The sequence below is a fragment of the Plecotus auritus genome, assembly GCF_963455305.1.
Source record: "Plecotus auritus genome assembly, chromosome: 1".
In the NCBI taxonomy this organism is placed as follows: Eukaryota; Metazoa; Chordata; class Mammalia; order Chiroptera; family Vespertilionidae; genus Plecotus; species Plecotus auritus.
The window spans coordinates 192,229,986-192,302,074 of record NC_137770.1 but is presented as its reverse complement, the minus strand read 5'-3'; the positions used below and the strand labels follow the sequence as shown (position 1 = coordinate 192,302,074).

The following is a 72,089-nucleotide window of genomic DNA, read 5'->3' as shown; positions in this document are numbered from 1 at the left end:
ATATAGTGCTTACTACGTGCCAGGTGCTGTCATACAATACCTGATTCTCACAACAAACCTATGAGATAGGTACTATTCTTATTATACCCAGGTACATTTCAGAAAAAAAAAATGTTTACTATAGAAAAAGGAAAACCTCTCTGGGAGGTTAAATAAAATGATCAAGTTTTGGCAGGTGATGGAAAGACAAAAGAGCCTAATGGACTCTAACGAGTCATTCACGAATTACACCTTATCTTTAAGACAACAAAATCACCCATAAATGCAGTAAAAAATTACACCACCAATTTAATGGAAGAGTGCCACCTGCTGAAACTTCCTAAAATAATATAGTTTGTGACCCATTTGAAATAATCCATTCTGAAAAACAAAAAACACATTTTCATTTATGAAGAGTAACAAGATCAAGCTTCAACAAAGTAAAACAATGAACATAAAATTACCCCACAAAAGAATTTCAATAAAGAAATATCAAACCTGGATTCTACCACTACCAACTTAATGTTCCTGGCATACACACAGGGGCTCAAATAATGTTTGTTGAATGAACTGTAACACAGAGAACTACTAATAAGTTATCTTAAAATCTTGCAATCATCACCTTATTTAGAACTGAAGCATGCAGACTGGTCTCTTCTCAATATACTGTACATATAAGTATTACCCAAACTTCTCCATTCCCACTTCTCAAGTAATAATGGCTAATTATGTTGGGCACTGTTCTAAAGGTTTGACATGTAGTAATGAGTTCTTATGACAACCTTATAAAGTCAGTATTATTAGTATCTTCATTTTATAAATGAGAAATGAAGGCTCAGAGAGGTAAAGTAACTTAATTGGGGTCCTGCAAATGGGCAGAGTGAAGATTCAAACCTAAGAGGACTGGCTCCAGAACTTTATGAATAATCCCTTTATAATCTCTTATTATGGGTTGGTCTAGGCCAGTGGTCGGCAAACTGCGCCTCTCGAGCCACATTCGGCTTGCGAGCCACAGTTTGCCGCTCTGTTGACTAACGAGTTTGCCGACCACTGGTCTAGGCAATAAAGTAGAAGGAACTAAAGGTTTATAGAAATGGGCGTAACAACAGCTGTTGATGTGTCTTGGATGCTTGTACTGAAGCTCTGTGACACAGACTCAAAGAACAGAATAATTAGGCTTCAGATTAGAAATGGGCTTGGAAATTTATGCCTATCAACTTGTATCTGGCCCCAATATGGAAGGGGTCATGATGGCAGGGCTGTGCCTATCATTTATTTTGCCTGCATACTGTAATTGCTGATTGCTAGAAACTCTTAGTACTGTGATCCCAAATAGGTAGTGCATAAACCTAGAATACCAAAAACAAGGCCTACCCTGGGGTCGTGGCTGGGCAAAGGTGGAAAAAAATGTAGCTACATTTGAATGTATTTCTATGCACTGCCATGGATTTCAGCCTCTACCCCGCTCTCACCAGTGGTCCATCCTTTCTCAGTCCAGCTCTTTTTTTTTTTTTTTTTAAATATATTTTATTGATTTTTTACAGAGAGGAAGGGAGAGGGATAGAGAGCTAGAAACATCGATGAGAGAGAAACATCGATCAGCTGCCTCCTGCACACCCCCACTGGGGATGTGCCTGCAACCAAGGTACATGCCCTTGACCGGAATCGAACCCGGGACCCTTCAGTCTGCAGGCCGACGCTCTATCCACTGAGCCAAACCGGTTTCGGCTCTCAGTCCAGCTCTTAACCAACCGGTACTCCCACTATTTTCTACACCCATGTAGGGTTCCAGGTCAGCTTATATTGTTAGTGTGCCAACAACACTCTATCTTGGGGATTTTGCAAAAATATTCCCCCCACCAATCAAGTACTATCCTCCTCTGCAAAATCTACCTGTCCTCAGAGTTACACTTTCTTCTTGACTTTTTCCAGCAATGAAGGTCCACAGTAATTACTGGCCTTTCCTGATGTACTTACTATCTGTAACACTTATATCAGCTTTTTCAACTAGACTAGGAGTTCCTTGAGAGCAAGGAGTTTCTATGGCTCTTTCTGTCTCTAAAGCTAGGTGATATTGTAGGAATTTATTAATTCACTCAATGCTACTGCCAAGCTCTGTTCTAGGAACTAGATTTTAAAAATCCCATTATGTGGAGCTTACATTGTATTGGAGAAGTCAATAAACCAATAAATGCATAAGGTTTGTTAATGGAGAATACTACAAAAACAAAAAATGGGGTGAAGGGGTAGAGTGAGGTAGTGCGTGGTATTTTATTTTTTTTTTATTTTTTATTTTTAAAATATATTTTATTGATATTTTACAGAGAGGAAGGGAGAGGGATAGAGAGCTAGAAACATCAATGAGAGAGAAACATCGATCAGCTGCCTCCTGCACACCTCCCTCTGGGGATGTGCCCGCAACCAAGGTACGTGCCCTTGACCGGAATCGAACGCGGGACCCTTGAGTCCGCAGGCCGACGCTCTATCCACTGAGCCAAACCGGTTTCGGCATGCGTGGTATTTTAAACAGGAAGGGCAGGGAAATCCTCAGAGGCGACTGTGAGCTGATAGGCAGTTCGTTCCTAAGTGCAGTACGCACTGCATTCAGATGAATTAAATCTTTTAAAAACATTTTTAAAAATTGAATTTAGAGAGGGATAGAGAAATAGAAACATCGATGAGAATCATCTGTCAGCTGCCTCCTGCAACCCCCCCCCCCCCCCCCCCGCAATGGAGATAGAACACACAACCCAGGCATGTGCCCTGACCGGGAATCAAACCAGCAACCTCTTGGTTCCTGGGTCCCCGCTCAACCACTGAGCCACACCAGCGGGCACACATGAATTAAATCTGTGTCAAGGGTGGTGTAGGGCAAAGAACTAGAACCCCAGCATCAAAACACTACCTTCATCTGTTCTGGCTCTGCGGAAGAGCCTTCGTTCTTCAACATCTTTATTGGCTTATTTGCTTGGGGAGCCTTACAGGATTACGGGAAGGATCAAACATAAGCAAAGTAAGTGCAAGTGCTACAACACTGTAAGTCTGTGCGAGGCAGGGACACGGCCCGGGATTTCTGCTCGACTCACTCCTTAAACAAGGACTGTGGAATGAGCGAACTTTTTGGCCGGGCTCAGACGCTCGGGATTCAGAGGGGCATGAAGGCAGGCCACGCCCCTCTGAGGTCGCCGGGTTCGGGTGTCTCAGGATACCCCGCGCCTGGCGGCCACGTCCCGGCGTAGGTGCTGCCTTTCCAGCCTCGCGCCGCCCGCGCGCGCCCGCACTCACCTATGGGCTTGTCCAGCCGCATGAGGCGCAGGTAGGGCCGCAGAGGGCGGGGCGCCGAGTCTACCACCGCCGCGGCCGACAGGCTGAGCCGACGCCGGAGCGGTCCCGGCCCCGCGGAGGACGGCCGGTCCCCCGGGCGGGGCGCACCAGCCGCGCGCGCCAGGGCCAGGGAGCGGCCGCGCGCGCCCCACGGCCCCGCCCGCGCCACGGCCCGCAGGCACCACGCGAGCCCCGCGCCACGGGCGCCCAGCATGGCGTGGGTAAGCGTGGTCCGCACGGGCCTGACGTCATTCCCGGGCGTCGGGTCACGGGTTGGCAAGCGTGGTGACGTCAGCGAGAGGCCTTCGGTCAGTCCCGTCTGGGCAGGGGCGGGCTGGAGCTTTTTGAGTGACGTGAAGTAAGAGTTATGTTGGTCACTTTAACTTGCAAGGGGGTCCCCTAGGTACTCGGCGTAAAAGGAATTCCTGTTATCAGCTTTCTCAGCAAATACGAAAGGATAGTGTTTACTCGTTCGGAACGGTTATAGCAAAACAAACAAAAAAACAAACAGCACACGCATAAAACCCACTGAACCCCAAATGTTGATTCGAAGACAGGGGTTTCCTTTTTTAAAGCTGAAAGGATCCCTAGCAGCCAAATCCAAGAATGTAAGTTAAAACCGTACTCAAAGTTAAGGGACGTTCCTTACAAAGTCATACTTACAGTCAATTCACAGGAGTTGGTATGATTGAGAGGCATGGAGTGTGTGGAAAGCTAAGAGCCTCAGCTAGAACAGTCCAATGGCTCTCACTTCTCATCTTAGCCAGCAATCAGATAGCACTGTGTGCCAGGCACCGTTGTAGGCGCTTTGCAAGTATTATCCCATTTAACCACTTCCTGAGTGACCATGGGCAAGTCACTCATCTGGACTTTAGTATTACTGGAAATTAGATAGTCTTCAGACTCCTCTCCTTAAAACACAAACAGTGATGCTGTGATATCTTGAGTCCCCAGTGGTGTTGGCGAGGGGGCAGTCCTTGATAATTCTACAAAACTAGCACACAACTTGTTTGTTCACCAATTGTAGACAGAGGGATCAAAAGGCACTGGGAAATTTTATTATAAAGGGTGGGGCAAAAATAGGTTTACAGTTGTGAGTATGCGAAACACAGAGTTTATTCTTGTATTATTATTTATTAATTATTGTATTATTTTCCATATGAACAACTGTAAGCCCAGTTTTGCCCCACCCTGTAAAGGAAAAAAACAAACACACTTTTTTCTGTGTTTCCTCTATTCTTAATATTCTACTACAACACCGCTCCACTCTGACACCAGATGTGTAGGTTTTCCACCTATGAAGCAATTGTGACACCACCTGGGTGGCCTATGATTTAACTCAGTTCTGGCACTACTGACCATAGCAGCAGATCCCACAGATTCAGGGCTCAGTTCCACAAGACTGCTCCTCCCCCAACTGCTGAAGACAGTGGAAAGTCCAAGTTATTAGCTGTGCTGCTGAGTTATTGGTGATAGCTGGGAGGAGCACAAGACCTCTTTCTGGGGTTTGATTATTTGCTGGAGTGGGTCAGGAAACTAGGGAAGCATTTTGCTTAATAAATTACTGGTCCTATCTAATAAAAGAGTAATATGCAAATTAACCATAACTCTGCCACACACAAGCCACACCCACCAGCCAATCAGGAGTGGGTATGCAAATTAACCCAACCAAGATGGCTGTGGCCACGGAGCGAGCAGGAGGCTTGGGTTTCCTCGGCAATGGAGGAAGCCAAGATTTCCACACACCCTGGCAGGCTCAGGCCTCCACTCAGGCTACAAAGTTTCAATTATAGAAGATAAATAAATCCCAACAAAAATGGCTGCGGCCACAGAGTGAGCAGAAGGCTTGGCTCCGCTCAAGACTACAAAGTTTCAATTATAGAAGATTAATAAATCCCAGATACCAGGGCCTCCGCTTGGGTCACCGGGGGTCGTGGCCAGCCTGCAAACCACCACAGCCCTCTCACCCAGGCCACACCACACCCCAAGGGAACCCCCACCCTGATCCGGGACAACCTTCAGGGCAAACCAGCCGGCTCCCACCCATGCAGCAGGCCTCTATCCATCTAATAAAAGAGTAATATGCAAATTGACCATCACTCCAACTCACAAGATGGCTGCCCCCATGTGGTCAAAGATCCTGCCCCCATGTGGACACAAGATGGCCACCACAAGATGGCCAGCAGGGGAGGGCAGTTGGAAGGGATGAGGTCTGTAAGGGAGGGCAGTTGTGGGTGATCAGGCCTGCAGGGGAGGGCAGTTAGGGGTGACCAGGCTGGCAGAGGAGGGAAGTTGGGGGCGACCTGGCCTGCAGGGGAGGGCAGTTAGGGGTGACCAGGCTGGCAGAGGAGGGAAGTTGGGGGGACTGGGCTTGCAGGGAAGGGCAGTTAGGGGTGACCAGGCCTGCAGGGGAGGGCAGTTAGGGGCAAACAGGCTGTCAGGGGAGCAGTTAGGCATCAATCAGGCTGGCAGGGGAGTGGTTAGGGGGTGATCAGGCTGGCAGGCAGAAGCAGTTAGGGGCAATCAGGAAGGCAGGCAGGCAAGCAGTTGAGGGCCAGCAGTCCTGAATTGTGAGAGGGATGTCTGACTGCCCGTTTAGGCCCAATCCTACCGGGATCGGGCCTAAACGGGCAGTCGGACATCCCTCAAGGGGTCCCAGATTGGAGAGGGTGCAGGCTGGGCTGAGGGACAGCCCCCCTCCCCTGTGCACAAATTTCATGCACCGGGCCTCTAGTTTATTATAAAAGGATATTAACTCCGGAATAGCCAGATGGTGAAGAGATATCTAGGGCAATGTATGTGGCAAAGGGAACAGAGCTTCCATGCCCTCTCTTAGCATAAGCCACTCTCCTCACTTCCAGTGTTTCACCAACCCTAAAGCTCTCTGAACCCCATCTCTTTGAGGTTCCATGGAGGCTTCATTATAGGCACAATTGATTAGATCATTGACCATTGATGATTGAACTCAATCTCTAATCCCTCTCCCTTCCCTGAAAGTCAAAGTGGGACTGAAAGTTCCAGCCTTCTAATAACATGGTTCCTCTGGCAACCAGCTCCCATCCTTCAGGACTTTCCAAAAGTCCCTTCAAACATTCCTACCACTCAGGAAATTTCAAGAGTTTTAGGAACTTTGTGTCAGGAACTGGAGACAAAGACCAAATATATTTCTTATACTACAATATTACACACACACACACACACACACACACACACACACACACACACACTATGTACACTGAAGTCAAAAGAGGACTTAAAGGTATAGCAATTATAGTCCTAACTCTACCTGCATAAACTCTCTTTCACCTGCCTTCCTTAAAATAACTGTCAGGTAAATGTTTGCAATCAGGTCACTGGACTCAGGATATTTCTTGTGAAAATAGAAGACGGGCTCCAAGCATGAGACTGAGCAGTCACACCCTGAAGCAGTTGGAAACAGATGAGCTCAATTTTTTTTTAATCCTCACCCGAGGATATGATATTTTTTTTACACTGATTAAAAAATATATATATATTTTACAGGCCCAGTGCACGAAATTCGTGCATGGATGGAGGGGGAAGGGTCCCTCAGCCTGGCCTGCACCCTCTCACAGTCCGGGAGCCCGGTGATCAATCGCCCCGCAGAGGGAGGCCCCACCTACCCACTGCAGTGCTGCCGCCAGGTAGCCTGGGCCTCCCTCTGTGGGGCGATCATGGTGCGATGGCTGGGCCCTCGACCAATCACATTGTACCTGCCTTGGCTGGCCTGGCGCCAGTTGGTGTCATAGTGTGGTCATCCGGAAGGTCGTTCCGCTGTTTAGCCATTCTGTCAATTTGCATATTATGCTTTTATTATTATAGACTAGAGGCCTGGTGCATGAAAATTCATGCACTGGAGGGAGGTCCCTCAGTCCGGCCTGCTCTCTCTCACAGTCTGGGAGCCCTCAGGGGCGGGAGGCGACCCGGTGATCAGAGGAAGGCGACACCCCATCACACTTCTGCTGCTGCCACTGCAGGCAGCACAAGCCTCAGCCGGCCCTGGTTACCTGAGCCTTGTGCGGCCCTGGGCGGCTGGGCAGCTGCCATCCTAGGCTTGCCTGGGTCTCAGGCCAGCCCTGGGTGGCTGGGAAGCCGTCATCTGAGGCTTGCCTGCACCTTGGGCTGGCCCTGGGTGGCTGGGGTGCTGAAGGGACTGGGGGACTCCGGAGGCAGGCGTGTGAAGCATCTGCCACCCCGGCGGGGCTGAGGGGACTTGGCGCCACCATCTTGTGGCTATGGGCACTGCCAACTTTGAGGGTGGGGCAATTAGCATACTTCCTCCTTATTGGCTGTGGGTGCCACCATCTTTGTGATGGTGTGAGGGTCAATTAGCATATTCCCTCTTTATTAGATAGGATATTTCAGAGAGGAAAGGAGAGGGAGATAGAAACATCAATGATGAGAGAGACTCATCGATTGGCTGTCTCTATGTCTGCAATCTGGGCATGTGCCCTGATCTAGAATTGAACCATGACTTTCTGGTTCATGGGTTGATGCTCAACCATGGAGCCATACTGGCCTGAATCCATTGATTTTTTTAGAGAGAGTGGAGGGGAGGGAGGAGAGGAGCAGAAAGAGAGAAACATCGATGTGAGAGAGACACATTGATTAGTTGCCTCCTGCATGCACCACAACTGGTGCCGGGATTGAGCCTGCAATTCAGGTACATGCCCTTGACCAAGGGCCAACACTCTAACCACTTAACAAAACTGGCCAGGGCCAGATGGGCTCACTTTTAAGAAAAATCTTCTACAGCCATAATAAATAGACTGATGTCAGATAAATATTTCAATTATGACTTTAAGCCTGCCTCTGGGGGTGAGGACAGTTCTAAAATGACAGCTCTCGAAGACCCAAAATCTAGAGTAGACTTTTCCTACCTATCCTCCCCCAGTTATAAAAATTACAGAATTTTGCTGGATGGGATCTGCTGCAGAAGGACAGGAATTTTTGCAACCGTATTTTATTGAAAGACAACGCAGTGCTTTGCAGGCTGCATTGGCCCTGAAATAACGGCACTCTGAGGGTTTGGGTCTTCATAGGGTACCTCATGTGGTTACATCACAGGTAAAATATTTAGGCCAAGGGTCAGCATTACTGGTGAAAGGGTTAGCTAGCTAGCTTAATTAGGCAGGTTTAGGAAGTTTCAGGAATAAAAACAGTCCATGGGAAGGAATACATAATAGAGAATTGACGATGCCAGGGTGTTTATCTTACTTGTACAGAGAATAAAGAAATGCCACAGGCAAATAGAAATATATCTGGCCTAAGCAATTAAAACAGCCATAGACCAAAGACAGACAGGGGTATCTCGGGCCTGAGCAGTTAAAGTGACCATAAGTTAGGCCAATCATAGCCCTGACCTGAGTAGCTGGGAGGGCTGTAAGGCTTTCTCTGCCAACACAACTGGGAGAGCTATAAGATAAATCTAAAGTGACTCCAACCAACAAGGTGAGGAGGAGACAAGGTGGGGGACACCACGTGGGCTGTGAGATTTGAAAACTAACTCTACATAGCAAAAGGATCAGTCAGAAGGGGTCAGGTTCCGACAAAGAACTGCAGCCCATTTAATGCCTCAAGACCAAGAAAGCAGTGGTCACCCTGCTCAGGGGCCCCTCTGTCCGTCCAGGAGGGACCGAGTCTTAGGCTTAGAATTTAGAATTAGGTTTTAGAGGTAGTGTCTGCTTGCAATAAAGTCTCTGTACTTTTCACCTATCACCTTTTGTCTGTGGCTTCATTCTTCAAATCCATCAGAACAAGAACCGGGGAATTCACCGTTGCATCCTGCCCAGAGGAAAAACCATGCGTTCCAGTTCAATTTTTGCATTTCACTAGAGGGGCCTCCTGATCATCTAGTCATCTTCATCCATTTGTGTTGTTAAATTAATTAAACAAGGAAGCTTATTAGGCTATGGCTCTAATGCCCTGGCAGCCTACAGAAGCAAACCTATGCCTGTAAATTCCTCAAAGGTATGCAATCAGAATGCTAAGGACCACCAATCACAAATAGCCAACTAGGCTTTAAGCTATAGCCAATTAAAGCATTTTTCTTCTTTGCTTCCGTGCTTTCTCTATATTAGTCTTCCCCCTCGCTCCTGTCTGACACCGCCCTATTCAAGTGGATACATGCTTAAATAAAGTCTTAAAATGCCTCAGTTTATCTTTTAACAGTCTCCTGTCTTTTTCATCTGGATTCCCAAACTCAACAAAGACATCTCAAGCATCAAGTCAATGAGACATTGCCCTGACCTTTGGAAAGAAGGGTTTCTATCCCCAAAGTGGAAAATACGATGTGGTGTGATTCTTAGACTTCTTGGAAGCCTCTCAAATGTGTTTTTCTATAGATTTGGAGAGAAAGATTTCATCTTTGAGGGAAACATTCCACCTTTTTATTTCCTTTTCATCACTTTTAGAATATGTAATCTTAGAGGAAGAATGCTTATGTTGTCTTGTCTCTGATGAAAAGAACTCGGGGAGATACAGAGACAACTGTAACTCCCAGAGTGGTCCTGTAGCTTAACGCAGAAGGGATAGCCCCAGACTTGGTCCTGCAATTGTCACATGAATAGGAGTTCCCTATGGCTTATGTGGAACTAGGCTTCTTTAGCTTCCTTGTTGGGCTAATTGCTTGAGGGCAATCTTTAGACTGGTCATCAGAGTGTTTTGTGTGTGTGTGTGTGTGTGTGTGTGTGTGTGTGTGTGTGTGTGTGTGTGTGTTTAATAGGAGAAAGAGCCTTGGAGCTGAATTGTTTTGGAAGATGAAGGTGAAAGCTGAGTTTCTGAGTTTGCTATTTTGTTTGAGCACACTCACCTCCACTGAAACTTAGGTGAGAGAGCATCATCTTCCCATTAGCACCGCATGGCATTTGGAATTGTAGACATAGTCCTTCTGCTATATGTTTTACTCTCCTAAAACTCCAATAGATCTGTTTTATATCTTTTATGGGTTTTAAGTTAATTTTCCTTTGTATTCTACAAATTTGTTTTTCTCATTTTGATTATAATCTCCTTAAAGTTAGAGACTTTAATTTAACAAAATATTTCTTGAATTCTTGCTTCATGAAAGCACTGTGCTTAGCACAGGGTATGTCAAGGAGAAAAATTTCTATGCTCAGGGAGCACACAGACTACAGATGGTCCCCGACTTATAATGGTTCAACCTAAAACAATTTTCAGACTCTATGCTCTTGGGCAAGACACTCAACTGCTGTAAACTCTTCAGGAAAAGAGACTAGATTATCTCTAAAAGGATCTATAAGACTCCAATTCCTCACCCTGTATGGTGAGTCCCTGGGGGGGAGGGATTCTGTTAGCTTTTTAAAAAGTTATCATCCATAGGAACTGAGATGGTTAATTTTATGTCACCTTGGCTGAGTTATGGTGCCCAGATATTTGGTCAAGTACTGCTCTAGATGTTTCTGTGAGGATGTTTTTGGGTGAGATTAATATGAACTTTGAGTAAAGCAGATTGTCCTCCATAATATGGGTGGGTCTCATTCAATCAGTTGAAGGCCTGAATAGAACAAAAGACTGAACTCCTTCAAGCAAGAGGGAATTTGCCAGCAAATGACCTTCAGACTTGAACTACAACATCAGCTCTTCCTGGGTTCCAGTCTGCTGGCCTACCCTGCAAATTTTGGACTTGTCAGACTCCATAATCACCAGTCAATTCCTTAAAATAAGTCACATACTATTGGAATATCTATATCTATCATCTATCTATCTATCTATCTATCTATCTATCTATCTATCTATCATCTATCTATCTACCTACCTACCTATCTATATCTGTGTATCTGACAATTCAAAATAAAAGCAGGAATATTTAAAACTAAAAGTAAATGGTAGTGGAATGAATAACTAGTTTTGACTCTAGCTGTCTTTAGTGATCTTTTAGCCAAAGGTGGAAGGGGCTGTATGTTCAGACTTCTAAAGTAGTGTGTGGGGTGAAGAACAGAGTTTGTGGGAGAATGACAAGAGTTGAGGCTGAAGAAATAGGCATAGGCAGGTGAAAAATAGGAAACATATGTAATACTTTCAACAATAAAGATTTTAAAAAAATTTTATAAGAAAATAAGTAAAGGAGAAACCAAGATGGTGGCATAAGGTATACACCTGTACGTACTGCCTCTCACAACCACACCAAAACTACAACTAAAAGACAAAACGACTATCACCCAGAACCACAGGAAAGCTGGCTGAGTAGAAGTTCTACAACTAGAAGGAAAGAAAAAAGCGCATTGAGTCTGTGTAGGAGGTGCAGAGACGTGGAAGAGCAGAGGTACGGAGGCGCGCAAATCGGGCTGGCGACTGGGTGCACTGTTTTTTTCAATCGGGAAGGAGATACAAGCTCCCTACTGCTCTGAACTTCAGTTTCCAGTGAGACTCTGGGGACCCAGACTCCTACGGGGATGATGACTGTCTGGCATCAGGTTGGAAAGTGAGGGTGGCTTTCTTGCAGAGGTGTGCACAGGAATCATTGTTTACTGCGCTGGGGCGTGGGACATGGGGACGCGGAAATGCGGAGACACAGAGAGGGCTGACTGGCAGCCATGGCTGTTTGCCACGCCCTAGTGATTCCTTGAGACCTTGCCCCACCAATTTACAAACCCACTGGAGCTGTGCACAGCGGCTTTTGCATATGAATGGCCTGTCCTTTCACAGCTTAACCTAACAAACTGCAGCTGGGTCAGACAGCTCCAAAACTTCCAAACCCCAAACAAGGAGGAGAAATCTGCAGATCTCCCTGTAGCTCCTGCTGGGTGGCCTCAGGCAGTAGCTGACTTGCCCCTCCTGGGAGATTGAGGAGCCAGTGTACCTAGTGGTCAGTGTGAGACAATAGCAGATTTCAGCTCCTCACATACATAAGGGACACACTCAAGAGGAAGAGGCAGACTCAGTGAGCACCAAAGCCCCACTGAAGCAAGTCCTGCCCTATAAGGGTGTCTCCAGCACAGCAGTTCTTCCATTATAGACACAGCTGATCCTCACAGCCAATTGGCCTGAAGGTCAATTCCTCCCAGTGTATCAACATCAATCAAGGCTTAACTACAACAAGACTGTGAACCCAGCCCACAAAGGGGTGCACCAAGAATGTCCACCTCAGGTGATTGGGGAGACTGAGCCACTGGGCCCTATAGGTCACCTACCACACAAAGCCACTCCATCAACACAGGGAAGCAGCTAAATTGCAGAGACAAAGAAACATGTCACGAATGAAAGAAATGGAGGAAAGCAAACTACTGGATATAGAGTTCAAAACCACAGTTATAAGGTTACTCAAGAATCTTCTAGAAACCTCCGAGAAACTTAATGAGACCTTCAAGGATCTTAATGAGAATGCCAAAAAAATGGAAAAGGACCAGTCAGAAATTAAGCATACACGTCTGAAATAAAGAATAATATACAGAAATTCAACAGTAGACCAGAGGACCCCAAGAATCAAACCAAAGATATGAAATATGAGGAAGCAAAAAATGCCCAAACCAGAAAGACAAAAAGAAAAAAGAATCCAAAAATATGAAGATAGTGTAAGGAGCCTCTGGGATAACTTCAAGTGTACCAACATCCGAATTATAGGGGTGCCAGAAGTAGAGAGTGAGCAAAATATTGAAAACCTATTAGAAGAAATAATGACAGAAAACTTTCCCTACCTGGTGAAAGAAATAGACTTACAAGTCCAGGAAGCACAGAGAACACCAAACAAGAGGAATCCAAAAAGGACCACACTAAGACACATCAAAATTAAAATGCCAAGAGCAAAAGACAAAGAGAGAATCTTGAAAGCAGCAAGAGAAAAACAGTTACCTACAAGAGAGCACCCATACAACTGTCAGCTGATTTCTCAACAGAAACTATGCAGGCCAGAAGGGAGTGGCAAGAAATATTCAAAGTGATGAATAGCAAGAACCTACATCCAAGATTACTCTATTCAGCAGAGCTATCATTTAGAATCGAAGGTCAGATAAAGAGCTTCACAGACAAGAAAAAGCTAAAAGAGTTCATCACCACCAAACCAGGATTATATGAAATGCTGAAAGGTATTCTTTAAGAAGAGGAAGAAGAAGAGAAAGGTAAAGATAAAAATTATGAACAACAAAGTGACAACAAATACATATCTATCAACAAGTGAATCTAAAAATCAAGTGATAGAATCAGGGGCATGGAAAGGGAGTGGACTGACAATTCTCGGGGGAAGGGGATGTGAGGGGTGCGGGAAGAGATTGGACAAAAATCTTACACCTATGGATAAGGACAGTGGCGGGGGGTAAGGGCATGGGGCGGGGGGGGGGATCAGGTGGAGGGGAGCTAAGGGGGGAAAAAGAGGAACATCTGTAATAATCTGAACAATAAAAATTATTATTTAAAGAAGAAGAAAGAAAATAAGTAAAAATAAAAACCAAACAACACAACAACAACAAAAAGAAATAAGCAGGTGTCAGGTTATGGAGGACCTTTTGTGCCTATAAGAAATGGGGAAAAGTCAGGGAGAGCAGTTAGGAAATGATAATGCTTATACAATGAAAAATTAGACCCTGACTTTATGAAGTGGCCAAGGGGACAGGTAAAAAAATAGAACAAAACTTTAACACTGAATCTGCAGGATGAGGGAGGAAATAGCGTTTATGCCTGGTGAGCTCTTTGTGTCAAGGTCACCTCTCGGTGTTAGAGACTGAAGGGACAAGTCAAGATGGGAGGTATAAACAATGCAGTGGAGAACAACAAGGCTTCCAAATGTAGGCTTACACTTTATTAAAAGAATAAGTATGCAAAAAATTGCTTTATTTCAACTGTGAAAATATAAAAACCACAATACATACAAAATGTAAGGTTATTTAAGCATCCAGCTTTAACTCCTCATAAATGCGATTAAATTTAATTGAAACAATATTTATTCATAGTTGGCATAAATATGAAGAGGATTACATTTCTAAAAATTAAGATATAGGAGAAAGTAATACATCCTGTCACAGATAAAAGTACAGATATGTAGTGGTCAGTGCCATGGGCTTCCCAACACCCGCTCCATTCCAAAAGATTACTAGCAGACAACTATAAGAATCTCAGTGATGTTGGCAGTGACTGGGAGAATGACCATGTGGTCCATTCCTGACCAGTAATAAGACATGAAGAGACACAAGGAGAGGTTTGTTGGGAGAGCCTCTGTGAAAGCGTTCTTCAAGTCTGTGAAGGAGACTCAGAAAAATTGCTCCTCTTCTTTCGCTGGATGTTGCCAGGTCTCCATGGGTCCGTGGGATAGCTACCGCCATCATGCCACCGGCTTGAAAATGAAGCCAATGCTAAAGGCAGCAGAGCAGAGATGGAAAGAGCCTGGTTCCTTACTGAGCTATGGAGCCCGCCCTGTTTCTACTTCTTGTAATTTGGGATTATAAATGTCCTTATTGTTTAAGCCATTAGAATCAGGGTTTTCTGTTACTTGCAGCCAAAAGCTCCCCAACTAAAATAAGAACTAAAGGTGGAAAAAAAAATGTAACAGAAGTAAACATTAACAGATGGTGATAATGTATTTAACTAAATTTTCTCCTCTAGGCAAATCAATTTCCCTTATAGTTATTTTTTTTATTTCATTTAAATTTTACATAATACCTCTGTCAAAATGATCATCATTAACAATTTTTTAATATGATCACATTCACTATCTGTCTTCTCACATAGTATTGTTGACAAAGACAAACAGAATAAAGAGAAGAGAAGTAGCGACTGATTGTAGCTCTTTATCAAGGTGCAAAGAGATTGTCTCTCTTTTATAGACAATTTGGAGGTTATGGTAGTAAACTTTTTCTGACGGGAGCCCATGGAGACAGCATATGCAGGAAAGAATCTGACAATCTTCTAGTAACGGTTTTTGAAAATAAAAACAACTAAGCACTTCCTTAAAATGAATAATATATCCTTCACTTACTTGCCTCCTGGCTGTACTGGAAACATTCATATACATTTGTAATAACCTTAAATAAAAATATTACACATAAAGTACAAGAATAGTGTTTGGCACAAGGTAGCAGTGGTTTACTTAAAGAGAAGAAAATGCAGTGCTAAGTCTAGCCTGAGAGTGTCCCTGTCTCTACAGCTCCCACTGGTTCATTTGTAATGTATCTGCTTGCCTTCCTGCAGCTTGAGTTTTGCTTTCCTCTTCTTAATACACTTGAAAAATTCAATCTCAAGGCTACTGTATGCCATTCATTTTCAGAGGCAAGCAGCAACTCTGGCATTTTTTATCACAAAAAACCCATAGGAGAAAGCTGGCAAGCTTAGTGGACTTCCTGGGCTGAGCGGCTTTTCTGTCAAAGCTGGCAGGGTTTGGTCATCCACCATCTTCAGAGTTTTGTCATTGAGCTGGACAGATCTGCAATGTGGAAAGATACATCTAAGTTAGCCATGTCGTGTGTGCTCCGCCTGCTCTACAAAAGTTGTTGTGAGATCTTTTTAAGACCAAAAATTTTTTCTGTGATAGCCTATCTATACTAATAAAAGGGTAATATGCTAATTAGACTAGAAGACCTTCGGGAGACCTTCTGGACGTCCTTCCAGACAAAGCCATGGTGGCAGGGCTGAGGCAGAGGCAGTTAGGGGTGATCAGGCCAGGAGGGGAGGGCAGTTGGGGGTGATCAGGCTGGTAGGGGGGGCCAGTTGGGGGCAAGCAGGCCAGCAGGGGGGGCAGTTGGGGGCGAGCAGGCTGGCGGCGGGGGGAAGTTGGGGGTGGGCAGGTCAGCAGGCAGAGTGATTAAGGGCGATCAGGCAGGCAGACAGGTGAGCGGTTAGGAGCCAGCGGTCCCAGATTGTGAGAGGAATGTCTGACTGCTGGTTTAGGCCTGATCCCACAGGCCTAAACCGGTAGTCGGACATCCCCTGAGGGGTCCCAGGTTGGAGAGGGTGCAGGTCGGGCTGAGGGACCCCTCCCCATGCACGAATTTTGTGCACCGGGCCACTAGTCCTATATAATAAAAGCCTAATATTCAAATTGTCCCCTCGGGCAGTCGTTTGAGATTTTGACTGCTTGCTATGACATGTGCTGACCACCAGGGGGTGGCGTGAACATGGCAGGCATCAGCCATGTGGTGCTGGCAGCGGGCGGCAGTGGAGGCGCTGCCAGCCCCAATGGGCCCTGACGAGAGAGGGACTGCGGCAGGATGGTGGAGCAGGTGAGCGGGTGGTGCCAGGCCAAGGCAGGTGCGAGTGGGGGGGGGTCACCCCCCTGCAGACGGCGACCAGTGGCCCAATCGATCTCCCCGTAGGTGGGATGGTGGAGCAGGTGAGGGGGCAGTGCCAGGCCAAGGTGGTTTCCCAGGTGGGGCTATGGGGCTGCAGGGCTGCAAGGCTGGGGGTGTGAGCTGGGTCTGTGAGCCTGGGGGTGCAAGCTGGGATCTGATTCCCACAGGCCACCCCGAGGGACCCCATCCATGCATGAATTAGTGCACCAAGCCTCTAGTATTACATAACTTGTGTTTCCACACTCTATCAGTTAGGTATTTGACCTAGATGATCTTCAAGGTACAATTGAGTAGTTGTGACAATGACCATATGGGCTACAAAGTCTGAAGTATGTACTGTCTGGGCCTTTACAGAAAATGTGATCTATATTAGTCTATAAAATGGAAGTATATAAAAGATAAACATGACATAATTTTTGGATTTGTGGACTTTTTACTTTATGGCAAATAATGGGAAATATTTTATATAGAGCAAATAGATATAATGAATGAAATGTAAATTTCACATTTAACATAAAAAATTGTTAAAAAAAATTTTTGTATAAAAAAATTACAGTCAATAAAAGTTTCCACTGGTAACTATGCCCATAGCTCTCTAACTCCCTTCTCCCCAGGAGATATACATCTACTTTCATATGCTGTGAAGATATTTTGGTAGAATGTATGTTGCTGGGTAAAACAAAATGATTTTGTTTAGTTAAACCACAGATTAAAAACAAGTTATGTTTTCTTTGCATTTCACTGTGGAATTCAAATTCAAAACTGAGTCAAATACTGGAAAAACTTGTTAAGCACAAGTGTTATTTCTCATGCATATTCACTATTATTTAAATCAAATGAATACGTGCTCACAGCAACAAATCCAATATCAACAAGAGCTTATGAAGAAAGCTTTAGTCTGCTTTTAGTTCTACTAATTACTTCCATAATTCTAAATGATGTTTATATCTCTATTATCTTTTTCTCAAGTGATTTTTTCATCATGAAAAAAGTTAGTACTTTTTTATTTTAAAAATTTAGAAGATTAGTTCATATCAGTTACATATATGTCATATATGTAATACATGTAACATATGCAGAACACTTAAAAGAATATGTTGCATGTGGTAAGTGCTGTAAAAGTATATCATCATTATTCAGAAATAAATATAAAAAAGTAACCTGTTAAATCATCCAAACTATTTTTAGTATTTTGATGTATATTCCTTCATCTCTTTTCTGTGTATGTGTAACACATATTTTCATTTAAACAAAATGAGTACATACTGTACACAGTCTCTTAAAAATCAGCTCTTCCAAAGAGGACATACAGATGGCCAAGAGACATGGAAGGATGCTCAGTGTCACTAATAACTAGAGAAATGCAAGTTAATGCACAATGAGATACCACCTCACTCCTGTCAGAATGGCTATCATCAATACACCAACAAGCAACAAGTGTTGGCGAGGATGTGGAGAAAAGGGAACCCTTGTGCACTGTTGGTAGGAATGCAGATTAGTGCAGCCACTATGGAAAAACAGTATGGAGGGTCCTTAAAAAATTAAAAATGGGACTTTTTTTTACAACCCAGTGATTCTACTTCTGGGTATACATCCAAAGAAACCCAAAACACTAATTCAAAGGAATCTGTGCACCTCTATGTTCACTGCAGTGTTATTTACAATAGCCAAGATATGGAAGCAACACAAATACCCATTGATAAATGACTGGGTAAAAAAGATGTGGTACATATGTGCAATGGAATATTACTTGGCCATAAAAAGATGAAATCTTACCATTTGCAACAGTGTGGATGGTATTAGGCTAAGTGAAATAAGTCAGACAGAGAAAGACAAATACCATATGATTTCATTTATATGTGGAATATAAAGAACAAAATAAATGAACAAACAAAATAGAAACAGACTCATAGATACAGAGAACAGACTGATGGTTGCTAGAGAGGAAGAGGGTTGAGGGACTGGGTGGAAAAGATAAAGGAATTTAAAAGCACAGATTGGTAGTTACAAAACAGTCACAGGGATATAAAGTACAGCATAGTGAATATAGTCAATAATATTATAATGAGTACTAGTGGCCCGGTGCACGAAATTCATGCACATTAAAAGGGAATTAATTAGAGGAAATATTTTAATATTGCTATTTGCCCTTTCTCTATAATACTAATGTCAGAGATGACAGAAAATTAGTAAAATGTACCCGGCTGGCCCCAACCCCATTGGGTGAGATCCAGACCCGGCTGGCCCCATCCCGTCAAGCCCCACTGGGTGGGGGGCGTAGCCTCAGGTCCCCTGGCCCAACACTGGGCAGGGGGTGCAGCCTCAGGTCCCCCATCAAGCCCTGCCGGGTATGGGGTGCAGCCTCAGGGCCCCCATCAAGCCCCTCTGGGCGGGGGGTGCAGCCTCAGGTCCCCCAGTGCACGCCGGGTGGGGGGCACAGCCTCAGGCCCCCTGGTGCACCCTCAGGTCCCCTGGCCCAGTGCCATGGCGGGGGACGTGGCCTGAGGTCACCCGGCCTGGGCTGGGGCGGGAAGCGCGCTTTGAGGTCCCCTGTCAAGCCCTGCCGGGCAGGGGCATGGCATCAGGTCCCCTAGCCCGGTGCTGGGGGTGCGGCCTGAGGTCCTCCGTCAAACCCTGCAGGGCGGGGAGCATGACCTGAGGTCCCCTGTCAAGCCCCACCAGGCGGGGGGTGCAGCCTCAAGTCCCCTGCCCCCGCCCAGAGCCACACAGCCTCAGGTCTCTGCAGAATGCTCATTAAGGATCATTACAGGAACTCAGCCTCTGTTGTGGGTGCAGCCATCTTGTGTTATGGAACCCCCCCTCCCCCGCCTCCGCTGTGGGTGCCACCATCTTTGTTGCGGCGTGATGGTCAATTTGCACATTCCCTCTTTATTAGATTAGCTGTATGGTGCCAGGTGGGTACTGGAATTATTGGGGGGGAACCCTTTGTAAAGTATATCATTGTCTAACCACTATGTTATACCCTAATACAAAATAATAGTGGATATAAACTGTAATTGAAAAAATAAAATTAAGAAATAATTTTTAAAAATTAAAACAACTTGATTCTTTCCCCCTTAATTATTATAATTATCTCATTTTTAAAGATCTCTTAACCCTCTAGCCTCACTAAGTATCAGTCAGCAGAAAAACTGCATCCCATTTAATCTTGGTCAGAGGCACTGTTCTAGGCTCTGTACTTTAAAACATATCCTCCCGCCCTAACCAGTTTGGCTCGGAGAGAGCATCGGCCTGCAGACTCAAGGGTCCCAGGTTCGATTCCTGTCAAGGGCATGTACTTTGGTTGCTGGCACATACCCAGTAGGGAGTGTGCAGGAGGCAGCTGATCGATGTTTCTCTCTCATCGATGTTTCTAACTCTCTATCCCTCTCCCTTCCTCCCTGTAAAAAATCAATAAAATATATTTAAAAAAAAGACATATCCTCCCATTCAGTGTGCCAGTATGTAAAGATGCTGTGTATAAAATACTGGGATCAATCAAAGTGTCCACCTATAGGCAATTAGTTAAGTCAATCATCTAGTCTTAAAGAACTAAGCAGGTCTGAATGTGCTAATGTGAAAAGACATGGATTTTTTAAATGAAAGATACTTCGGATTATATATGGATAGCACACTTCTAGAATGATATTCAAACTCCTGGGAGTAGGACTGTGGAGTGAGGAAATGACTTTTCCATGTACACCTTCTTCTACTGTTGGAAATTCTTACTATGGCATAAATTTTATCATAACTTTTTAAATAAAAAAGGAAAAGTAACTAAAAATAAGAGATAGGAATAAGATGTTCATGACTGTGCTGGAGGCTGAGAAGCCCGCATTGCAGTTATGCTCAGTCCACATGCACTGGGGCTTGCTTTCACACCTGCATTACACCAGGTTTCTGATGGGCTGTAGGAGGAAATGCTGTGACCATTATCAGGAAACCACAAACAAAAACAGGTCTTGAAAACATCTTTATGTGACAGTAGTAAGAGCTGTTTGGCACAATGTGGAGGACCTTTTACAAGGGTACACCAAACATTTCAGAAACACTTTTGAATAGGCAACAGAGTTTAAAGGGAACTCTGATCATTGTAAGTTAATCCTGCTATGGGTTAGAACAGTGGTCGGCAAACCCATTAGTCAACAGACCACTGGGTTAGAATGATGAAACACGGGCAAGATACTAATTCCATCAGGCTAAACTCTTTGATCAGCTATAAATATAGCTAAAGGATGCTATCAGTGCACAGAGTGTGAGCTGGCAGGGGTGGGGAGCCTTTTTTATGCCAAGAGCCATTGGGATATTTATAACACCATTCACGGGCCATACTAACTTATCAACTTAAAAATCAGCCTGCTCTATGTGGTTGAACATTTAACTAACTCACCCCTAAGGCCTTGGCAGGGCCAGACTAAATGATTTCGAGAGCCTTACATGGCACATGGGCCTGATTTCCCCACGCCTGGCTTAAAGCACGCTGATTACTTCCACATCAGGCTGGACAATGTAGGTGGGGTTTTATTTGAGAGTAGTATCTTGTTTCATATTTTGAAGTCAGCAACATGATGACAAAGAAATATGAAATATGTTTGTGAAGTTTCAGATGAAATAGAGCTGGAAGACAAACCAGTTGTCCTTCAAGAATTTGAGAGTTATTCTGGAGAAAATGAGATATTTGACAATGCTCTAGACCAGGGGTGGGCAAACTTTTTGACTCGAGGGCCACAATGGGTTCTTAAACTGGACCGGAGGGCCGGAACAAAAGCATGGATGGAGTGTTTGTGTGAACTAATATAAATTCAAAGTAAAGGAGCGGAGGGGAGAGCAAGAGAACCCTCCGCTCTTTCGGCTCCGCAGGCCGGATAGAACAGCTGAACGGGCCGGATCCGGCCCGCGGGCCGTAGTTTGCCCACGGCTGCTCTAGACTATGGGTAGCAAACTCAAATGCCCACAAGGACCAAGGAAGTCATACATGCAAGTGTCGTAGGACAGGCATAACGGGGTTACATCTAATAGGAAGAACAAGTTCCAAGTTGCCAGAGTACCCATTTTTAAAGATTTTTTTAGTAGTTGTCAATTGTTAAATATTGACAACTAATCCTATATAATAAAAGGCTAATTATGCAAATAGACCAGACGGCGGAACAACCAAACAACTGGTCGCTATGACATGCACTGACCACCAGGGGGCACGCACGGAACATGGCAGGCGTTGGCAGCAGTGGGATGGTGGAGCAGGTGAGCGGAGGTGCCAGACCAAGGCGGAGCACCAGTTGCTGTCATCGGGGCAAGCCTCTGGTGGTTACTGAAAATTCTTTGCTCCCGTGCGCCGCGGTCCCGCCCAGCGCTTGAACCTGCTGCTGGTGCCATTAGCGGGTGCGAGTGGCGACTGCCGGCCCTGATTGCCCCTGAGGGCTTCTCCACCTCCCCCTGCTCCTGAGGCATGAGTGGGACAGCAGCGGCTGCTCACACCTGCTGATGTTGCTGGCCCCACTCGCACCCGCTGCTGGTGCCAGCCCCAATTGCTCTGAGCTGTCAGCAGATGCCGGCAGGGCCAGCGCCTTCAGCGCATGGGAGCAGTGGCAGCAGCGGGAGCGGGGCTGCCAGCAGATGGGACGGGGGCTGCGGCAGAAGGGGCCGGGTGGGGGCACAGAGGATTGGCTGAGAGCCACCCCTGTGCCCACCGCAGCCTTGAGGCCCACAGTTCCTTTCAAGGTGCACGAATTCGTGCACTGGGCCCCTCGCTAAAAATAAAAAATTATCAGAGTGCATGCCAACCTTCCTCACCAGGAAGAGAAAAACCACTTGTCTAAACCCACTTGCCCATAGGCATGAGGTGTAGTTTCCAACTTCTGCCCTAGAAAACAGAACTAAGAGCAGCAGAAAAAAGGCACAAAGAGGCTCACTTTGTCCCCACCAGCGAGAACAGTCACCAGGAGAGGCCGGGAGCTTCACCAGAGGAGGAATCAGATACTGACCTAAAGTTGGACTAAAATGATCTAAGACACTTGCAACTCTACAACTATTATTCAATTACTTTACAAAAGCATTTCCCTTATCAGCATCAGACACAAATATGCTAAAAAGACCCACTTTAAAAAGGTCAGAACCCAAATAGAGAAAAGTATCTGTTACCCAAATATGCATTATTTAAAACAGGAAAAAAAGGTTTAAACAGGAGGAAAAGGGTAAGTAAGCCATAGTATTTTATAAAACATGCAACCCATTAAAAACATCTACAGGGTAGTGAACACACAATACAATATACAGATGATGTATTACAGAAACCTATATAATTTTATTAACCAATGTCTCCCCAATAAATTCAATTAAAAATTTTTAAAAATATCTACAAAGGCTCTGCATGGAAAGACATGGGAAAACTTGTGGGTTCCTCCTCTCTTTTTCCCATTAGAGGTTGTATGCTTACAGTTATAATAAAAGAAAGCATAGGGAGAAAAATAAAGGTATGTTACCCAGTGTTAATAATGTTTATCTCTGGGGGATAGGACTTTGGAGAAAGCATTCTTACTGTCCTTCAGGTTATGATGCTAATTGTCACTGAAAACATCACTCATATAGCATTTGCAAAGATGGGAGGAGATGGAAAGAAAGAATTTTGTAAACTCTTAATTTTTTATGCTTCAATCTGAGAATAACCATGATGAAAAGAGCTCCTTCCAACATACGATGGACAGAAATTTGACAATGTTTGTGGGCCTAAGTATTCAAAGCTTGGCTAGTCTCTTAAATATGGTCTATTTTTTTTTTTAATTCTCACCCGAGGATATGTTTTTATTGACTTTTAGAGACAGAGGAAGAGAGAGAGAGAGAAAGAAACATCAATCGGTTGCCTCCCATGTGGGAATGTGCTCTGACCAGGAATCAAACCTTTTTGGTGTACAGGACAATGCTCCAACCAAGCCACCCACAAGGGCAAATATGGTCTTTTGTAATACACATTCAATGGCTGGCTTTTAAATGGTCTCTGGACCAACTTCAAATAATTCACCTAAAAGGTACATTTCAGGCTATTTTTTTCCTTACTCTAAGTAATAAAAAACGACTTTAATGCTGTTAGAAAATCATGCCCAGCTCACTTAGAATAACAGTTTACAGCAACCCCCAGGCCCTTACTAGCAGTTATATATAGGTATGCTTTGCTTTTGTGACTGTGTTACCAAGAATTATAAGTATTTTTAGAGCAAATAATCTAAATATATTGAATGGATCTTGACATATCAAGTGTTTTGAAATGCAATCTACTTCCTAAGATAACTGCTAGCTTGTGTTCAGTCCTTCTGCTTGTGACTCTCAGAGTGAGTATACCGGTATTAATAGATATTTATATATAAACTTCCTGAATACTAAAAATTGTCAAAACTTGAAATAGTTGGCTTCTTTTTCTCCCTATCAACACTCTATGCTGATAATCACCGATACATTTGGTGAAAGTTTAAAATGAACAAGAAAAAGTACTTACTGGGAAAATAATCCATCAGGTCCTGAAGGTTTTACAAGGTATCTGTCCACTTCTTTGTCAAATAAATAATGTGGTAACTGCAAGTTCTTGGTGACATTATGAAGGTTTAAGGCATACAGAGTTAAATCTCCTTCTTTATACCTTGGGCTAAAAGCAAATAGATTGACTCAATAATAAAAATATTTGTCTCACTTAAACAATTAAAAACTTGATTACAAATATAATTATGGATACTAAGTATTAGTATTTATAGTGACGATAGACCCTCCTTTTACCCTTCATTTTATAATGATGTAAGGCCACGAATGTGGCCCTATTTGAAACTGATTATACATTGCTCTTCATAGTACCAATGTCTGGGCCAGGGTACCCTGAGATCTTTGCTGCTGAGTTACTAGGCTGAGTTCCTAGGGAGCCAGGTGGCTTTTTCATTTTCAAACATAGGAAGGTTAAATGTTAAAAGTTGAATTTTGTGGGTTCATGTGCATTCGAATTATAAACCATATGGTTTATAATTACAAACCTTTTTCTTGCCGTATGAAAAGAGTGGAGCAAACGAGAAAGGTAAATCTGTTGACACTTTTCAGAATTTAGTTATCCAAACTGCTCCCCAACTTCTTCTTAGTGGGGCCCTCACTATCCAGAGTTCCCACTCACCAGCAATTGGAAATGTTGGGTAGCTATTTTGGCTAGAACTAGTATTTTAGTTATCATCCTATCAGGATGGACAGACTGAAACTAAAAGAGAAAAATCCATGAGATTTGGGAACATTTTTTGCTACCAAGGGCAGGGTATAAACTATAAAAATCTCTGTGGTCTCTCAGTCCCATAAATTGGGTTGAAACTTTTGAAAACAAGGTTGTTATTGTTGATTTTGTTCTTTAATTCTTCTTCCTTATCAAATTGATCAGATATGATACAAGGGAATAAGTATATTCATATAATTATTAATTCATATGAATTTATATTTATATTCATTCATAGTCATTCAGTGGAGTAACTGTTCATATAAAAATGCATTGTGCCCTACCAGTGTGGCTCAGTGGTTGAGTGATGACCTATGAACCAGGAGGTCACCGTTCAATTCCTGGTCAGGACACATTCCTGGGTTGCGGGCTTAATCCCCAGTGGGGGGCATTCAGGAGGCAGCCAATCAATGATTCTCTCATCATTGATGTTTCTATCTCTCTCTCCCCCTTCCCTTCCCCTCTGAAATTAATAAAATAATATTTTTAAAAAAATACATTGGTACTATTCTTTATTTAAAGTTAGGGTATATTTTGATTATGGATTATGATAATTAAAGTCATTGTAAAAGTCAAATGCTGATGTTTAAGCTATATTTTTTGTGGTTTTTTTTGTTGTTTGTTTTTTTAGACTCTGGCACCATATCACTATGAAGGGAAAAATAAAAAAATAATGACACAGCTTAGACCCTCTGAATAGAGAGGGGACAACAGGTGTTAGAGTAGGAAGTTATGTGCTTACTAATTAAAACTTGTTGGTTTGTAAAGTGTATTGCATACTTACTGGTTGACGTTTGTGCAATGAAGATATACTCGAAGTTTGCTTCTGGCTTGACCTTTCACACTTGCCTTTAATACAATGGTGCCCACCAGTTTCTTGAATAGAAGAGAGAGCCAATAATCCTAGTTATGGTGGTTGGGGAGGGGAGGAACAAAAATAGACCTTTATTTAGTTCTTCATTTAACAAAATGAAGCAAGTAGTTATCCTACAAAGAGTATGACTGTTATTCTAGAGGTAATTAAATAGGATTCATCGTTTGATTTGGGTTATCCATGAATCTGAATGCAATATCTTGTTTGCTGCTTTTTATCACTAGAGGACTATGTTTCCACAATTCAGGGGGCCATACTTGCTAGGAGTTATAGCTCAAGACTGCAATTATTGACTAAGAGACAATTTAAATATTCTCTGTTGTCTATCATCCAAAAATTGAAAGCAAAGCTCAAAAGAGCACTTTTAGACACACACACACACACACACACACACACACACACACACACACGTTTTTAAAATAAAATTTCTGTTTAAGAGATTAAAATATTTTCTTTAAAATCTTATAACACCCCTGCCCTGACCGGTTTGGCTCAGTGGATAGAGTGTCGGCCTGCGGACTGAAAGGTCCCAGGTTCGATTCCGGTCAAGGGCATGTACCTTGGTTGCGGGCACATCCCCAGTAGGGGGTGTGCAGGAGGCAGCTGATCGATGTTTCTCTCTCATCGATGTTTCTAACTCTCTATCCCTCTCCCTTCCTCTCTGTAAAAAATCAATAAAATATATTTAAAAAAAAATATAAAAAAATAAAAAAAAATAAAATCTTATAACACCCCTAATAAGTAATGGACTAGGGAACAATCATCACTAGCTATCAAGGTGAAAAAAAGAAAAATAACCAGACATTATGAATCTGTTGATGGAAGCACACAACATCACCTACAAAGAATTCTTGCAAAACAAAACAAAAAAACTTGAGTAAGCTCAAGCCTCTAGTTCTAACTACCAGTTTACAGGAACTGTAGGGGACAGAGGAACATGCTAAAAGAATAAACTTAGCAAAATCCAAAATGTGGGAAACACTATAGAACAAATTACCTGCTTTCTTTAATTAATAAATTCCAACAGGCAAAAAAAAAAAAGGAAAGGAGAACTTAAAGATTAACAGACTCCCCCCAAAAGATTAATAGACTTAAGAGATATATCAACCAAATTCTATATGGGAATGTTGTGGATTTGAATATTCTAACTATTAAAACATTTGTAACAATAAGAAAAATGTGAAACACTGATTTAATATTTGATGATATTGAGGAATTACTGTTAATATTTTAAAGTATAATAATGATATTGTTATGTTTTTAAAAAGGAGATACATACTAAAATATTTATGGATAAAGTGATATACCCGAGATTTGCTTGTAAGTAATACAGTAGGTGGGAGGTAAGGAGTGGGTAGCATTGTAGATTAAACAAGACTGGAGATTCATACACTTTTCTCTCTACTTTGAAATTTTCCATAATTATTAGTTTAAAAATAAACCATTCAATATATACCTCTACTCTTCCTTCTTGAGCTTAGGGAAAGTAGGCAGTTTCTGTTTCTCTGCCTAAATTCAAATTCAAATCGTCTCTTGAGACAAGAGTAGAATCAATGAAATGTTTCACAAGAGACATAACTTGAGACAAGAGTAGAATCAATGAAATGCTTCACAAGAGACATAACTTGAGCAGGTTCAGTTCCTGGAAGGGTAGAAAGCATGTAGGCCTCAGCCAGGATTTGTACAGGGCTCTTTAGAATAATACTGGCCAACTGTGTGACCTCGAGCAAATCATATGACTTCGTCTCAATTAGAACTTCCTCATCTGAAAAACACAGATCTAAGATACCTGTCTTTCAGGCTTCTGGGATTGTTATGCAAATCAAATAAGAAAACAGACAGGTACAATAGGTTTAAGGCCAATTCCCTTGATCCTATTCATAGTAATATGGCACATATATTCTTGCAAGTTTTGCTAGCTGATTCTGCACCATGAGGAAGAAGTATAGTTAGTGCATATAAAAGGGTCTGAAGCCAAAGGTTTATGCTAGGGCACTGAGAAGATTTAGATAACACACTAAATAACTGGCACTATTTACAAAGAGTGACAGGATAAGCTGGCTAGTTTCTAGACATTGTACTCAAAGTGAATTTTGTAGAAACTATTTACCTTTCTTGCTCAAAGCCAATTTAATAAAGGGCCAGCAGTAGATTCTGGATATTTGTCTAATGAATTATCATGTTCGGTTTAACTTTATAGATGGCTCATAATACACTTGGGTAAGACAGATTCTATTTTGTACAAGGTCATTTTTCTAAGCATTTTCTAAAAGTTATGAACAGTGTGCTCCATGAGCTTGGACCACTATAGATTAAAAGCAATTTTGTTGAGAAATCTAGCTACAAACCACAGAAGCCTAGCTTATATTTTGGTATGTGCTTTTTGCAAACTTTCTTAGCTTTCCTACAATATTCAAATAATTCCTTTTGGAATTATTCTTAGGAAACATATCCTCAAATATCATTTCAGACAATAAAAATCAAGGTCATACCTCTCAGGGAGATATTTATACTATTTCAATTTTTAGACACAGATAGATTCCAGGTGACTTTTTAGATAGAAAGGCTACATTACCTAATTTAGCACCAGATACAGTTGGAGGTAGGGTGGACTTTTTAAAAATTCACAAATACCTTGAAGATGATTATAAAATAGCCAATTCTTTGGGTGAGATTTTTGAACAAATATGTGATACTACTGGCTTATCTTAAGGTTAAATAAATTATGATTTAATGACATAAAAAGTTTTAAAGCTTTGGATACTATAAACAATTTTAACTTTAATTTACTCTTAAAACATTTTTTATCCAAGTTTGATATCTTGTAAAACGAGAGTCATAAAATTTCAAATGACCCCTTTTAAAGAAATCCCACACCACGTCCAAAATGGCTCACATTAAAAACATTATTCCTGCGTCTCAATTTCTTCTCTTGAGATACAAAAAAAGTTAGAATGGACTATCTCTAACCTTTCCATGGTTTGGCTATATTGAGAGCACTGAATTTACCGTGAGGGTTGACATTTCTTAGGAGGTTAATACAGGGGTCCTCAGTATAGTCTAATCTACTCATAGAAATAGAAGAATAATAATCACTTACAGGTAGAGGTTCAAAGTTTTCATCCACTAAGTGGTAGTCTCCAGCTCCAAAAAACACTTGCCTCATCACCACTTCTATGCCCATCCTGGCAGATAGGCCCAATTTATCCAGCCACCTGGAACAGAGTGAGGCCCAGCTTTCTTCCAGCTTGGAAAACAAAATAACTTAATTCTAATTATTGACTATTCTGATTTATTCATCTATGAAACGAGAAAACTGGTATTAATTGTAAATAAGTCCCTCAAATTAAATGGAGACTATCCTTCCCTTCACAAGTCCCCATACTTCTGCATGATTACAAATCCTAGAGAACTGTTAATATGCCATAGAAGACCCCTTCAGGGTAAGATATGGTCTATAAAGCAGAGTAGATAAATTCCTACCCCCACAGACAATTATTCCTTGTCTTTCAGGGTACCCCTCCTCCCCATCCCTATGTGAGGTCTAAACACTACAAGGTTCCATGTAGTCAGGAGTAGTAAAATGTGAAATAAGTAGGATCACACCTAAACTTTTATGGACACCTCCTGCCCCTTATCTTTAGTTAATGGCAAAACAAACATCTCCATTCTTTTCTCTACTCATCATGCCCCCAAGAGCATAAACAATTTGTACTTTATTCTGGGCTTATTCTCCTACTTTATGTAAGTAGGAGAGGAAAGAGAATAAGTCTCAATATGAGAGTGTTAACGGAGTTATGGAATGTAAGTTAACTGGTTGTTTAAAGCAATCAACTTTGTGGTGGTTGGAGTAGGAGTTAATTTAAATTCATTTATAGGTCCTCTGGTGTGACCTCATACTTCAGGCTCTAAACTTCTTGGAAATCCTATCTAATAAAAGAGTGATATGCAAATTGACCATACCTCTGCTATGCCCATAAGCCACATCCACCAGCCAATCAGGAGCGAGTATGCAAATTAACCCAACCAAGATGGCTATAGCCACGGAGTGAGCAGGAGGCTTGGGTTTCCCTGGCAATGGAGGAAGCCAAGCTTTCCGCCTGCCCTGGCCTTCCCTGGATTGGGCCTAAACGGGCAGTCGGGCATCCCTCGAGGGGTCCCAGATTGGAGAGGGTGCAGGCTGGGCTGAGGGACACACACCCCCGTGCACGAATTTCGTGCACTGGGCCTCTAGTCTATATAATAAAAACCCAGTGGTCGTTATGCCTTAACAACCAAAGACTGGTCACCAGGAGGCTGCGTGCGTGGCGAGGCGTGCATGGCGAGGCGCACGCGGGTGGGTGGGACTGCACGATTTTGTGCGCTGGGCTTCTAGTCTGTAATAACTGTGTAGCATGTACTACAAATCCTTCCAGAGTCAGAGCTGTAGATACACTCCTTTACAACGTTTTTTGTTTTGTTTTTACAATGTACTTCTTTAGAGGAGGAATCCTTGGCATGGCCATGGGCCAAAATTAAAGAACAGAACTTCTAAAGCAATTAATTCATACAATGATTAAATACAGTATGTCCAACAAGCTTTAGTAAATCATTATCTTACAAAATCTGGCACAAATTTTGGAGCTCAGCCACAGAACCATCATTGATCAGATTTTTAGCTGACGAGTTATTTCAACCGAATAAAATAGGAGCATGCTGAAATCTGGTCCCTGAGATGAGTGCTACTTCACTCACATGAAACCAGCCGCAAAGGTGTTGGACAGCAAGGGCGCTCCACCTCCATACGCAGAGCTTGTTTCTCCTAACCAAACCTTCTTGTGGGGTCTGGTCATCTCAACAACCTATGAAACAGGAAAGTCTCCATGGTAACTGCAAGCAAGCTGACCAACTATGGTGCTGGAGATTAATGATATTCAAAATCTTGTATTCCCAGACCCATTTGTCCAATAAAGTTACAAAATACGTTCACAATCATTTAGGTCTTGGGCAACTTACTTTTATTGGAATTCTAGGTGTGGAAGAAATGTAAACAATCTCATTCTTATAGCCTATGAAAGTTAATTCTACCAAAAGGCTATTAGAAGTATTTTTTCATTTCTAATCAACATCTACGGGTAAGATCTGATGCTAAGGGGATGGAAGGTGAATAAGATTAGTGCCTGTTCTCTAAGATTAGAAAACACGTAAATTTATATATCTAAAGAATTTGGCACTAGCTAAACCACCGAATAAGGACTTTGGTTTTACATTTAAAAGAATAAAAGACTATTACCTGAAAAATTTTTTGCACAGGTAAAATAAAAGTGTCCAACACATCAGGGTTTAGGAAATCTTCTTTGGTAGCAGTTCGTCCATTCAAGTAGTAGCTAAATTATTTAGAAAATAATCAGAAAAAAATAACAACCTTTACCTTCTGCTTTTAAGTTAATTGGCTGAACCTGCTCTTCTTATTACATCTTCCCACCTCCCTGTTAAAAAAAAGAGGCAGAAGTTCTACTAAGGCAAGACCACTATAAAAGGGGATCGGTTACTCTGTTTTGAGGAGACACAGTCATCGGTGCAGGGCCTCCTGGGTTACTTGTTCTACAGCAAGCATATTGGCTGTAGCTACTTATCTGTCCCATGAGTTAAAGGATAGTGTGCCTTGATCTTGTAGAAACCACCACATTATTTAAAATAAGTTTAAATTTTTGTTTTGTTAATATTAAAATTTTACTATAGTGCTGTTTGAGACACTGTGATTCTTACTTGAATTATAAAGTCAATTAGCAGTTAAATGGAAATCATTTTTGAAAAAAAACAACAGTAAGTAAAGCTAGCAGTACTTTCTTAGTATTAAGAAGACATACCATTAGTAGGTGAGTGGATAAAAAAGCTATGGTACATTTACACAATGGAATACTACTTGGCCAAAAAAAAAAAAAAGGAAATCTAACCTGGAGATTACTGTGCTAAGTGAAATAAGCCAGTCAGAGGAAGATAAGTATTATATGATTTCACTCATATGTGGAGTCTAATGAACAAAATAAACTGGAGAGTACTGTGCTAAGTGAAATAAGCCAGTCAGAGGAAGATAAGTATTACATGATTTCACTCATATGTGGAGTCTAATGAACAAAATAAACTAACAAAATAGAAACAGACTCATAGATACAGAGAACAGATGGACAGCTGTTAGAGAGGAAGGGATAGCAAGGTTTGGTGAAAAAGGTGAACAGTTTAAGCAAGAAAAAAAACTTCATAGACACAGACAACAGTATAGTGATTACCAGAGGTAAGGGGGCAAGAGGGAGGTTGAGAAGGTAAACGGGCGATAAATGGTGATGGAAGGAGACTTGGCTTGGGGTGAGCACACAGTACAATATGCAGATGATGTAGTATAGAATTGTACACCTAAAACCTACATAATTTTATTAATCAATAAATTGGATAAAAAAGAACAAAAACAAAGAACGGGAGACGTACTTACTGATGCCACGTAACTGAATCAATCACTTCTCCCCCAGCTTCCAGGAAACTACAAAATCAAAATCTATTATGTTATCACTAAATTCTCATATATACATATATACACAATATATGCACAAGAAATGGGCTGGTTATTGCTTTAGGATCAGGCAAACACAAACTTCCTAACTCAGATACTACAAACTTTATCATAGGTACCATTTGACCCAAATCCTTGGTATTCTAAGCCAGTCAATGTTTTCTCTTTTGCTTAACCATCTAGCCAGGCAGAAAACTGTTTAATAGAATGTGGACTATTGAAGATTCTACACCAGGGAAATACAATTTTTAAGAAAAGTGATTCTTCCTCGAGCTCTTACTTGCTCAGCATCTTAACAGTCTTTCCTCGAGGCTGACCAATATCTGGACCATAGAGTTTTGCATTTTTGAAAGCAGATGTTCCTAGAAGTTTATGCAACTTAACAAAATCTTCTCCTAACTGCAATCCATCGATGAAAATACCAGCCTTCTTCTGGAAACTGTTGGGTTCTGAAAGAGCAATTTTCAAAAGAATCGCTTATGTAGAAATTTCTTACTCAAAAACAAACATAATAGCAACAAAACATTTTTCAAATTACAAAATCTTAGAATCCAAAGTCAAGGAAAGTAAAACCACTAGTTATAAAGACAATATTACAGAAAAACAAAATTTTGAATTCTATAACTAAGGTATGACGGGGTATTAAAACAATTTGAAATTAATAATGGGGATTTATACCAATGGATAGCTAAAAAAAATAGGTTTATATGTGCAAATGATCCTAGAAGTAGTAAAGCTGAAGAGATGGGAGGGAGGCACAGACAGTGTCCAAACTACTTCCCACATATACCTTCACCCTGAAACCAGACCTTTTCTTTGCAAAAGGGGGCCCAAGGAAGAGGGAAACATAATAACATCACTCTTTTATCTCACTGTGAAGAGCAGGAGTTGGGGATTGTAGGGTAGAAAAGGAGGGAGGGAGAGAGGGAGGGAGGGAGGAAAGAAGAAAGGGAGGGAGAGAGGGAGGGAGGGAGGGAGGGAGGAAAGGAGGGAGGTTGGGAGATGGGTAAGGATGGGTTCAGGTGACCTATTATGCATATGGTGGCTACAGTAAAGTTGTTCATCATCTACCTAAGATACAGTTGCCTCTACCCTTCTATTCTGTGTGTGTGTGTGTGTGTGTGTGTGTGTGCCCGCGCTCCAGGTTAATAGTTATCCTCAGCAACTTGGTCAGAAAAGCTGCTTCTGGACTTTACCATAACACATACCACTACTGGCATGTATCATTTCTTGGCTTGTTTTCTTGTTGGTTTGGCTCCCTACCTCTAGAATAGAAGTCTCCAGAGAGCAGAGACCTTGTTCTGGAGGCAGATTGCCTGGGTGCAAAGCCTAACTTCCCTAAGAATCCTCTAAGAGTTGCACAGCATCACAAAGCTATTTAGCTAACCTTTCGGTGCATTTCTTACTATCTGTGAAACGAAGGTCAGAATTGTGTCTAGTCAGGGTGGTTAAAAAGATAAAATAAGTGAATATTATTAAGTACTCAGGACAGTGCTCATCATATTATTACATCTCATTTCCCATTTTATCTTCAGTTCCGTTTGCTGATGTGTGAAAAAGGCACTATAAATATGTTTGAATGAAGTGGCTAGTCATTTGCACTTTAGTTAGAATTTACAAATTCCTTGCAAAAAAGAAGACAATCAGGAGTTTGACCTGGCTAGGATTGTACACTGAGAACTTCTCGCTTGAGCATTTCATGAGGGTTGGAATGGCGTTACTGAGATTAACTGACAAGTCAAGAAACAGGTAAAGGAGTGGGAGAGAAAAAGCAAACTGCCTGCTTTACAGTTTTCCTGAGTCCAGCCTGCCAAGCCTAATAGGCTTAAAGTGACCCTGAACATCTCAAGCAAACTAGGGAACTGTGGAAGTTGCTGGTTTCAAGTTGTCCTCAGCTCAAATGTATCATAAACTGGCATTAGCAACAGGTTCTGGGATACACCTAGGAGTTTTCTGCCTTAAACAATCCCAAAGTTGCACTGTTGAGCACTGCACTGAAAGGGCGGGGAGAGACCGACTCCATGTTCCCTTTGTTCCATGTCCTCCACCTCGTGGAGTCAGGTTCCCGCCCTAGAACCTCTCCAAGAGCCCAACCCACACTTTTGAATTAGCCAATAGAAATGCAAGAGGAAAGTAAGCTGCGCCCTGCCCCCATGTGCAACCTGACCCCGACCAATCAGCGGAGGCCACACTACATCACCCCTCCTACCTCTCCCAGGCCCCCTATAAATCAGCGCGTTTGGGGTCTGGGGCTCTCTCTCTCCCCACCTCGCCGCTGCGCCGGTGTGTGTGTGTGTGTGTTGGGGGGGGACTGAGCTCGAGCTAGCTCGATTAAAGGCTCTTTGCTTTTGCATCGGACTCGGCTCCCTCGTGGTCTTTGGGAATCACAAAATCTGGGCATAACACACAAATGTGCCAAACCGGAAGTACATTTGCTAACATCCTAAGTATAAACAAATAACGCCAAAGGGGAATCCCGTTAATGAAATGTTCCCAGGGGTACCTACCATTGCCTAGTTCCCAAGAAATGTTATAACGCTTGGAAGAGCAGTAGTCCAGGAGCAGCTGAGCATTAGAACTGTTCCACTGCAAGTCTGCAGTTCGCAGTAAGGCATTTAGACCAAAGATCAAGTCCAGTCCTGAGCAATTTGCAAAAGTGTACAGTATATCCACTGAGCGTCCTACAAGAGAAACATAATTTAATAGTTGGGTTGGCACCACAGTGATGAAGGCCTCCAGATTTGTTCTTCGTAGTTCACTACCAGGTGTACCGGTTAATAATGGTGGATTTTATAATCAAAGAAAACACGATAATTTCAAGAGAAACATCAAACATGCTTTATTCAAAGTAATGTCCATCGCTAGCTACACATTTCCCCATCTTTCAGGTAATTTGTGGATACCATCCCAATAGAACTTTTCTTGTTTTGAGGCAAAACACTCAGAGACCCAATTTTCCACTTCTTCATACGTTTTGAAGTGCTGCTCAGAAAGTTCGGGTGCCATTGATCGGAACAAGTGGTCATCTGAAGGAGCAAGGTCTGGTGAATACAGCGGGTGGGTTAATACTTCCCAGGCAAGATCTTTTAACGTGTCTTTAACTGGTTTTGAAGGGTGTGATGGTGTGTTATCATGAAGCAAAATTACTTTGCTGTGTCTTCTGGCCCATTCTGGTCGTTTCACGATCAAAGTTGGTTCAAATTGATTATTTGTTGTCGGTAGTGATCAGTATTAGCGGTTTCACCTGGTTTTAGAAGCTCAGAATACACCACATCTTCCTGATCCCACCAAACGCAGAGCATTGTCTTCTTTCCAAAGTGATTTGGCCTTGCAGTCGATGTTCATTGTTGACCTGGATCAACCCATGATTTTGTGCATTTGGGATTCTCAAAATAAATCCATTTTTCATTGCCAGTCACAATTCGATGCAAAAAAGACTTTCTTTCGTGCAGTTGAAGAAACATTTTAGTGATGACTTTTACGCTTTCCATTTGTCTTTCTTTCAGTTGATGTGGCACCATTTTCCTTCCTTTAAAATCTTTCCCATTGCTTGTAAACTATCGGAAATTGTTTGCTGAGCAATGTTTAATCTTTCTGCAAGTTGTTTTTGAGTTTGACACGCATCTTCATCCAATAATGCTTGTAATTGTTGGTCTTCAAACTTTTTCGGTTGACCTGGACGTTCTTTGTCTTTCACATCGAAATCATCACTTTTAAAGTGTTTAAACCAGCGTTCACAAGTATCTGGAGATGGAGCATGTTCACCATAAGCTTCCCGAAGTATACGATAACTTTCAGAAGCACTTTTCTTCAAAATAATGAATGAAAACTTCCCGCAAATGCTCTTTTTTTGGCATGAAATTCAACATTTTTAAGCATAAAAGTATCTATGATGTTAACACCTTCATAAAATTTGACATATGAAGTTTTAAAGCTTGCTGTCAATACAACAAAATAGCATACATATCAAATTGTATATATATCAACATATGTGTAATTCCATCTATTGAAAAAAATCCACATTATTAACCGGTACACCTGGTATTTCTGCTGTTAAATCTAAGGAATTCCTGCCCTAAGGAGTGACTATCCTATATAATAAAGATGTAATATGCAAATGGTCGTTACACTGTGAAGCGTAACTACCAACCGTGTAACAGCTGGATCATGGATCAGCAGGAGGGTGGGGCAGCGAGATACAAGCAGGCAGTGGAGAGCTACAGGAGGGGACAGGGCAGCAAGCTATGAGTGGGGGCTGGAGGCGGAGGGAGCTACAGAAGGACGGGGCAGCGGGCGGAGAGATACAGGAGGGCAGAAGCAAGCTACTGGCGAGCTACTGGAGCACGGATTTGTGTGCAGGGTTGCTAGTAATGAATAAGAGACAACAAAATTGGACTGGCAAATTAAAAAAAATTAATGTAACTTCATTTGCTTCAGCTGTTTAATCAAGTCTCATGGAAGGTACTAGAAGCTTTGGTCTGGCACTCAGGTTTTGTTCAAATGACCTCAGATGAATTGGAAAAACCATATTGTAGCAGCTCAGTGCTCAACATGCACACGCCAGACCTTCATCAGTCAACATAAGCCCTAGGCTTAATAATCTAAATATCTTTACTTATGAACTCAGTCAGAAAATATTTTGGTAATTTTAATTATATTAAAAACATTTTTTGAAAAATTCATGTATATGATTTATTAATTTAAAATAAAAAGGATTTTATATTATAAAACTGGCCCAGGGCTATAGGGCTTTGTTTTCCAAACTGTGCGCCAAGGCACCCTGGAAAGCCACCATGAATTCACTGGTGTGGTTGTTAAGAACCATATGATTTCACTCGTAAGTGGGATATAAACCTGAAAGCAACAAATGAACAAACAAGAAAGACAAATAGCCCAGCTGATGTAGTTCAGTGGTTGTGTGCTGAACTATGAACCAGGAGGTCATGGTTCGATTCTCAGTCAGGGCACTTGCCCAGGTTGAGTAAAGGGGATTAAATATATGGTAACAAAAGACGCTTTGACTTTGGTGGTAGACACACAATGCAATGTGCAGATCATGTATCATAGAAATGTACACTTGGAACCTACATAATCTTATAAATCAATGTCAACCCATTAAGTATAATAAATAAAAAAATAAAAATACAGGGTATCTGGTTAAATTTGAACTTCAAAGCAATAATGAATACTTTTTAGTGGATATTCTATGCAATACTTGAGAAATACAGTAAAAAATTATTATTTATCTGAAATTCATAGTTAACCAGGAAACCCTACTCACAGGGGTATTGCAGGCTCTTTTAAATTTGCAAGGGAAACACTTCAACGTCTGTTGGACATGATGAGAATTATTACTATTCGGTTGTTTGAACCTAATAACCTATTAACAAACTCTTAGGTATTTCTTTTAGGCTAAATACACTGTGAAAAAAATCAGAGTCACTAAAGTGCTATAAAAGTTTGAGAACTTTTGAACTCAAATTTTTAAATTATTAGCTAGTCTATAATCACTTTTTGATAGTGGCAACAGAGTAATTTTTGTGTTATCTTTAACTTTTTAAAATATTATTTTTATTAATTTTTTTACAGAGATGAAGGGAGAAGGAGAGTTAGAAACATCGATGAGAGAAAAACATTGATCAGCTGCCTCCCTGCATACTCCCTACTGGGGATGTGCCCGCAACCAAGGCACATACCCTTGACCGAAATCGAACCTGGGACCCTTCAGTCTGCAGGCCGACGCTCTATCTACTGAGCCAAACTGGTTAGGGCTAGTGTTATCTTTAAATGTTATTACATGCTGCCCTAAATTGTTTGGCTCAGTGGATAGAGCGTCGGCCTGCGGACTCAGGGGTCCGAGGTTCGATTCCGGTCAAGAGCATATACCTTGGTTGCAGGCACATCCCCAGTAGCGTGTGTGCAGGAGGCAGCTGATTGATGTTTCTTTCTCATCGATGTTTCTAACTCTCCTTCTCCCTTCCTCTCTGTAAAAAATCAATAAAATATATTTTTTAAAAAGTTATTATATGCTAAATAAGTTATTGAGATTTTCATGTATATTTAGGCATTTGTTAAATAGAAATTCACTCTTGAACTCTCCTCGTTTAAAAACTAAATCTTGTGTGCAGGTGGGAAGAGATTAATCAAAGAACTTGTATGCATATATGCATAACCCATGGACATTGCGGTGTGCAAAGCTCTCCGGGTCCAGCTGCCCAGCGTTCCACTGGGTCTTAAAGCCGCAGTTTAGGACAGCATGGGCCTTTGAGATTACTGAGTTCTCCCCAAACCTCCACCCTCATTTTTCTTTGAGGAAATGGACACCCAAAGAAATGAAGTGCTTTGTCCAATATCACACAGCTCTTTGGTGGCAGTGCCATTACCAGAGTCTGTTATAAAATTCCTGGAACTGCCTACTCACAGCTATATTTTAGCCTTATACATTGCAGACAGTGTCCTGATCAGGAATCTAAGTCCTGAGTTCCACGCCCCACTCTCCTGCTTATAGACTGAATAACTGGGGGTGGAACCCTGTATGCGCCTCAGCTACGGATCTGCAGTCCTAGAACTGGTACCGTCATCCGCCTATCTCACAAAACTAAGGTTGAAACTACACATGTGAAAACGCTTTGTAAGGCACACATATCTCTTACAGATATAAAGCACTGTTATTGCCTAGCCCCTGTACAAAGATTATGGCATTTTCAAAAAAACCTGAAATGTTTGCATTTTAGCAGATTTATTCAACTCATACTTTACTCTTCTTCCATTTCTTCATTTTTGCAAATGCACTTGGAATGTATGTAGCTTGAAATTCTATTATATGCCTCCTATAACATAACAGTAACATCTCATAGCATAAGGGCTACATATTACTGAGTTTGAATCCATTTAAAAAAAAAAAAAAAAGCCTACTCCCTCCTCAAAATTAGAACAATAAGAAAACTCACAGCTGCCCGGCTGGAATGGCTCAGTTGGTTGAGCATCATCACCTAAAGGTTGCCACTAGATTCCAGGTCAGGGCACAACCTGGGGTACAGGTTGGATCCCTGGTTGGCCTGGATGGAAGGCAACTGATCAATGTTTCTCTCTCACATTGATGCTCCTCTTCCCCATCCCCTTTCCCAACGCTCTCCCTTCCTATCTCTAAGCATGCCGTTGGGTGAGGATTTAAAAAAAAAGAAAACTCACAGCTAATTATCCAACTCTCAGTCATTATCCAATCTCTTATCCCTTCCTGTATGAGAGGATGGAGAGGTCCCTGGGACAAAAGTAACCTAAATGACATTAAAAATTGGCACTGTCTCTTTCCCTGGCATCATACCATAACACACATATATTTACATAAGAGTGTCCAGCATCCAGTGTGGGGTGGGTGTTGAGGGTGGAGGAGTGTAATAATGAGGAAACAGGTGGAGAAGAAGAGCTAAGAATTAGCTTATTGAATGTGATTATTTTAATAAGAGAGTCTTCCTTTCTGCAGTCACACCCAGAATTATACCTGTAACACATTGCTTCCTTTCCTGTCCTAGCAGGTTTCCAGTGTGAGTTTATACTCTCATGACAAATGTTTTTGTCCATCTTCTACTTAAGTGAAACACACCATCCAATGGGCTCTGGAATGAGAAAACGTACCTATATCTTCTAGGACACCTGTTTTAAGGGTTCAGGCCACTGGCAAAGCAAGGTGTCCTTGCCACAACAGATTCTTGCTCTCTCTTCCATCGTGCGATGCCACCCCAAGTTACTCAAGCATTACCAACCTCAGCCATCGATGCAGAACAATGTGTGGAAACTCCCATTGGCTTCTGAAATACTTATCACTGTAATGAGTTGGTGCCCAGAATAAACACAGAGATTCCTATTTACATGTTTGTAAGACATACAGATTAAAATAGAGAATTTCAAACCAGAAGTCAAATATTTCCAAATACAAATAAACAATCGGTATTTGTCACAGATTTTTGCATTGCCAAGAGGGTGGCTGGAGGTTTACTGACCCAGTTACTATGTAGTTAGCAAAGGAACTTTCTCCTGGTATAGGAACTATGAAGGTCCCAGTCCCACAGGCAGGAAAAGATGTTGAAAACCACCATTTTGGTTCCAGAAAGATCATGTGAGAGCAAACCTTTTTTTTTTAAGGAAAATTTAAGATAAACTGGTATACTGTTTAACAGGATTAAAAAAAAAAGTGGGAATCTGTAGATTACTGAATGCTGTGGTGTCTTCTCTGAGCAGGCCTTTATCATAAAGATTTATTGCTGCTGTAGGTCTCTCTGTACTTCTGTCATTCCTTTAATGGGATCTGAGTTGGCCCTGTCTTATGCCAAATCCCGTGCAACCAACATCAGAGTAGTCCTGCCCCATTTTAAAATGCAAAAAGTATTTTAGAGAACTACACTATCTATTAGCATATAACATATTTTCTGATTTCTTATGTGTTGTGTGTTTTTCTGTATCTTATAAATTTAAAAATTAAAAAACCCATGGGATACACTGAAATCCAGAGAGTGCACAATATAAATCCTATGAAGATAATTTACTTTCAATAATGTACTTTTAGAAATGCTGACTAACCCAAATTAACATCAAGATAATTTATTTTTCAAAAGTCCAAAGAAGACAGTTGTGGACTCTCTGAGCAACTATTTCCTCAACTGAGATCTGGGGCAACATCATCCCTTAGGAGGGTATGAAAACATCACCTTTCAGATAAAAATATATATCACAGTTAGATAAGGCTTGCTTGCTAAGTTGCTTCAAAGCCCTGCGTGACAACATCCTCCCATTTTGAAGATTGAAAAATGGTTTCAGTGAATGGAAATAAATTCCTGATTAGTTAAGCTACTCATGTGTTTGCAAACCACAGAGGAAAGAAAAAGAGAATGCTGCTTCAAGGCCAAGGCTGTCTGGTATGACTCAGGGTTCCCCTCCCTAATTCACCAACTCACAATAGGGGTTGCTTCTGGGAGGGGACAGAGAATGGGCAACAAGGTTTTCGCATTCCACTCTTTATACTTTTCTATTTTACTTTTACATGACAAATGCATCCATGTCTTCCTTGATTTCCTAGTTCTTCAGAGAAGTTAAGGTTATTATTAGCTTATGAATTAATAGTTTCTACATTTTACTCTGTGGCTAGTAGGCAAAGTCAGGTGAAGATAAGAAACAAACACCGTAAGTTTTGGGTTCAAGATTTCCATTAACTCTTTTTTTTATATAGACTTAATTTTTTAAAATGCTTTCTAAATTTATTTCAGAGAGGAAGGGAGAGGGAGAGAAAGATAGAAACATCAATGATGTGAGAGAATCATTGATCAGCTGCCTCCTGCACATCCCCACTGGCCCTGGGGATTGAGCCCCCAACCCGGGCACGTGCCCTGATCAGGAATCAAACCATAACCTCCTGGTGCATAGATTGACGCTCAACCACTGAGCCACACCAGCCGAACATCCCATTAACTCTTGATAACATCTGAGTATTATGCAGCTTTACACAACTGCTATAGGGCTTATTAGATTGAAGGCCAAGTTCAAGCTATCCAAATATTTAAGGGCTGCGACACCTGCAGGGTGCCATTCATTTCTTACTTGAGTAGGTGCTGTTCTTGAACCTTTTGAAATACTGTTCTCTGAGTAGCAACTGCTCCTGGGATGGCCATTCCAGCTGTAACCTCTTTTCCACGTCAGAAGGGATGAATCCAGACTTGCAAATATCTGCAGATGGGAGGTAATTTAGAGAATCTATTTTCATGATAAGGTTGAAATCCCATACATTTATTTAGTTAGGTACTTAGGAGGCTAAAGTAGGCTACGTTTCTGGCTATTAGGTATGCGATCAGAGAAAACATATTCTGTTACAACAAGTCAAATTTGCTGGCTAACCAGTCACCACACACACACACACACACACACACACACACACAAAGGGCAGGTTTCTTAAGAAACATTGGCCATACACTGGACACAGGAACACTGGACTTAACTTTAATTTACAACTCAGAAAGCTCCTCAGAAATGTGAAATTACCAGAGAACCACTCTGAAGAAAACATAGTTCAGTTTTCTTAAGGTTCACCTTCAAAATACAGAGAAATATGTTTTACTATATCTGATTAATGGTAATTTCCACTTGCCATAATGGCAGGACAGGAAATGTTGATGTTTTTCCTTCAAATTTGGTATCATCAAAGCTTCTGAGGCCATAACATGTGCACTTGGAAAATCCCCCACCACCCTGTCAGGCAGACTGTGCTTCTTTATCACAAGACAGCAGGCCTGCCAGGCACTCACTGCCAGGCCTGGCTGGCCCACGGACAACTTCCTTTCTGGGAAGTCACACATTCTGGCTTTCTGGCAGCCAAGGCCTTATCCATCCCTGTGCTCACAAAGGATGTTTCAGTAGCACTTGGATAATTCCATTGACCCCTACTCTAAACAGGAAGAAGAAAATTGATCAGCAAAGGGCAGTTTCTGGTCTGAACTTATGAGACCTTCTGAATGCATACGACTGCTGGGGAAGGGCCAAGTCTAAATGTAAACTATTCCAATGTGTTATTCAAAAAAAACCTCCTGCCGAAACCGGTTTGGCTCAGTGGATAGAGCGTCGGCCTGTGGACTGAAGGGTCCCGGGTTCGATTCCTGTCGGGGGCATGTACCTTGGTTGCGGGCACATCCCCAGTGGGAGGTGTGCAGGAGGCAGCTGATCAATGTTTCTCTCTCATCGATGTTTCTGGCTCTCTATCCTTCTCCCTTCCCCTCTGTAAAATATCAATAAAATATATTTAAAAACAAAACAAAACAAAACCTCCTGCTTTTTTCATTTTTTCTAATTACTATTCTATCAATTTTTTTAAATATATTTTTATTGTTGATAGTATTACAGATATTTCCCATTTTCCCCCCTTCCCTCCCCTCCTCTAGCCCCTTATTCTATCAATTTTGACCCAACATGGTTAACTGTTCTAAATACTTCCTCACTGAAGAAGATAAACAAAAGGAAAATATGTAATATGTAAAAAGTGAAATATTATTCATTAATATATATATACTATACATACATTATCATTCAATAATGTATATTTTTAAAATAATTGTTAAAGTAATGATCCATTTGATGTCTTTATAGCACTGATGAAAGACACGAGGCAAATCCTCGTGGCTTCCTAGGGCAGGTTTCTCAGGTGAAGCCCACACACTTCCCAGAACTACCAGAGGAGCTTGCTAAACTTGGAACTAAGGTAGGAGCCCAGATTTCCAGGTATTAAAACTCACTCCAGGTGTATAGTCAACAGAGTTGGAGAACCACTGCCCACTAAGTCTTCAAATCTATTCTTAGAAGCAGAGTATATCTCACATCCTCTTCCTATATCTTTCATCCACATTCTATAGGGTATCCCCCAAAAAAGTATACACACTTTAACAGCTGATAACTCTATTTTCACTCCTTTTCAGGTTTAACTGACTTGAAATAATGGGAGAAGCCAGACTATGCTTTTAACAAAGAAAATTTATCCTAAAGTGCCACTAGACTTTTTTTTATGGGGACACATAAAAGATAAAGTTTACAGTACAAAACCGGCAACAGTCAATGAATTGAGGGCACACAAATATTGAACAAAATGATGATTTTTATTTATTAATTTTTTTGGTTAATCCTCACCAGAGAATATTTTTTCCATTGTTTTTCAGAGAGAGTGGAAGGGAAGGAGGGACAGAGAGAGAGAGAAAAAAAAAATCAATGTGAGAGAGACATCAACTGGTTGCCTCCTGCACATGCCCCAGGCAGGGAACAGGGAGCGACACCCCAACCCAGGCATGTACCCTTGATCGGGAATCAAACCCACTACCCTTTGGTGCTCAGGCCAATGCTCTAACCACTGAGAACATCAGCCATGGCCGAACAAAATGATTCTTTATGTTTGCGATTCCATTGCTTCACATTATCAGCAGCACCTGGACTAGAATGGCCACCAGTTTGAAAGCAGGCATTGACAGAAAAATTATTCATTTCTATAGATTCTTTTAAATTTTGAAAATGTACTATATGTTCATAAACATGTTAATAGACACTGACTTTATAATCATTCAAAGTGAGTGTACACTTTTTTGGACACCCTATATTCCCAGAATAAAATGATTTCAACCCATTGCTGTATCTTCAGCTGGAAATACTCCCGTCAGTTTGAGGCATTTCTACCTACCCGCTCCCTCAAAGCAGCTCTGTCCTGTCACTGTTCTATTTCCACACAATGAACTCTCAGTTATGCCCAGCACACCTTTGTTTGGCGAGGTCTCACATTCATGAAAACATCAGGAAGAGGAAACCTGCCCACTGCTTCCTTCTTTTGTGTAGGTGCCTCCGCAGGTCAGCTGGGAGCCCTTAATCGGATTGAATGCCCCTGACTAGCAACTTAATGAAAATATACGGTTAATCTTTAAAAAGTTTCACCGTGGTTGAATTGGGATTGCCAGTAACTTCTCTCTTCAAAGCTTGGCTCCTTCTTGGGATCAAAAACGAGAAAGTCTGTCTTGGTGCCACCAAATCTCAGGTATGCAGGAGACAAACCTCTGGCCAAAGTACGAAGCTTTGGAGAACTGTTAGGAAGACAAGCAAGAAATTAATTTTTCTCCCCCCAGAATAATCTGATCAAACATGTTTACTCCCTCTGTCTTGATGGACCTATTTCTTCATGTCTAGCTGGACAGGCTGTGGAGGGAGCAGTCATGTTGCTATACGGGGGAGTCATCTCATTCTGAATCTTTCTAATGGCAAGGTTGCTCTTCTAGGCACCTGGAGGCAGTGTGGAGCTCTAACTCTGGCAAAGCAGGATAGTGTTAAATCCGTTAAAAAAACTCATAACCTGTTATGATTGTTGGAGGAAATAGGTAAGTGGCTGGAAAGTACAGGAAAGATGACTTTGTGTTTAAAAAATAGATTGTCTTCAGAAATTTATGTTCCCACAGAAGTTCATAAATGACATAGGATTCCTCCTCCTCTCCCTAACCACCCCTTCCCTAAGAAAACCATCCTTTTAAATTTAAGTCAACTAACTGTTCCTGGCCACACTGCTTTCTGGAATGCTCTTCAAACACGTAAAATAAATGTTGTGTCATTCTTGGATTGGCCTGATTTTAATTTACATCTGGATTTATTTCAAATTGAAAAATCATCCCAGGAAAACCATCTAATTGTCAATATTTCTAACATCCTAGGAATTAAAACCTAACCTAAAATTTAAATTTTAAGATGTGCACCTGCTTAATTATACATAATGTTATATAAAATTTTTGAAAGATTTATTTACTTATGCTCAGGGAAGCGAAATTAAGAGGTGGAAATTGACCAAAGGATAAGTCTCCTGCATTAAAGAACTTCAGCGATTCCTCCTCACCATTTTTTTGTTTGCAACTTGAGAACTTTTTACTGTACTATATAGGCACTTTTTCCTGTCTGAGCCTCTTCCTCCATAAAAAACACTTTCATGATGCTATTTATTTACTTAAAGACAAATATGCTAATATTATAGAGTAAAACATTTTCTTTGACCTAAAAGTTCATTTCTCTGCATCTTAATAGAACTTAAAGTATTTTCATGGGTCCCAGCACGAGAAAATGCAGTCCAAAGTGAAGCTTCAGAAATGTCACTACACTGGATTCACTCTGACAAACACCCGACAACGCCAGAACTCTGGGAAGGACGGCATCGGCCACAGGATCCTCAAAACCACTAGAAAATACGCAGAAATGCTCACTTGGACTAGGTAAGGATTCAGAAGACAGCCAGTTCCACTTACTATAGGGAGGAGGACCAGAGCATTATTGTGTAATGGGCACAGAATTTCAGTTTGGGTAGATGAAAGTTCTAAGATGGGTGGTGGTGATGATTGCACAACAATGTGAAAGTACTGTAAGTGGACACTTTAAAATGGTAAATTTTATGTTTGGTATATTTTACCACATTAAAACAAACCAACTGTAGACATCGTGTGATTTCAACAATGAAAATAATAGATATAGAAGGAGATAAGAGTGATTATTATTATTATATGATAAGATGGATGATAGACTCTTTTCTATTGCTTTTCTGTATTTTACCAGTTTTCCATAATAAGCACATGATAGTTTAATTTATATGGGATTTTTGTGTTTGTGCATGTTAATGTTTTATTAAGAATAGATAAAGAAACCAAGATTTACTTAAAGGTTTATTCAATAAATACTCATTGCAGGCCCACTCAATGCCAAGCATCATGCTAGTTATTGGGGGCACAATGGCAAACAAGACAGAAATAGCTGCTGTTCTCATGTGATGTATAGTCTAGTGATATAGATGAACAAGTCAACAAGCAATTCCAAAGCAGTGCTATGAGAATATACAAAGGGATCCTAACCCAGACTTTGGGCTGGGGGGTAAAGAGTGGTTAGAGGTTTTCCAGGGGAAATGACTTCATTGCTAGACATTCAGAAATAATAAATCTTATCCAGATCAAAGGTAGCGAAGTAGGATTGAAGGAAGTGTTTCAGGTGTAGGGGGAAGTCTGTGAAAAAACCAGAGGCAGAAGAACATAAGGCACCACTGAAGAGCTGACAGGTGTGGCCAGAGCCTAGAATTGGGGCAAGGAGTTGCTGAGAGAGGATAACGGGCGAGGCAAGGCCTGTAGGCCACCATGTCTAAAAGTTCCAGCTTTATGTGGGAGCAATGGGGAGTCACAGAAGGAATTAAAGCCACGAAGTGACCTCACCAGACTTCCATTTTAGAAAAGAATCTCAGACTATAGTATAAATAACTGAATAGAAGGACCAAGACTGTAGTCATATTAATGTAAACAGAAAGTAATAGGCTGGGGTAAGGTAACGCAGTGGGGATGGAGAGAAATGGATAAATTCAAGATTCATATGAAGGTAGAAATACCAGATTTGGTGTTATTTGAATGTTGGAGAAGAATCAAGAATTACCCCTGGAAGCAACTTGAAAGAAGGTAATATTTGCTGAGAAGAAGAATAGGTGATAGATTGGAGTTGGGGGAGAAGGGGGGGGACTTAATTTTGTAGAATCTGAGGTGCCAACAGAACGCTTACCCTTTCAGCAGGCTAAAACGTATTTCCATCAGGCTCTCGGCCATGTGTGCCTGGAGTTCAGAAGACACATAGGTGAGGTATAGGGTGCAGAGTACTCAGTCTAAGAGTCAGTGACTAGTAACCCCAGCTCATAGGTGTGGAGACATGGCCCTAAAACTGATACAGGACCTTCCTCAAAGTCACTCCACTGCCTTTGGCCAGGCACTGATTCTAGCCCTTGACATTTTGATTGTGTTTGATGATAGAAGAAGCTCATTTAAATCTGTGTAGCTGGTATTTGTAAGCTGGGAGAGACTGGGGCTTTCTGGGAAGTGGGAGGAGGGGAGGGAGACTAGCAACAGATAGAGGGTGCTGTGGCATCGCTAGATGTGCATCTGTGTATGGCTGGGGTCAGATGTATGAGTACCAGAGCCTAGTTCCCAGTGGTAGTAACTCTACCATCTTGGGTCGCTCTCAGTCACATTACCCGGCCTTTACTACCTTCATCCTTAGTTGCTTCCTTGGTTTCCTATCTGTCCCAGTCCCCACCCTGACGTGAGCCCTGTGAAAGCCCGGACCGGACCTGTGTGGCTCCTTGGAATCTTCACTGTGCCCAGAGAAGCATCTAGATAAGTGCCTGGCACACAGCTGGTGTTTAGTAAGTACTGGTTAAGTGAATGAACTATTGAGTCCAGCCTGCTGAAAGGGCAAGTGGGGCCAGACAAAGACTGTTTTCTGGACAAAATAAAAACCCAATGCTCTGGCTCCTGCCAAGTAAAGGAAGTCAGATGTTTCAAAGTATCAGTATTCAGGACCTTTTTGTTTGTCTCCTTTGCAATGGAACATTTTCTTGTTTTGAGAATACAATATTGATGCCCTCTAACAAAAAAAAAAAATTGAAAACAGATGCTAAACATGTCATAAAAAGGTATTTCCATCATATATAGGAAAAAGAAAAGGGGGGAAAATCTGCCACAGCCACAGTGACATGGAAATAACAAAAGGACACATAAAGCAGCTGCAGATATTCATTTCCGGCGCAGTTGCTAGGGGAAAGAAAGTCTGCAGGTATTTTTATATTACCTTATGTCTGAAAATAAGCTGCTTATGTCTGACACAAAAGCAAAGGTGTGCTGGAGCCGGCTTGTGTTGGCTCGGACCAGCTGGTGAGAGCCAATAGTTAAGTTTTGAGAACCAGTTGTTAAACTGTTGGCAGTTTGAGATTAGCCATGGTGGGACTACTTATAACAGAAATTGGAAGAAAACTTACATTAGTCTCCCCTCCTCCCACAAGGCCCATTGTTAAACATTTCCTAGCACACCACTGCATAAACAGTAATTCAACCCAAGGAAGTGGGTTTAAGACCACTCAGGAGAGGACGTGAAGTGAAAAAACACCTAGGCCAGAAGTCTGAAGAACATCAACATTTAAGACACGCTAGAGAAAGACATGGAGAACTGTTAGATAGGTGGGGAAATCCCCAGAAATGGAAGTGACACAAAGGGATGAGATAGTGTTTTAATTGTCAACCTTGTTTCAAAAGACTATATTAATTAGCTAGGGCTGCAGTAACAAAGTTCCACACACTGGGTGGGTTGAACAAGGGACATTTATTGTCTTATAGTTCTAGAGCAGCCGTGGGCAAACTACGGCCCGCGGGCCGGATCCGGCTGTTCTATCCGGTTCTCTTGCTCTCCCCTCCGCTCCTTTACTTTGAATTTATATTAGTTCACACAAACACTCCATCCATGCTTTTGTTCCGGCCCTCCGGTCCAGTTTAAGAACCCATTGTGGCCCTTGAGTCAAAAAGTTTGCCCACCCCTGTTCTAGAGGTTAGACATCTGAAATCAAGGTGTTGGCAAGGCCACCATCCCTCTGAAGGAACTGGGGAAGGATCTATTTCAGCCCTCTCCTAGCTTCTGATAGTTCCTCATAGCAACATAACTCTAATCTTCACATAGTGTTCTTTCTGTATGCATGTCTGTCTCCAAATTTCCCCTTTTTATAAGGACATCCCTCATACTGCATTACAGCCTGCTCTATTCTAGTATGCCCAGTTCTTAACTGATTTTATTTCTGCAATGGCACTATTTCCAAATAAGGTCACATACTGAGGCACTAAGGGTTAGGACTTCAACATATAAATTTGCAGGGAAACACCCAAAAGTTCAATCCATGGCAGAGACCAACTTGAAAGTTGTTCACTGGATTTTGCAATAAAAGAAGGTGATTGATGATGTTGGAGAGATTTACTTCATGACACAGTGATGGGGACATTATGAAGGTGGAACAGGAAGGAATGGGCAGGAAGGAAGGCTGCAAAGGGAGAAGGAGGACAGTTACTGCAGAGGCAAGCGTGCAGGGAGGAGTTTGAGATGGGAAAGACTTGAGGATGTTCCTAGGCTGGGAGGGAGGATTCAATCCAAACAGAGATGTTTAAGATCCAGGGAAGAGAAGAGATGACTGACAGAGCAAAGTCCTTGGGGAGGCAAGAGGGGACAGGATCCAGAACAGAGCTAGAATTGGCCTTGCCCAACCAACTGAATTGGTTCAGTTGGTTGGGCACCATCCCATGCACCAAAAGGTCACCAGTTCGATTCCTGGTCAGGGCACATGCCAGGGTTTTGGCTCGATCACCAGCAGGGGGCATGCAGGAGGCAGCTGATCAATGTTTCTCTCTCACTTATAAAAAAAAAAAAAGAAAGAAAGAAAAAGAAAAAAAAAGGCCAAAGAAGAGAGAAAGGAAATAGCCATGGTATGTCTGTGGGTTTGATGGCAGGAAGAAAAGGAAGTTCCTGTCTAGTGACTTCATTTTCTTTGGGAAACAAAAATGTGGTCATAGGCTAAGACTTCATTTTCTTTGGGAAACAAAAATGTGGTCATAGGCTAAGAGTGATGAGATGAAGACGGGCTCAGAGTTTTGAAGGAAGTGGAGAATGAAAGAATCAGGGAAATGAAGAATTAAGAGCAGCACTAAGGGATAAGTCCAAAAGCCAAGAATTTATAGTGCAACATCAATCCATGTGGCTAGGAGAGTCCCTTCCACCCCCAAGAGCTCCATAACTCAGCCATACAGGGTGGCCACAGAGACTGGAAGCAGAGGTAAATACATAAAGGTGGATTACTAATATGAATTATAATTCAAAACTAGATAATATCTTCCATTTCAGGATTTCATAGCCATCCTATAGATTCCAAAGAAGGAAAATACAATTAGACTAAGCTAGGTTGGGGTTTTAGCAGAACAGTGGGGCCGGGATTTGTGGATATTATCACACGAGCGGTTTACGTGGTAAATCAAGAAGTCAAAATCAGAGCGAGGAGGAGGCTGTTCAGTGGAGGTACTTAAAAAACATAGTTGTGGTGGGATCCACAGAGTGAAGGAGTTAAGAGAGTAGGAGTTTAGTCCAAGAATGGGAGGTTTTAAGATTTCAGATGAAGAGTCAAGGCATGGCCATGGCATTAGGTGGCTGAAGCGGAGAGAAGCAATGTGTGCTAGTAAGTTGACTCCCTAGGGAAAAAAGTGCTCTTTTTTAAAAAAAAAATTCTCACCCAAATATATGTTTTTTATTGATGTGTGAGAGAGAGAGAAAGAGAGAGAGAGAAAGAGAGAAAGAGAAAGTGATGTGAGAGAGAAACATCAATCTGTTGTCTCCTGCACATGCCCAGACTGGGGATAGAACCTGCAACGTGGATATGTGCCCTGACCGGGAATCGAACCCACAACCTTTTGGTTCAGGGGACAATACTCCAACAAAAAGAGCTACCCATTTAGGGCAAAAGTGCCCTATTGTTTAGCATTTGCCAATCTCCATGATGTAAATATTCCCACCACGGTTGATTTCAGGCTATCAGCGTTGGTGTCACTGGTGGAGGTGGAAAGAGATGCACGCATTTTATAAGCTGCTGCCAGCCAATTGCAGTACAACACTGAACGAAGATTATTTTAAAATGTGGGTGTGAAGAAATAGGTAGTTTATTTACGTGGAATTGAAGTCGTCTAGGATGACGGTGGGGCATGGGAAAGGAGAGGAAAGTATGAGACCAGTGTCGGTCTTCAATCGATAAAATGTGCATTGAGAGGGGAGCAGCTCGTGGTGACAAGGAGCAGAGGATGAGACCCAGACATGGAGACAGTGAGCCTCACCCGGAGTCATAACAGTCATCTATCTCTAGCATGCATCACGTTAATCTAAACTGAGTGCTTGGGGCATTTGGCATAGATTATCTCACTTAATCCTCAAACAACCCAATGAGGTGGTGTCATTATTATCCATATTTTACAGATAGGGAACCTGGCAAAGGTACCAAGCCATTAGGACTTGAACCACAGCAGTCTGGAGTTCAGACTGGTGGGTAGTTGTCTGGAAGCTGCACTGAGGGATGGGAGAAGAGTGCAGTATGGAGACTGCCCAGCTTCTACTCCAGAGGAGGCATCACATCTATGTCTCTACCTCAGAGTTCTGCTAGGGCCAGGAGGTGGCAGGATTATTCTGTGAGGAGCATAGAACAGGGCTGCCATGCCAAGGGCTCCAGGGACCACAATAGAAGGTTTGGGAAGGAAGAGAAGAACGAGCACTCAATTAGGGGGAGCACTTCTCAGAGGTTAGAAAATGTGAGTCTATGCGTGGCTTTGATTGTTCTCAGTTCTCTGTTTCTCTTTGGTTTCTTCTGTCAGCAAAGGCACATAAGGGGCCTATGGCTCTTTCCAACATCAGTTATCAAGCCTTGCACTTGACATTGAAAGTAACTATTTTTCCAGATATGAAAAGCAACTTTGTGGCGATACAGTAATATGATTATCAAAAATTATTAAATTGGGATGAACTTTGCTGAAGAAAAATTAGCAAATCCTATGAAAAGCAAGCACAATGGCATTATTGCTGCTGTGGCTGTTTAGCACCAGGACACTACACTGTGGTACTAGGAGCTCTATCCCTGACTCAGCGCTCTACTTCTTTCACTGTGTAGTGAACCTTGCTTGATTGACATGGGGACTGCATTGTCTGACACGGTAACCACTAGTCATATGTGGTCGTGAGCATTTGAAATGTAGCTAGTCTGAATTTGAGATGTGGTATGAAAATAAAATATACACCAGATTTTGAGGACTTGGTTAAAAAAAGAATGTAAAATATCTCATTAATATTTTTATATTGATTACATGTTGAAATAATATTTTGTTACATAAAATACATCATTAAAATTAATTTTCCCTGCTTGTTTTTACCTTTTTTTTTTAGCATGGCTGCTAGAAAATTTAAAATTACATATGTAGCTTGTATATGAGGCTCACATTCTATTTCTACTAAGCAGTGCTGGTCTCAGTCCACCCATCTTTAAGGGTGAGGGTATTTTTTCCACTGATTTTTTTTTAGAGTGAAGGGGAAAGAGGACAGGGGAGGCGGGGGGAGGAACATCAATGTGAGAGAGACACATAGTTTGGTTGCCTCCCACTTGCACCCCACACCCTGGCTGACCCAGGTACGTGTCCTTGACCGGAATTGAACCTGTGACCCTTTGGTCCTCGGGTTGACCCTCTAACCACTGAGAAAAACCAGCCAGGGCAGGCTTAGGAAGTTTTTGATTGGGCTGTTGATTAGATACTTCTGGGAAAAGGGCAAATTGAAAAGATGGTTGTTTCTAATTCCAGATTGCTCTATCACTGGCATTTACATTCTGTGTACTCCGTGTTCTCTAATTGCAAATGTGAACAACAACCCCAAAAACCCCCTCTGTTTGCCATCATGGGAAGCAGAACCATGCCATCTGATTACATTTGCATAGGCCTCTTCGGAGGTTTAGACGCTGCTCCGCCTACTCTCAGGTCAGTGCTTCTTTCGCTGTATCAATCTTCTCAATTTGTTTCTTGACAACCTTTTTTTTTTTTAAGTATATCCTATCCTGTTGCCTTACAAAGTATAAACTGCTTTACTTTCTTTTTGTGTACTCTTGTCTCTGCAGTTAGCATTTGGGTTCAAATTCTGCTCCTTCCAGTAACAGCTGGCGGACCATGGGCAAGTTACTGAATCTCCCTAAGCCTCAATCTCTTCCTTTTTACAATGGGGATAATACTAGTACTGACCTCAGAGTTTTGTAGCAAAAACTAAATGAGTTAATATCTAGGAGGTGCTTAGGACAGGGCCTGGCAAATGACAAGGGCTTAATTAGCATCAGCTAAGTTTATGATCTTCTCCTCATTACTGCAGCTTTCATCTGCTGCGCACTTGCTATCTTCACCCAAACATCCTCACTTTTGAGGAACTGTAATAAAACAATGCCCCTCTCACCCTCCGTTCCTGTGGACAGATATTAAGCTCAGTGTTGTCTTCTGAAAAGGAAGCTAAATGTTTTGTTTTCTGAGACGGCCAGGCTACTCCGGGCACTGGGCTAACCATCCTGGGAGCTGGACCCTCAGACCCTATTTCAGAAGGTAGGTCTTAGAGGAGAAGGAGAGGGAGCTCCTGCCACTTGGAGCTGCAGTCTTTTAGATCTCAGCTTGGAATAGTGTGGATGTGATTGCAGATGCCTCTGGGGAGTGGGCATCGAAGACAGCCTCTGCTAAGGAAGGAATCTGGAGTGGCCAGGAGCCAGCCCTGGAGAGAAGCCCATGTGAACAGGAATACACTGTGTTTTGTAAGCCAAAATCAGTTTTATCTATTGCATGTTAGGCTTTTTTGGTTTTCATTATCCTCCCGCCTTTAACAAAAAGGTGGGGGTCAGGGAGGAAGAAAGAGTGCTAGGGGATAGAAAGAATAGCTTTAAGAAGAGTTAAAGGTATCACCTTCATTAAATTGCAGACTAGAAGTTCTGTGTGTATAGGGGGCTGAGGGTCCCAGCCAATTCGTTAGCTTAACTGCAGGGTGATCAGGCCTAGATTCCAAAAGTCATACTATAGGTTTTTTCTTTTGGACCTGTTTTCCAGGAAGATATCCCCAAATGCTCTTCCTTGGGGAGGGGGGGCGCAGATCCTGGCTGCAACAGCAGAACAGAACCTGAGTTCTCACATTTCAGTAAGTTGTCATTTACTTAATCCCTCTGCTTTCAGTCAAGAACATCTCTTCTCCTATCATCCCCCACCACCCCACCAAGCTAGGCCTGGGGTCCTCAGATATACTTTAGAGTTTCTCCAGAGTGATCTTTCTGTCTCCCAACCAGCTGCTACCTGTATCATCTTCCTATCCCTAAGGGGGAGGGGAAAAGTGGGGACTCCGCCCACCAGGAAATTCTTGCTCTCCTGCCACACGGGGAGAGATGGAGGTTAAGTATGATCAAAAGATACAATGAGAACTGGTGAATGGCTATCCAATACTTGCCATTTTCCAGGAAGAAGCAGTTAGCTTACATTGTGAACACTCTGTGTCAAACACTGCGCTAAGCACTTATTTGTCATCTCATCAAACCCTCATTACAGTCCTGCAAGAAAGTTGTGTAGACGTTCCATTCTACAGGTGAAGAAACTGAGGCTCAGAGCTGCCAAGCAACCCATTAACTAAGCCATCCTGCTTCGGCAGAGCTGGGAATCAAGCCAGGGCGGGTCTGACGGCCAATCTCTAAACCAGTAGGCTACCTGCCTTTAATTACAGAATAAATGACTGAACTTAGTAATGGCAGCTGACAGTGTGAGCACAGGAAGTTCAGTGTGTAGGTGTTTGGCAACAGCCAAAGATGCCCAGATTCTGGGTTGGTTGAGGTGTGGCTGCCTCTGGAGGCTCTCATGACCTAGATGAGTGGCCTAGATGACCTGGCCCAGAAGACCTGTGACTGTCCCTGCAGCTCTCCATCATGGGATCAGCCTGCACTCGTGGGGCAGCGGCCAGGGAACCTGCATCAGGTTGGGTCTTTCTCCCATGAGAAAAAAATTACAGCTGATGAAGCAGTGCCACATTTTGAGCCTCAACTTGGAGAGATGTCTTTTTATTAAGGCTCTGTAAGGCACTGCCATCGTCTCCCTGGTCTCGTTTATTTAATATTTAGACTTTTAAAAGTGTAACATGGGAAATCTCTGTACCTTGTGCTTAATTTAGCTGTGGACCTAAAACTGCTCTTTAAACGTGTATTTACAATATACATGTTTCAGAGATATAAGTTTAAAGTATACATATGGAGTAAGTAAGCTTTGAGATATTTTCCATCTGACTTTTTTTTTAACCCCTCAGGGAGCCTGAAGAGCGCCTGGCCCCCAGTGGCAGGTGTCCTAGCTGCGCAGCAAATCCAGGCTCACAGCTCCAGCTGCACTTGCCCCTTCCCTCTTCCCAGCGCATTGCTGCGCAGTTGGGAAGTTTCTTTCCTAAATTCCCTTTCTTTCTTTCTTTCTTTCTTTCTTTCTTTCTTTCTTTCTTTCTTTCTTTCTTTCTTTCTTTCTTTCTTTCTTTCTTTCTCTTTTTTTATTGTTTAAAGTATTACATATAGTAGTACATATATCTCCTCCCTCCCCCCATTGACCTTCCCCCCGCCTCCCCTACCCCCTGTCGCATGCCTAAGTTTCCTCTTAATACCTGGCCCTAAGTTGGCGCTCAGTCAACATCTGCTGAATGAATAAAGTAGGGAGGAATGAGTGGTTTGGAGGGGGTGAGAGATTAGAGAGAGAGAGATAGAGATGAGGTGAGATGAGAGAGAGAGAGAGAGAGAGAGAGAGAGAGAGAGAGAGAGAGAGAGAGAGAATTTCCGTGTCAGAAGAGACAAAAGAGGGGAGGGGAGGAGAGTGGCTGGCAGGGCGGGCGTGGATGTCAGGAGCCAGGAGAGGGAGAGGGCCCTGGGGCAGAGGGACCGGCTTACCCGAGGAAGGAGAGGAACCGCGGGTCCGTGGCCAGGTTGGCGTCGATGGTGAAGGACAGGAACGCGGGGCTCACCTGGTGCACCGGCTGCTCCGTGGAAAAGTCCAGCTCAACGGCGTCCTCGGTGTGCGCGGGTCCCGCCAGGGCGCCGGGGGTGAAGGCGCCGAGCGGCCCCAGCAGCAGCAGCAGCAGCAGCAGCAGCGGCGGCGGGGGCGGCAACATCGCGGGCTCACCTGGCTGTCCCAGCGGCGGCGCAGCGAGAGTGGAGACCCGGCGCACTTCCTCCCGCCTCGCCACAGCGCCTTTTTCTACTTTACTCCGGCTCACCCCGCCCCACCCCTCCCACTGCGCCCTGCATCCCTCCCCCTCCTGCCTCCGCACCCCTCCCGCGGCTTCGCTTCTCCCTGCCCCGCCTCCCCAGCTCACTCCCACTGCCTCGCACGCTTCCCCTCGGTGGTGGTCACGTCCACTTACGAAACCACCCACACCCATTTGAAGGGTGCGGGCCAGGCCACGATCCAAACGCCCAGGAAGCCCGGGGAGGGAGCGCCCTGGGAGGAGCGCTGGGCATCCGGCGGCTTCCCTGTGCACGCTGTTGGGAGCACCAGTGTTTCCCTCTTCCTGGTCCCATCCAGGTGGCGCTGGGTCTTCTGACCCTTAACCGAAACCTCCAGTTGAGCATCCATCGCTTGTCCTTTCACCTGGGTTATAAAACAGTTTGTCACTTGAGCCTGCCAAAATCTGATAACCCGTGTGCCCTCTGGCCAGAGAGCTGTTTCCCAGGTATCTTATTTTTGCCTGAAAAATCTGTCCTGGGCATTGACTAACCTACAGCTAGAAAGAGCACTTCCAAAAAGTCCTGATCAACTTCTGGAATCTTGTTAGCGCAGCCTTACAGCATCAAGTGCTCCAACATCCGAAACTCAGGAGGTGAAGCCTCCGTACAAGTGTGGAGGAGGGCCTGTCCTTTGAATGTGAGCCTTTTCCAAACTTCTCTTTATCTCCAGCTGTGGCCAAACTTTCCTTCATTTTCCTTCGAGTCCTACATCGGTGTATAATTATAACAAGCACCATGTGCTTAGGGCTTACTATATGTTTGATACCCTAAGAGGTGCTTTACCTGTCTATTCTCTCATGTCCCACAGCATATTATCCTCATTTTACACACGAGGACCCAAGCTCTGGGACGTAACATGCCCAAATGTCCGAATTGGGATGTGAAGGTAGTTGCACAACCTCAAGCAGATGGCAGTCTGTTTCAGCAGAAATGTAACTTCCTCCAAGAAACTTTGCCTGAACCTCCAGGCAGCTGGCATTCCCTAATGGCGCATTTTCACAGAATCCTGAACTTGCTAGAACTTACCACGTTTGTTAGTATTGTGAGTGTTGCTCCATATTGGCCTCACCTGCTAGGAAAACTCTGTGAAAGCAGCGATGAGGTGTGCCTGATCTACTGCGCTCACAAAAGCTCATGGCACTGTGCTTGGCACTCAGTAGGCATCTACTCTGTTGAGTAAACACATTACACCAAAATCCTTAGAATGTTCCACTGAGGTGGCACCACCAACAAAGCAATAAATACAAATAAATTGTTTTGAAGTTCATATCTGATTTGCATACCACTGTCTATTCTTAAGCAGCTTAGAAGTTAAATGTATAGTTAATTGGAGAAGGTTACGGTTTCGAGATTTTGGTTGTATGTATCCGTTACTATTTTGCAAGTGGAATCAGGTTCATGACCTACAATTATACATAAGAAAAAAAATCATAAGTAAACCCCAAGCTGCCAAAAGATCGTGCCAACAGACATGGAGGGAGAAAAGCCGATGCCTGGTTTCTTCTTCTGCCTTTGTCATGACATTGATCCTACATGCTCTTTAGAATTAGGTGATTTGAAAAGTGGATCCTAGTGAGTTTTCTAAATAATGAATGCTCATGACATCCTGAGATGTGGGCCATTGTGGTCCACCGATAATTACTAATATGGAAACTGGGAAAACATAAATGAGGAAGTGAAGAAAAGTGACTTGCACACATGATGATTGAGATCAGACGAGTTTCTGTCTCCTGGATCTAAGTTGCCTTGATCTACTACACCACATAAGAGGAATAAATGGGCACATAATATTCATAGAAATTGTCATTTCAGAGATACTTGATAGTTAGGCACCTATTTTTAAGGGGCATGAAATGTAAATATGTGCTGGGGGCTGGAAAGGAGAAAGTTACCTTGTGTTGAGTGCATGTTGTTCTCCAAGGAGCTTTCCCATATTCGTTTATTCATCTAGTCACTCAAATATTTATTGGGTGCTTACTACGTGCCAAGCACTGAACTAGGCAGCAGTAAGCATTGAGCAGGAATGGTCCCTGCACTCTGGAGCTTCCTGTCTTACTGGGGAGGCAGATGATACATATTTTTTAATTACACAAAAGTAAAATTCCAAGTATGCTGGGTGCTCCAAAGATGATCATGGTGCTTTACACATGTACGTTGGAGATTTGAATGTGGGGCAGGGGTGTCCTGAGGAGGTTATGCTTAAGTCAAGATCTGAAAAATGAGTAAACAACGGGGGTGGGGGTGGGGGTGGGCGCAAGAGGGAAGGGAATCATTAGTAACTAAGGAGATGGCATGTGCCAAGATGAGGGGGCTCAGGAAGTAAGAGGACTGAGAGAAGGCCCGGGCAGCTGGATCAGAGAGAGCGAGGGGCAGCTAGGGATATAGAGACTGACATCGCAAGGTCTGGAGATACCCTTGCAGCAATGGGAAGCCATTAAAAGGGCTTCAAGCAGGGGTGGGAAATGTGATATGACCAGATTTATACTTTAAAAAGGCAAACCATAGGAGTTCTGTTTCTTCTCTTATGTAGATGTCTCTTTGTACAAGGATGTGCAATTCTCTATAGCTGTAGACAGGGTTTGTTATTTTCTTCTATTAAGCTTTATTTACCCCATAAATATGTAATATTTCTCTATGTCTGTAGGAAAGTGGATACTTGGAGGAAGTAAGTGAGCCAGAGATCATCAGAAAAAGCAGGAAGTGTCCCTAGAATAAGATTCATAAGTCCCAGGAGTCACACATAATAGCCATTATGGTGTAAGCCAGTGATTTTCAACCAGTGTGCTACAAGAATTTTTAAAACATGTCATACCTGATTATTTGGTCAGGGACTCTGACCTCTTTTCCCTTAAATGATAAAATTAAAAAAATGATAACAGTCAACACAACAATGGCCATCTGCTGTGAATGTATCAAAATTATACCCATTTTTGGTCAGATCAGCAAAAAGTGTATTTTTTTGTGTGTGTCGCAGGATTTTAGTGATTCATTTATGTGTGCCATGAGGTGAAAAGGTTGAAAATTGCTGGTGTAAGCTAAAGGATTATTCAAAGGTCTTCAGAGGAGAGCTGACTGCCCAGTTTTAATCATCTGTCTCTGGGATGATGAAGGCCCTGGAAGACCCTAAAAATTTATAGTTTATGCTAAAAAGGCACACTAAAGTGAATTAAGTGGGACATTTTTACTGTTACCTCTAGGGTCTGTAAACACTGTAAACAATACAAACATGGAATGGAAAAGGGAAAGTGGCAGAAATTGCATTGGACATAGGGAAGTTGTTGGGGGTAGGGAGATAGAGAGGAGGTGTCCTGTCCTAATATTAGATGTAGGCTAGACTCTACCATGTTCTTCACTTTTGGCCAGGTGTCCAGTAGTTTTAAGCTTTTTCAAGAAATAAGAGCTATGAGAGGGTTCCGGTCAAGATGGCAGCATAGGTGAATGCAGTAGTCTAATGCTCCCTTAACCACATCATAATTACAATCAAACTGCAGAACAACCATCCTGCGGGACCACCTGAAATCTAGCTAAACAGGAGTCCTATAACTAAGCTATAAAAAGCCACATTGAGACTGAGACTGGTAAAAGGAGCGGACATGCAGATGGGCTCGTCTCTCACCCACCTATCTCAGATAAAAATCAGGAGGGCCTTATTCCGGCTGTGGAGGCCCTCCTCAGGAGCGAGCGGTCCCAGCCCCAAACCAGGCCTTCTAGCCCAGGGCTCCAGTTCCCAGGAAAAGAAGTGCCTGTAAAAACCAGTAGAGATTGTGGCTGAGTGAGACAGAGGACTTCTGGAGTCCCAGGTGTTCCTCTTAAAGGGCCCACGCAAGGAATTACTCAGAATCACTCCCTCTCAGCTTAGTGCTGTAGCAGCAGCTCAAAAGGCACCCGAGTCGTATGGGGAGAAACTGAATTGTCTGGCTCCAGTGCAAGGGCTGGAGAGGCAGCTTTCTCCCAGACAAAAGTGCTGACAGAGGCCATTGTTCCTTTGCTGAGCCCTTTCCCAATAGAGCTGGCAGGTGGGCACCATATCTGAGTCTCCGTCAACCTGGCTAATACTATTTACCTGGCCCTGGTGACTCCCTGAGACCCTGCCCCACCTTAACTTGTTATTATATTAATACTAGTGGCCCGGTGCATGGGTTCGTGCACATTGAAAGGAAATTAATTAGAATTCCTGGGGTGGCACTGTGGCTCAAAGGGTGTCTGCGGAGTGAGCGGGGGTAGGAGGGGGGAGGAGAAAAAAAAGAAAACTCACACACAGGTGCAGGACACACCCTGGAGCCAAACTACCGTGGTCCTGCCCTGGCCAGTCGCTCCTGGGTGGTGCCAAGGCTCGAGTGGAGTAAGCGGGTCCCTCAGGCAGGTGGGGTCCCTCAGCCTGGCCTGCAGGGATCAGGGCAAAACTGGCTCTCCGACATCCCCTGAGGAGTCCAGGAGTGTGAGAGGGCACTCTGCAAAGTTGCCATTGTGCAGGGTGTGGAACGCAAACGCAAGTGTGCAGGAAATCAGATTCGGGGCGACAGTGCCCCAGCAACAACATAACCACGGCTGAAGGTGGAATCGCGAGGTCCCTCGAGGAATTGGGCTCCCTCCTCGCTGGTTTTGGGGTGCGTCACCCAAGAACTGCTGCTGCCAAGTCACCACAGCTCGGCAGCTCCTGCATTGAGCATCTGCCCCCTGGTGGTGAGTGCGCATCATAGGTATAGGCCGGTCAGATGGTTGGATAGTTGGATGGTCACTTAGCCTTTTATATATATAGATTTTTCTTCTGATTTTAAAAGTAATTAAAATATATTTGTGGGCACCTAAAAGTATCATAGGTCCTAGATACTGTGCCACTCTGCTTGATGGATAAGTCAGCCCTGTTGGTGACTACCCCCTCCTTAAATTATGACATAAAAAAAAACTATCTATCTATATATATAAAAGCCTAAGCAACCATCAGCTGTTCAACCGGTAGCTATGATGCGCACTTACCACCAGGGGGCAGACGCTCAATGCATAGGCATGGAAACATGGAACAGACTGATGAATCTCAGAGGGAAGGGGGGAGGGTGGGAAGAGATTAACCAAAGATCTTATATGCATACTAGAGGCCCGGTGCATGGATTCCTGCACCAGTGGGGTCCCTCGGCCTGGCTTATGGGGATTGGGCTGAAACTGGCAGTCTGACGTCCCCCAAGGGGTCCCAGATTGTGAGAGGGTGAGGCCAGGCTGAGGGACCCCACCAGTGCATGAATCTGTGTGCTGAGCCTCTAGTAATAATTATAAAAGGAAACTCAACTTAGGCCAAGGTTGTAAGAAGAGCTCTCCTGGAAGTCTGTAGTCCATGCCTAATGTCCAGGCTGAAATTTCTGGTTGTTCTGCAAACTCTTGAGCATCTGAGAAGGTAATTCCCCAAAAGTAAGGAATGGTATGATGTTTTCTTTGATGGGTAAGCATGTCTCAACCTCAAAAAGCATCAAGTATAACGGTGTTTAAGAAACTACATGAGTATTTTGGGGTTAAAAAAACTGTATATATATATTTTAAAATCTTTATTGTTGCAAGTATTACATGTGTCCCCCTATTCCCCCATTGACCCCCTCCAGCCTACACCTACCCCCCACCCCTACCCCAGGCCCTCACCACCCCATGTCTGAGTCCATGGGTTATGCATACAAGGTCTTTGGTTGATTACTTCCCACCCACCCTCTGTCCCTTGCCTTCCCTCCGAGATTCTGCACTTTGTTCCATGCTTCCATGTCTCTGGATCCACTCCATTCATCAGAGAAACTGTAATGTTTGATTTTTAAGTATTTAAGAGAATTTGACTGTCAGAGTAATATTTTAGCTTTATAATTCCCAATTAAATGTAAATTCGAGCAATTGATTTAGCTCATGATTCTAAGTTGAGGCGTTTTAAGTTTACTTTCAGATTTTAACTTACCTAAGAACATGGGAAGGGTTTGTTTGTTTAGGCAGCACTTGAAAGGGAAATAAAATATGTTAAAAATTCTTTAAGGTGAATGTTAAAATTGTCTAGATTTATGAAGAGAATTATATGTTTTTAAAACTGCCACTTCTTAAAAGCTTACGTTTGAATAATTTTAATACTAATTTTTAAAATGAAACTCGTTCTCTCTGTGCATAAAACCACCCATAAGGACATTTAAAAAATGTTTTGGGATGATACATATTACTACAATGGAGGAAACTTATTTTAGATAAGTGATAAAGAGAACAGGTTTTGTCAAAGCCCTGTGTCAATCAATCACTATGTCACCTTCCTATAAAACACACCTGAAATCTTTCCATCAGTACCTGATCTCTCAAACACGGCGTCTACCTTGGCCCAGGCTCTCTGCCTTTGCTTTATCTGGCTATCTATTCCACCCAGATTCTTCTTTGTACTCCCTGGGTGCAAATTAGACCTTTTGGAAGCAGCCTCAAAATTTTCGCTCACCAGGGTCCCATTTACCTTCATTTACCAGAATAATAATTCCTTAAACAGTGCCCTGGTGGCCCGAGTAAATGGATGCCCCTTTCACATTGTCTAATTTGCATCCTGAGCATGATTTAGCCACCCAGCAACATCTAGAATTCTATTTTTATTTATCTCATTAGTAAACTTTCTAGTTTCTTTGATAACTATTCTCAGAGCAGCCGTATCATATTGCTTGGATAAGGAAAATTCTAAAGCATCTGTACTAACGTGGGTTATTTTTTGTTGCTATAAGAAAATACATTTTCTTATGCAGAGTATCAATTTGTTTTTCTTTTTTAATATTTTAAAAATTTTACTTCAGAGAGGAAGGGAGAGGGAGAGAGAGAAATATCAATGATGAGAGAGAATCACTGATCGGCTGCTTCCTACATGCCTCCTACTGGGGATCCAGCCGCAATACAGGCATGTGCCCTGATTGGAATCCAACCTGACCTCCTGGTTCATGGATGGATGCTCAACCACTGAGCCGTAGCAGCTGGGCAAATGTGAAGGTCATGATATTCCTATATGCAGGTAGCTTAACAGGTATGTTAATTTCGCACTAAAGTTACCAAGTCTTCACTCCCTGGGATAGTGTGCACACACCATAGTGTGTTTGCCTACTCTTCAGGCCTCCCAAGAACCGTTCCTCCCACCCATCCACAGGGTTGGTTCTGCGCAGTAAGTTTGTACTCTATGATGGCCACTATTTCCTGTTACAGTTGATTGACTAAGGAGGGGAATACAATCTAAACTTGGTCATTCCTTTTTGGGAAATGGAGACTTAGAGATCCGGGCTCTAGGGCAGCCATCCTGCACCTTCACTCAGGGAGCCCATCTGGAAGGAGTGAGAGGAGCGGGGAGAGAGGGAGAGAGACAGCCGTGACAAACAAAGCAAAGGTGGATAGGGCTGAGCAGCTCAGGAGAGGCAAAGCAGCTGAGTTCTGATAACTTTCTGCTTTCATTTCCTGTGAACATGAGTACACATCCTGTCCTTGCAATCTGTGAAGTGACCCAGCCTTTGGTAATAAAGCCTCTCATTCATCCTAGGTTACTTTGCTTGCGTTTCAAGTTCTTTGAAACCCAAAGAAGTTTGACAAAGAAATAAAGGCCACTTCCTCAATGGTAGTCAGATAATCTGACTCTTAGAAATTTAATTCTTTAGGGAAAAAAGTAATGCACTCTTAAATGAAAGAAGGCTCATTATGTTCTACTGAGTTAGGACATTCCCAGCTTAAAGCAAATACAGTGCACAGTAAGTTCAATCTGCAAAATCAACATGAATATACATAGAAATAAGCATGTTGTCATTTTTAGTTGATTTCCTCAGGAACTTGTACTTTCCAGTAGAGATTTGTGAATTCTTTAATATACCCCGTTCAGCAGCTTAGTTCAGATCTTTTAACAGACATTTAATAAGCTTATACAGATCGCGCCAATATTGGGGATACAAGATGAAGAAGATTGGTCTCTTGCCTCTAGAGGTGTGCCCAACACGTAAAGAGAGTTCCCTTCCTCACGTTTCTCTTCTGTTGCTGCTCTGCGGGGAGAAGGGGCGTGATTACCAGGATCAGATAACTGACCTAGACAAACAGCCTTCCTTGGAGTCTGATCTAGTAGAAAAGGACTGAGCAGGAGACCTGGGTTGCAGGCTGGGCTGTGCCAATGCTAACACAACTCTGTGAAGCCTTTACCTAAGCCAGTTTTCCTGTTTATCTTCATACCAGTAAACTGGGCAAAGGGTAACCGAGAAAAGGGCTCTCCTGGGCAGAGCACTCAGGACTCAGTTGTAGGAGACAGCTGCCCCTCCATGTATATTATGCAGAAATGGATTTTGAAAAAGAGAATTAAACACAAACTTGCTGCAGGGGCCGGAGGAGAGGGCTCTAGGCGGGGCTTCTGGGATGACTCTCAAGAACATACTGCAGAATGGCAATCAGAGACTAAAGGAGGGGGACCTGTGGTTGCAGAGGCATACTCCCATGCCATCCAGGACCAGCTGCCATAGGACACCCAGGAAGCTAATGGTACCAGGACCTGCCAGAAAACCCCAGGACAGTGCCTGCCAGAGGAAGACAGCTACAACAGGAAGATGGACTCTGGCTCACTCCCACCTAAAGTAACAACAACAATGCTCATCCTAAAGCTAGCACTTACTAATACTATGTGTCCGGCTAAACAATGTATGTCATTAACTCAGTTCTCCTAACAACCCTCGGAGAGATTATCCCTGTTTTACAGACAAAGAACCAGGGATAAAGAGAGAGTGAGCATTTCGAGTGCACATAGGTAGTAAGTAGCAGCAGGGATGTGCATGCATCTTGTTGATGTCATCTGCTTCATGTCTAGAACCCCAGCTGCAAGAAAATCTGGGGAGCAAAGCATGGCTTTTGGTTTTCCCATGGGTTTCAAAGACACCCTGGAGGATAGTCAGGATGGTGGCTGCGTGGCTGCCTAGCATATCCATCCCAGCGAGGCAGTCATAGACCCAGGCGAAAATGCGACAGCAATAGTGACTCCATGCAAATAGATGCAATGCACCTAATCTATTTGTCATCTGTTACCCTAAGATTAGCTCACCACAAAGCCCTATCAAAGCAATGCAGAGTTTAGATTGTATCTGTGCACATTCCTGTTTGAATAAGGCCTAAATTAGTTTGTGGTCTGTGTTTATTACACAGAATTACAAACTTAAGTTTTGTGTTTCAAAGTTACTCATTTTTGGCAAAATATGGAATACTTTTCTTTAAAAACATGCAAACAAACTCTGAATATTGATTACGAGTTCATTGGAAGTTAACAATTCCCTTAATTTTTCAGGACCAAACTCAAAGGTCACTCTTTCGTGAAGATTTCCCCTCTGGATTTGAGTACTTTTGTTTACTAATTGTATTCTTTTTCATTAAAATATCTGTACATGTCTGTACTAGATTCTTAGGGCTGTCGTAACAAAGTACCAGAGACAGGGTGGCTTGAGTAACAGATATTTGTTTTCTCACGGTTCTGGAGGGTAGAGGTTTGAGACCAAGGTGGTGAAGGTGTTGGTTTCTCTTGTGGCCTCTCTTGTTGGCTTGCAGATGGCCATCTTCTCTGTGGGTCTGCCCTCTGGGTGCCTGTGTCCTAACCTTCTCTTCTTATAAGAACACAAGTCATATTAGATTAGGGCTCATCCCAATGACCCCACTTAAATTCCCTATCTTCAAATATGGTCACATTCTGAGGTACTGAGGGTTAGGGCTTCAACATATGAATTTAGGGGGACACAATTCAACCCATGACAATGTCCGTTGCCAACTAAACTATAGTAGCAGTAGGGATGTGCATGCATAATAAAGAAGTTATTCTTTTACAGAGTGCTTTCCTGTGTAGAATCTCATGTGACCTTCACACAGGGTAAGATGGAGATCCCCATTTTATTTTATTTTTAGATATATATTTTTATTGATTTCAGAGAGGAAGGGAGAGGGAGAGAAAGATAGAAACATCAATGATGAGAGAGAATTATTGATTGGCTGCTTCTGGCATAGCTCACAACCCGGGCATGTGCCCCGTCCAGGAATTGAACCATGGCCTCCTGATTCATAAGTTAATGCTCAACCACTGAGCCACGCGGCTGGGCAAGAGACCCCCATTTTACAGGTTTGGAAACTGAGGTTTATGGAGGCAAGGTGACACCCTTGAGCTTACACACGGGATGAATGAATCTGGGGTTTAAGTCCAGGTTTTCTGGTTCATGGTCCAGCTCTCCCAGAGCCCTGTCTGTGATCTTGTAGATGGACATGAGAGTTCCATTGGGTATTCATGGAAACCTTTGGGGAAAGGTAATGTAGGGGCAAAAATTTGAAACTTATGACCAGCTAGATGCATTTTAATTTTAGGGTTATAGTGAAGAGGAAGAGAGTGAGAACTGTCTGGTGTATGCCAGTTCAGAGGGGCAAGGGGCACAAACAGAGGGTATGGAGTTGTGCACAGCAAAGAAGAGAATCAGTGTGTTCAAAGACTCCACAATGTTCCCCCAGTCTACTCACCAGACTTGTCTATCATCAAATTGACAAATATTTTAAAGCATTTGTTTCATTCACAAAAGTAAACATAAATAAATAGAATAACATCAATGACATCTCTCATTAAATATACTGCATTATGGTTTTCACTAATTACCATGAATCCTCTAAATGATAATGTTCCCAGAAATAGAAGAACATTATAATAATTTCTAGAATCACCCCATAAAGATGAAGGCATTTACTGATTTTTAACCATTTTTCTATTGATAACCAGAAGAAATGAATGGCTGTTCTGATACATGTAAGTGCACAATTAAAACACTATAAAAAATCCAGCAATGCTAGCAATGTAAAGCTATTTCCTAATATATAGGAATAGGAAGTATACAGTACTGGTAAGCAGTTGAGGAGTACAAATGAGCTCAGTGTCTGATGCTTCACTCAGCTCTACAGTCACACATAAAAGCTCAGAGCACATTATTTGAAATTGACTTTGGAGATCAATCAACACACAAGAGAATGTGTAAAAACCTTCCATGGTGCTTTGCAGTCTTCTCTATATCTTTTAGAGATAATAATGACTATGTGTTCTCTTTATGACAATGAAAAAGACACCATTGGAACATATAATGTAATTCTATTTTCATTTGCTAATTTTTGGGGAAAATGTATTTTAAAATATATTTTAATATAAAATATATGTATAAATATATTTTTATTAAAGTGTATTACTATTATGTTAGCGTCATCAGAACTTACATTCTTTGGTCTTTATACCAGGCCAAAAGAGAGACATTGGCTATTTGACAACCATAAAACAACTCCATGAATGTCACCAACAGCATGGCCTTTAAGACCAAATCCAGCAACCAGAACTTCATTGTTTTCCTCAATAAAGTGTGAACAGCCATCACTGCTTGAGCAGATGCATGGCAGAATTCGACCCTACTTTTTCCAGCACCTCCAAAGGGCTTGGCCCTCAAGGCTGGGCCGAATAGGTTTCTTATGCTGTTGATCATCCACTTCTGGTCCTGTCAGTGGCTCCGAGCTTCCCGGCAGGACAAAGACTGTGACACTGGTCCACCCTGCCTGTTCTGCTGGCCTGAGCGAGAGACAGAGGCAACACTTGCTCTTCTGCTAATTTTTGGTGAATATTATAAACACGCAAAAAGAATGGAGGAAAAGAAGAAAAGCAAGGAAGGTTTAATGGAAAACATGACCTTATAGGTGTGCCAGTCATTAATTATTGCTGCTCAACTCAAAATTTACTTTTTATTATGTTTCGAGGCAATGGGACAGACCCTTCAAACACTTCTCATTTGTAAAGAACACTTTATTAGACTTTGTTAATAAACAAAGGTTTCAGAAGGAACTGCAAGAGGAAGGGGCTTCTTTTTCTGCTTCTGGTTCTTCCGTTGTATTTCCCCAGGACTGGACACATGTGCCCACATGGGCAGAAGCAGCAGCAGACACAGCAGGCTCCCTGTGGTGGAGGTGCTTGGTGTGATGGGCAGGGGAAAGGGGGCTGGGGGTACAAGGGCAGACCCCTTTGCCAGTGAGTATGTTCACCCCCCAGCTGTTGTGAGTGGAGCCCGATAACATCCCATAGCTGCTGCCTTTGCTAGAGAATTGCCCTCAGCCACATTGGTGCTGCCTCGCAGGCCCCGGAGGCTCTGCCACCCTCTCACCCGTCCCTGAACTGTCCTCTGACTGACTGATGAAGGAGGAAATGACCCGATTTTAGTTAGGAATTTTTATGTTCCCCGAACGCCATGTCTGTGTGCTGTAAACGTTAATTATTAGCTATCCTGTGCCCAGCAAGGTAAAGGAAGTACGTCCCTCTCTGTTTTACTTTTCATCCAATCGCACAGATGTGCCGCTTTGCTTTCTCCTGCCCATTTCTTTTTCTGTGCTGCCCTGTGGTAGGGATTTACCATTTGCCTCTGCTAGAGCACTCTGTAATGAAGGAAACAACGTGCCCCCGCTCCCCAAATCAGGCCCACTTCTGAGTCCACTTAAATTGCTAACCTTACGGTACTGCCCACATGGCAAGAAGCGCTTTGTATCTGAGAGAACTCCACCATGCCCCCCAACAGTCACAGACCCGAAAACGACTCATTTATGCTGCGCAACACCCAACTGGAGAGCTTCAACGAAACACCTGAATAACACCTGGGAGCTTTTCAATTCACAACCTGGATGTGGTAAGTGTTCCAAGAGATGTGGAATGGAGTGCATTCTCTCCCAAGCGATTTGAGTTGCCTCTGGGTCAGTTTCCCCACAGTCTGCAGAGACCAGCCAGAGCACCTGTGCCCAGAGAGGGCTCCCAGCTCCTCACTGCAATTCCCCATAAAGAGCAGAAATCTGGAATGGAGTCTTTGGTCTTAGTCGGCTTCATGGCCTGTGTCAGATATAGGAACCCAATCGACCATGATTTATGAATGAAACAACTAGACGTTCTAAATCAGTGACAAGCTAATTACTCATTTGGAATAAATAATGGGAAAGACTCATTCTGTGCTGAATGGACAAGAAGTTTCAGGAGCATCTGCCGGATTCTGTTCATTCTGCAGGAAAAGATAGCGAAAAAGGTCACATCATAAGTCAGCCTCCACTGGAAGCAGCAATTGCCAAGCTTGTTCTCCTGCATGTGGTACTCTTCAGGGAGGCATCACACCATTCTAACCTTTTCCTGTGTGGACTCCTGTCATTCTTCTTTGGCTTCTCTCGGGGACTTTCAGCTTCTCCTGCAAGAACACATGTTCTTCCAGCCCAACATCTTGACAAAGGCGACTCTTTTTGGCAGCAGGGCCATTAATGAGAGCAGTGCAGGCATAAACCTAGGAAGCCAGGGCACAAGGGAGAGCAGTGACCCAATTACGGACAGCTGCTAGAGCCTCGCTTCCCTGCACTTTAGTTTCCCCAGCAGAGTGGCACAGACCCCACCATCATTAACATTTAATTTAGATTTAGTTTGTCTGCACAGGCTGGGTCAACTAAGGCGCAGCCTGTTGCCTATAAAAGTTCAAGCCCCCTTGAGGTCATTCTGAACTGTACCTGCTCAGACCCAAGCAATGGGTAGAGGCAGCTTTTCAAGGTCATTCCAGTTTCTAAAGGCTTCCCCCTGCTGCAGGAGTTTTGCAAGATGAACTTAAGATCTATGTGAAGAGCTGCAATAACTTATGCAAAATCCTCCTCCTACTCCCCTGTGATGGTGCTGGAAAAAGAACCAAGAACTAAAATTAAAGACCAAGACATAGGTTTTATAATATAAAGAAGGAAACCAAATAGCAATCTTAGTGATGGCATTTTTTTCTTTAATTTTTTATTGTTTAAAGTATTACATATGTCTCTTTTTTCCCTCCTTGACCTCTCCCGGCCTTCCCACCCTCCAGCACATGTCGCCACCCCCCTAGTGTCTGTGTTCATTGGTTATGCTTATATGCATGCACACAAGTCTTTTGGTTGATCTCTTACCACCTCCCTTCTTCTCTGCCTTCCCTCTGAGGTTTGACGGTCTGTTTAATGCTTCTCTGTCTCTGGATCTATTTTTGTTCATCAGTTTATGTTGTTCATTATATTCCACAAATGAGTGAGATCATGTGATATTTATCTTTCTCTGACTGGCTTATTTCGCTTAGCATAATGCTCTCCAGGTCCATCCATGCTGTTGTGAATGGTAATAGTTTTTCTTATTTACAGCAGCATAGTATTCCATTGTGTAGATGTACCACAGTTTTTTAATCCACTCTTCTGCTGATGGGCATTTGAGCTGTTTCCAAATCTTAGCTATTGTAAATTGGGCTGCTATGAACATAGGGGTGCATATATCCTTTCTGATTGGTGTTTCTGATTTCTTGGGATATGTGATGGCATTTTTAAAAAGTGAGATAAGCCCTGCCCGGTGTAGCTCTGTTGGTTGGACATCGTCCCTTGGACTGATAGATTGTCCATTTGAATCTCAGTCAGGGCACATGCACGGGTTGCAGGTTTAATCCCTGGTCAGGATTCATATGGGAAGAAGCCAATCGATGTTTCTCTCTCACATTGGTGTTTCTCCTCTCTTTTCCTCTCTCTAAAATCAATAAAAACATATTTGAAAAAATAAGTGAGATAAGTGGTGCATTTTAAACAAATACAGGAAAGTGATAGATTCTCTTCTTTTTTAAATATATTTTTATTGATTTCAGAGAGGAAGGGACAGGGAGAGGGAGAGAGAGATAGAAATATCAATGATGAGAGAAAATAATTAATTGAATGGTTGCCTCCTGCACGCCCCCAACTGGGGACTGAGCCCACAACCTGGGCATGTGCCCTGAAAGGGAATGGAACTGTGACCTCCTGGTTCATAGGTCAATGCTCAACCACTGAGCCACTCCAGCTGGGCAAAGATTCTCTTCTTGATCAAACTTTAGACAGGGTCCTTCGAGTTCTCTTTGTAACCAGGCCTTATCTTTGGCCTATGAAAACAGCAGACTCTCAGCACAGATTTTGTCCCCGGCCTCCCCCTACTCCCCACTAGAAGACTTGAACAAACACTAACAGTTTCTAACAGCTCAAAGCTGCACCCCTAGTATGACCCCTGTCCCCTTAAATTATCTGCCTGAGAAAAGTGCCAGAATAATGACTGTTTGTTCCAACCAAAACCTGGTAATAGAATGATAAGACTCCTGAATGCCCACCCCTCTGAGCTGTTACTTTAGAAAGCTTGGCTTGTAAATCCTTTCTCCCAATTTGATTCAAGATGTAGATCTTCCACCACCCAGAACTGCCTTCTCAGGTAACTGAGAGGCTCTCTGAAAGGCAAAAATTCGGGAAAACACCTCCTGCTCTCCCTCCCAGGCCCTGGGCAACTTGCTGTAACTTTCACCATTACCTCCCATCGTAAAGCGACTAGAAGTTTGTTTCTCCTCCAGATAAGCACCAATTAACAAACCCTGTATCCGCTGGAGCCTTGCTTGTTCCTTCATCTTGAAAATACCCTCACCTCTGCACTAATCAGAGTTCAGGTCAGTTCATGCTGGACCCTCTTCCCACCACGATGGTTGTTCTGAGTAAATTCTACCTTCACCACTTTAACTAGTGCCCAGCTTCTCTGTGACAAAGGTCAGGCCTACATTTTCTATCTGCCCTAGGGAGGGTTAGTTTAGACAGAAGATCACAGTGCTCACAAGGCTAAGGTTATGAACTCCATCTCCATATGGCTCTGTCCATATGTCACATGTGTACACCTC

The 72,089-nt window shown here is 42.7% G+C and overlaps 2 protein-coding genes across 2 annotated transcripts in view; both read right to left on the bottom strand.

Moving 5' to 3' along the window:
- COQ2 (coenzyme Q2, polyprenyltransferase) overlaps positions 1-3,541 on the bottom strand; it is a 17,149-nt gene extending 13,608 nt beyond the window's left edge. The window contains exon 1 of the mRNA XM_080663843.1: positions 3,265-3,541. Within this exon, the coding sequence (XP_080519969.1) occupies positions 3,265-3,517 (253 nt within the window). The 5' untranslated portion in view covers positions 3,518-3,541. The remainder of the gene's footprint in view (positions 1-3,264) is intronic.
- Positions 3,542-14,057: 10,516 nt separating this feature from the next.
- Positions 14,058-56,380, bottom strand: HPSE (heparanase). Its single transcript, XM_080677538.1, has 12 exons — positions 56,047-56,380; positions 44,658-44,803; positions 41,799-41,924; positions 34,715-34,888; positions 32,488-32,656; positions 32,130-32,177; positions 30,933-31,026; positions 30,395-30,501; positions 28,761-28,875; positions 25,571-25,689; positions 24,040-24,186; positions 14,058-15,688 (listed from the first exon to the last, which is right to left on the bottom strand). Exons 1-12 carry the CDS (start codon positions 56,265-56,267, stop codon positions 15,529-15,531), a joined length of 1,626 nt encoding a protein of 541 aa, XP_080533664.1. The 5' UTR covers positions 56,268-56,380; the 3' UTR covers positions 14,058-15,528.
- Between the last annotated feature and the right edge of the window lie 15,709 nt (positions 56,381-72,089).

Coding starts and splice junctions, on each gene's coding strand:
- HPSE (XM_080677538.1), bottom strand. CDS start 56,267: ATGTTGCCGCCCCCGCCGCCGCTGCTGCTGCTGCTGCTGCTGCTGCTG. Junction 28,876..30,394: donor ACCTTTGCGGCTGGTTTCAT/GTGAGTGAAGTA, acceptor ACTCTGTTCCAG/GTGGCTGGATAAATTGGGCC. Junction 15,689..24,039: donor CCTGATGGATTATTTTCCCA/GTAAGTACTTTT, acceptor TCCACATTGCAG/ATCTGTCCAGCTCAATGACA.